We start from the raw sequence: 69483 nt of genomic DNA, 5'->3' as shown, positions 1-69483 counted from the left end.
TTAAAGTGACTGGCCTGTAGTTCCTGGGTTTTTCCATACACGCCTTTTTGAACAAGGGTGTAATATTAGCAATTCTCCAGTCCTCTGGCACCACCCGCATATCTAAGGATGATTGGAAGATTATGGCCAGCACCACCACAATTTCCACCCTTCATTCCCTCAGCAACCTTGGATACATCCCATCCGGACCAGGTGACTGATCTACTTTAAGTACAGCTGGCCTTTCTAATACCTCTTCTTTAACAATTTATAGCCCGCCTCGTATCTCAACTCCTTCTTTTACTGTAACTTGGCAGCATCTTCTTCCTTGGTAAAGACAAATGCAACGTACTCATTGAGTACCACAGCCATGCCCTTTGCCTCCATGCGTAGCTCTCCTTTTTGGTCCCTCATCGGTCCCACCGCTCCTCTTCCTCCCCGTTTACTGTTCATGTGCCAAAAGAAGACTTTTGGATTCCCTTTTATGTTAGCCACCAGTCTATACTCATACTCTATGCCCCTTTTTCACTTTTCAGTTCCCCTCTGAACTCTCTACACTCTGCCGAGTTCTCACTTGTATTATCAACCTGACATCTGTCCTGCGCCTCTTTTTTTCTGTTTCACCTTACTCTTTGTCTCTTTCGTCATCCAGGGAGCTCTGGCTTTATTTGCCCTACTTTTCCCCCTCGTGGGAATGTACCTAGACTGTACCTGAACCATCACTTCTTTTAAGGACGCCCATTGTTCAATTACAGTTTTGCTTGCCAATCTTTGATTCCAATTTACCCTGGCCAGATCCGTTCTCAACCCACTGACATTGGTCCTCCTCAATTAACTAATTTTACTCTAGATTGCTCCTTGTCATTTTCCATAAACATTATGGATTCTAAACCTTATGATACTATGATCGCTGTTCCCTAAACGTTCCCCCACTGACATTTGCTCCACTGGGCCCATCTCATTCCCCAGAATCAGATTTGGGTCGATTCTTGCATTTATTTACAGTGATATTTTATATCCGCCACTGAAGGATTGAGGATGGAATAGAAAGAAATGAAGTTTGGGAAAATTTCGATCGTATTCCTTTAGCTTTTATTTCTCGATTCCCCTCTGCCTTTTTCTCTTGGTTTTGTCTCCCCCGGTTCCAGGTGACCATTTTATTTGATGCATTTGTCCTAAACTGATGTCTTTTCCAGATCTCGTGACGGTCAGACCCGCTCTGCCTGTCTGTTACTGCTTCTGGCCATTAATGGGAACAGGCCGCGAGTTAAACGTTTATCTGCAAACCAGAGGAAGACAAATAAAAAGAATGATCTGTTTTTTCCGCCCCGGGGGCAAAGATGCAATCGATGTTAACCAGAAAAATTCCCTTGACTCGGAGTGTGGATTTGCTTGTAAAGGTTGGATTTTAAGAGTTGCAAAAAACCGGAACAAATACAGTGAGCTTCTGATTGCCCGCACAGGGATCAAACCCGCGATTTTGACTAATCACGTGAGCTAACGAACCATTCAAATAGTCCGTTATTGATCTGAATTATGTTTTGTACCTGCACGCTCGTTGGCAGTGGTTTCTGTAAATAGATCCCTAAATCTGTCTACTCCTCCACAATTCCTCGCTTCTCGCCATTTAGAAAATACTCTGATCTATCTTTCTTCGGACAAAAGTGGATGACCTCGCACTTTCCCACATTGAACTCTATTTGCCGCAGTTTTGCCCACTCTCTTAATCTGTCAACGTCACTTTTCAACTTCCTGCTTCCATCTACATTATTATTGTGTCACAGGAAAGCTGCGTGTTCAAATCACGCGGGGCTAACAGTTGTTTTTAGAGTTGATCGGATTCTGGATGTTCCAGAATGAATGTTTTATTTGCTCATTCTAATTATACAGAACCTTACTCTAAAGTCTGTCTCCCGAGTTCCCCAGTTTCAGGGAGGTGTCTCTTTCTGCCCTCGACTTTTACATAGAGTCTACAGCACCGAAACAGGCCATTCGGCCCAACTTGTCAATGCTGGCGTTGATGCACCACACGAGCCTTCTCTCACCCTTCCACATCCATCCCGATCAGCATATCCTTCTATTCCTTTCTCCTTTGTGTGCTTAACTAGTTTTCCTTTAAATATATCTGTGCTGTTTGTCTCAACTACTCTTTGTGCTAGCGTGCTCCACATTTCGACCACAGCCTGGGTAAAGAAGTTTATCCTGAATTGACTATTGGATTTATCAGTGACTATCTTATACTTATGATCACTAGTTTTGGACACCTCCACAAGGCAAGTGGAAAGATTTTCTCCATGTCTACCGTATCAAACCATTTCATTATCTTCATTACTTCTATCAGGTCACATCTCGGCCTTCGCTTTTCTAGAGAAAAGAGCCTTAGCCTGTTCAGCCTTTCCTGATAAGTATATCCTCTCAGCCCTGGTAGCATCCTTGTGAATCTTATTGCACCTTCCCCATTACCCCTATATCCTTCTTATTATATGGAGACCTGAACTGTAGCCAGCACTCCAAATGTTGTCTAACCTAGGCTCACTGAAAGTTTAATATAACTTCTCTGCTTTTCAATTCTATCCCTCTAGAAATGAGCCCCGGTGCTTGGTTTGTTTTCTTATAGCCTTATTAACCTGCGTCGTGACTTTTAATGATTTGTCTATGTACCCATAGATCCCTTTGCTCCTCTCCTCCATTTCGACTCTTATTATCCAGCAGTATGTGGCCTACTTATTCTTTCTACCAAAATGCACCCCCTCACACTTAACTATATTGAAATTAATATGCCATTTGCACGCCCATTCTGCAAGTTTACTAATGTCTTCCTGTATTTTTCGCATTTTTCTTTTGTATTAACTACAGCACCCAATTAGGTGTCGTCCGCAAATTTTGAAATTGTACTTCCGATTTCCGTGTCCAAATCATTAATGCAAATTGTGAACAACAGTGGCGCCAGCACCGATAAATTGTGAACAACAGTGGCGCCAGCACCGATAAATTGTGAACAACAATCGTCCCAGCACCGATAAATTGTGAACAACAGTGGTCCCTGCACCGATAAACTGTGAACAACAACTGTCCCAGCACCAATAAACTGTGAACAACAACGGTCCCAGCACAGAAAAATTGTGAACAACAATGGTCCCAGCACCGATAAATTGAGAACAACAGTGGTCCCAGCACCGATAAATTGAGAACAACAGTGGTCCCAGGGCTTTTGACCTTGAACTTCAGTTGAAACTTTTGCATAAAATGAAAAGAAGTCCCCAAATCGCCCCACGTGAATCTCAAACGCTTTGGGAAGAAGTTCAGTGCAAACAATCAGAACTTTAAAAGCACCTCAGTGACCTGCACTTGCTTTGAATGGGTTTTGTTGGCTATTACATTCGACCGTGAAATCGGCCTCGGCTTTCATCTCACCGAAGCTCACTGTCGCCGCTCTGTATCTGTCAGCGTGTAAGTGACGAGCTTGGATCAGGCCCGGGTCTTATCCAATTTTTGAAATATCACAAGCGCCAGGGAAAAGGAACTTGGAGTCGAACTGTCCCTATTCGTGATGAGTTGAAGGAATATCGATCCAAGCAGATCTGGACAGCGCACAGTGCAGTCTCACAGGAGTTCCATATCCACTGTTCAGCTGCTCGGCAATCATAAATTTTAACTGAACTTTACTCTGGCCCGGAGTCACCCTCTGAAATCCAGTCTTTCTCGGACACATTTTTTTCTTAACATTACAACCACCGGTTTAAAAGTGAAAACTACGGTCCGCTTCACTGTGAGTGCAAGAGACAACTTTATAGATGCTGTGTAGCGTAAAAGGCCGGTTCGTTGGACTTGCTCATTTCAACTCATCTTATTTTCAGCAAACCTGAAAATTACTGAAATGGAGGATGGTGAATCACAGCTCGAAAGATCAATGCTGTCCACCACTGGGTGACTGAGTCTTCCAACATAGAGGCATTTAGGGGCAAGGGGAGTTTGAAGTTCAGAAATATGACAGCACCGATTTTCAATCGTGCAAGCTGCACAGCCTTTATTTTTGAAAAGTAAACTGATGATAAGACAGCAGTTATATTTATCGCTGCAAGCTGAAGCTTTCGCTCCGAAAATTAATGGTTCAGTTCGTAAGGCATTGTGTTTCTGTCGCACAATTGCTTATTGATAATGGTTGGTGGTTCAAGTCCACTCACAGAGAGAAGGGGGTAACTGTTACCTTAACATTCATTGTCTCGCATTGCCAGGTTTCTAATGTGTCTCTTATTTGCTGCTATCAGCTGAGCACGGCTGATATTCCACCAATTAGCCGGTGATCGGAGAGCAGGCACACGAACAATAAATAAAAAACCGAGATTGGCTTCAAGGAAATCAGAAATCTTCTTGACAGACCAGGTCCGAAGAGAAGACTCATTGTTTGACGGAGAGCTGTCTCGCTGTGACGTGGATATTTCTGCAGTGAGCAAGACGCAAACTGTTTCCCATTTTTCCGCAATGATTGTCACTCCCCTTACTTTGGAAAAGTCAAATTGTACTCACAATCCGACAGGTTTCAGTTGATTTGTGAGGGATCATTCAAGGATCCTGCAGCGCTGCCTCCGTTAACAACAGCAGTTCGAAGCCGCATTTCAGACGCAGCAACAATCCCATCAGTTGTTCGCTGTTCCCCAGCTCCCGGAGTGAGCGAGACCGTGACAGCAGCGTCATTCAGGCCGCCTGTCCGGCTCTGCTCTCTCCAATCACTGGCTGCCAACTGAAAGCAGCGAATACAGTCTCAGACCGAGCATTACTGCCCTTCCCTGGGAAACTGGATACCACGGCCCGACCAAGCCTTCACATACACCGAGCACAGGCAGAGGAAGCTCCGCGAAGTTTACATACTGATCACTTGGCCTTCCAGCAGGATTTACCGAGAACCAAAGTGAGTGAAACTGTCATTAGGCCTCATTGAGAAAATCTGGGTCAGCAAATCACAGCTGCTGGAGTCAGGATGAGCCAACGGTCTAAGGCGCTGTATTCAGATCGCAATTTCCCCTCGTGGTGTGGTTTCGAATTCTCACATTCAGTCCTTCACATGTCGGATTTTTTTTTTGTTCCTTCTGCTGGAGGTGATTTTTCCGCGCAGTTGATTTGCTGCTTCCAGAAAACCAACCCGACATCCGTCCACGGCAGGTTTGTTTTTATTGGTTGTAAGAATGTGTAGTGTTTGGGGTCAGCAGAACACGGCCCGTGGAATCAATCCATTGTGACATTGACCAGTTGTTCCAATACCTCAGCCACTCGCCTCATCTGGCGAAATGGGAATCCAGATGTGGTTAATTGCAATTGCGATTATTAAATATGAATGAATGTAAGGAATCTTACAACACCAGGTTATAGTCCAACAAATTTATTTTAAAATCACAAGCTTTCGGAGATAATCTCCGAAAGCTTGTGATTTTAAAATAAATTTGTTGGACTATAACCTGGTGTTGTAAGATTCCTTACATTTGTCCACCCCAGTCCATCACCGGCATCTCCACATCATAAATAAGAATGAGTAATGGACACAGTCTTTGGGCCTGTGATCTCAATACTCATATTCGCATGACATATGCATGTGGACTTTAAACGTTTTGTGTGTTTTTGATAAAATGGTGAAAAGCAGAGTGTGCGGGTTTTTTTGCTCGTTGTGAGTGCTTTACTTCCTCGGTGACTGAATGGTGGGAGATGTTTGCTATGAAATATACACATGTGAAGTACTGTATATTGTTTGTGTGTAAGATGTTTTCTACTAAAATTCGTTCATGCGCCAAAAACGATGTCACCATAGCCACGCCTGCGGCTCGTCAGCAATTTCTCCTGGACAACACTGCATGGAGGCATAGAGCATGGCCGAGTGGATTGAGCCCGGACATTGATATTCCAAGATTGTCCGGGTGGGTTTCGATTTTCGTCGCTCACAAACGTTCCATTGACACGGAGTGATTGGCGGCTGCTGTTGCATAATATCACAGTCAAGCAAACGCACACACACTTTGTATGTACACATTTGTGGTTGTGCAATAGTGGGGGTCAATATTTCATGTACTTTAATTGAGGCGGCACGAGTTGGGGTTGTACGATAAAGTGGAGCATTCGTCGCCCTTCTGTGTAATTGAGGTGAGGAATTTAACTGCACCAGATTCCTTGAATCATAAACATGGAACATTTTTAACCAAGTCCGAAAGTCACGACTGTAAAATGGGAACGGATGACAATTCAACTCAGGCAAAACACAAAAAAACTTATTAAAGTTTATACTGTCACTTGGTCACCAAGGTGGAAAACCGACAACGTTGATAATTGCTCAGGTATGTCCTCTACAGAAAAAGCAGGAAAAATCCAATCCAGTCAATTACCGCTCCATCAGTCTCCTCTCAATCATCAGCAAAGTGATGCAAGGAGTCGTCGGCAGTGCTATCAAGCAACACGTACTCACCAAGAACCTGCTCACCGAAGCTCAGTTTGGGTTCCGCCAGGACCACTGGGCTCCAGACCTCATTACAGCCTTGGTCCAAACATGGACAAAAGAGCTGAATTCCAGAGGTGAGGTGAGAGTGACTGCCCTGGACATCAAGACAGCCTTGGCCGAGTGTAGCATCATGGAGCCTTAGGAAAGTTGAAGTCAATGGGAATCAGGGGGAAACTCTCCAGTGACTGGAGTCATACCCAGCACAAAGGAAGATGGTATGGTTGTTGGAGGCCAATCATCTCAGTCCCAGGACATTGCTGCAAGGGATCCTCAGGACACTGTCCTAGTCTCAACCATCTTCAGCCGCTTCATCAATGACCTTCTCTCCATCCTAAGGTCAGGAGTGAGGACGTTTACTGATGATTACACAGTTTTCAGTTCCATTCGCAACCCCTCAGATAATGAAGCAGTCCGTGCCTGCATGCAGCAAGACCTGGGCAACATTCAGACTTGGGCTCATAAGTGGCAAGTAACATTCAACAGCCAGGCAATGATCATATCCAAAAAGATAGAGTCGAACCACCTCCCCTTAATATTTAACGGCAACACCATCGCCGAATCCCCATCATCAACATCCTGGGGGGCACGATTGACCATAGACTTAACTAGCTTTGCACGGTAACATCGTGGTTATGTTACTAAATTAATAATACAAGCAGCCTGCACTAATTTATCCAAAAATATGCGTTCAAATCTCGCTACGGCAAGTGGGAAATTTAAATTCAATTCAATAAAATCGGGAATTTAAAAAACTGTAATCAGTAAAGACGACCATGAAACTTCTGGATTGTCGCAAAAACCCATCTGGTTCAGTAATGCCCTTTTGGGAAGGAAACCTGCCGTCCTTACCCGGTTTGGCCGATATGTGACTCCAGACCCACAGCAATGTGCTTGATTCTCAATTGCCCTCTGAAATGGCCCAGGAAGCCACTCAGTTGCACAATCTCACCAAAAAAAAATCATAATAAGAATAAAACCGGAAGGAACACTCGGCACCGGAGACGACAAAGGCAAACCAAGCCCTTGTTCATCCTCCAAAGTCCTCCTCACTGACATCTGGGGACATGCGCAAAAATTGGGAGAGCTGTCCCACAGACGAGTCAAGCAACAGCCTGACATAGACATACTCACAGAATCGGACCTTTCAGCCAAGGTCCCAAACTCTTCCATCATCCATCTCTGGGTATGCTCTGTCCCATCGGCAGGGCAGATCGACCGGAGGTGGCGGTACAGTGATCAATAGTTCGGAGGGAGCCCTCAACATTGACGCCGAACCGCATGAAATCTCATGACATCAGGTAAAACATGGGCAGGGAAACCTCCTGCTGATTACGACCTAACGTCCTCCCTTAGCTGATGAATCAGTCCTCTTCCATGTTGGGAAGCACTGAGTGTGGAAAGGGCACAGAATGTACTATGGTGGGGGACTTCAATGTCTATCACCAAGAGAGGCTCGGTGGCACCACTACTGAATGAGCTGGCTGAGTCCTGAAGGCCATAGCTGTCAGACTCGGCATGCGGCAGGTGGTGAGTGAACCAAGAGGTGGGAAAAACCTGCTTGACCTCGTCTCTCACCAATCTACTTGTCGCAGATGTATCTGTCGATGACAGCATTGGTAGGAGTGACCACCGCACAGCCCTCGTGGACACGAATTCCCGTCTTCACAATGACGACACCATCCAACGTGTTTTGTGGCACTACCACCGTGCTGAATGGAAAAGGTTCAGAACAGATCTGGCAGCTCAAAACTAGGCATCCATGAGGTGCGGTGGGCCATCAGCAGCAGCAGAATTGTATTCCAGCACAATCTGTAACCTCATGGCCCGGCATATTCCCCACTCTAACATTACCAACAAGCCAGGGGATCAACCCTGGTTCAATGAGGAGTGGAGAAGAGCATGCCAGGAACAGCACCAGGCGTACCTAAAAATGAGGTGCCATCCTGGTGAAGCGACAACACAGGACTACATGCATGCTAAACAGCAGAAGCAACATGCTATCGACAGAGCTAAGCGATTCCACAACCAACGGATCAGATCAAAGCTCTGCAGTCCTGCCACATCCAGTCGTGAATGGTGGTGGACAATTGAACAACTAACGGGAGGAGGAGGCTCTGCAAACATCCCCATCCTCAATGATGGCGGAGTCCAGCACGTGAGTGCAAAAGACAAGCCTGAAGCTTTTGCAACCATCTTCAGCCAGAAGTGCTGAGTGGATGATTCATCTCGGCCTCCTCGCAATATCCCCACAATCACGGAAGCAGGTCTTCAGCCAATTCGATTCACTCCACGTGATCTGAAGAAACGGCTGAATGCACTGGATACAGCAAAGGCTATGGGCGCCGACAACATCTCGGCTGTCGTGCTGAAGATTTGTGCTCCAGAACTAGCCGCGCCTCTAGCCAAGCTGTTCCAGTGCAGCTACAACACTGGCATCTATCCAACAATGTGGAAAATTGCCCAGGTATGTCCTGTCCACAATAAGCAGGACAAATCCAATCAGGCCAAATACGCTCCATCAGTCGACTCTCAATCACCAGCAAAGCGATGGAAGGTGTCGACGACAGTGCTATCAAGAGGCACTTACTTACCAATAACCTGCTCACCGATGCTCAGTTTGGGTTCCGCCAGGCCAACTCGGCTCCAGACCTCATTTCAGCCTTAGTTCAAACATGGACAAAAGAGCTGAATTCCAGAGGTGAGGTGAGAGTGACTGCCTTTAATATCAAGGCAGCATTTCACCGAGTGTGGCACCAAGGAGCCCGACTAAATTGAAGTCAATGGGAATCAGGGGAAATCTATCCACTGGCTAGAGTCATACCTAGCAAAAAGGAAGATGGTAGTGGTTGTTGGAGGCCAATCATCTCAGCCGCAGGGCATTGCTGCAGGAGTTCCTCAAGGCAGTGTCCTCGGTTCAACCAACTTCAGCTGCTTCATCAATGACCTTCCTTCCATCATAAGGTCAGAAATGGGGATGTTCGCTGATGATTGCACAGTGTTCAGTTCCATTCGCAACCCTCAAATAATGAGGCAGCCCGAGCCCGCATGCAGCCAGACCTGGACAATAACCAGGCTTGGGCTGATAAGTAGCAAGCAGCATTCCCACCAGGCAAGTTCGAGACAATGACCATCTCCAACAAGAGAGAGTCTTATCACCTCCCCTTGACATTCAACGGCATTACCATGGCTGAATCCCCCACCATCAAAATCCTGGGGGTCCCCATTGAACAGAAACTTAACTGCACCAGCCGCATAAATATTGTGGCAACAAGAGCAGGTCAGAGGCTCTGAATTCTGCGGCGAGTGACTCACCAAAGAATTTCCACCATCTCCAAGGCGCAAGTCAGGAGTGTGATGGAATACTGTCCACTTGCCTGGATGAGTATAGCTCCAACAACACTCAAGAAGCTCGACACCATCCAGGACAAAGCAGCCTGCTTGAATGGCACTCCATTCACTACCTTAAACATTCACTCCCTCCACGACCAGCGCACCGTGGCTGCAGTGTGTACCATCTATCTGATGCAATGTAGCAGTGCTATTCGATAAGGCTTCTTCGACAGCACCACCCAAACCCGCGACCTCGACCACGTAGAAGGACAAGAGCAGCAGGCACATGGGAACAACACAACCTGAACATTCCCCTCCAAGTCACACATCATCCTCACTTGGAAATATATCGCCGTTCCTTCATCATCACTTGGTCGCAATCCTGGAACTCCCTATCAAACAGCACTGTTGGAGAACCTTCAGCACACGGACTTCAGCGGTTCAGGAAGGTGGCTCACCACCACCTTCTCAAGGGCAATTAAGGATGGGCAATAAATGCTGGCATTGTCAGCGACACCTCCATCCGATGAAATCATAGATTTCGGAGAAAGGTTGCAGCAAGGAAGGAGACCCTTCGTCTCAATGCAACAGCAATCCAGCTGGTCCCACTTTCCCATCCGATCGCCGTCGCCCGGAAATTATTTTCATTTGAAGTAATTATCCAGTTCCCTTTTGAAGCCCGAGGTTGAACCTGCCTCCACCACCCCCTCGGGCAGTGCATTCCAGGTTTGAACCATTCGCTGTTTGAAAAAGTTTTTCCTCATGTCACCTTTGGCTCTTTTGCCAATCACCTGAAATCGATATCCGCTGGTTCTTGACACTTCAGCCAATGGGAAAAGTTTCTCCCCATCTATTCTGTCTGGACCCATCATGATCTTGAATACCTCTATAAATTCTCCTCGCAACCGTCTCTGTTCCAAGGAGAACAATCCCAGCTTCTCCAGTCTATCCACGTAACTAAAGTAGGTCATCCCTTTAATAATTTTAGTAAATCTCTTCTGCACCCTCTCTAAGGCCTTCACATCTTTACTAAAGTGCGGTGCCCAGAACTGGACACAATACTCCGGTTGTGGCCGAACCAGTGTTTTATTAAGTTTCATAATGTCTTCCATACTTTTGTACTCGATGCCTCCATTTATAAAGCCCAGGATCCCAGATGCTTTTTAATGGCTTTCTCAACCTGCTCTGCCACCTTCAACCAGCTGTGCACATAAACCCCCATATCTATCTGTTCCTGTACCTCTTTTAGAGTTATGCCCTCTAGTTTATATTGCCTCTACTCGTTCTTCCGACACGAAATGGATCAGTACGCATTTTTCTGCGTTAAATTTAATCTGCCACTTGTCCGCTATGCCACCAGCCTGTCTATAACCTCTTGCAGATTATTACTCTCCTCCACACTGTTTACTACCCTTCCAAATTTTGTGTCATCTGCAAATTTTGAAGTTGTGCCCTGCACACGCAAGTCCAAATCATTGATATATATCAAGAAAAGCAATGGTCCCAGCATTGACCCCTGGGGAACACCACTGTACAACTCCCTCCATTCCACAAAACATCCGCTCTCCACTACTGTCTGTTTCCTGTCCCTGAGCTAATTCTGTATCCATGTTTCTACTGCCCCCTTTAATCCATGGGCCACAAGCTTACTGATAAGTCTAAAGTGCGGCACTTTATCAAACGCCTTTTGAAAGTCCATATACACTGCATCAACTGCATTGCTTTCATCTACCCTCTATGTTAACTCATCAAAATATTCCATCAGGTCAGTTGAACACGATTGGCCTTTAACAAAGACGTGCTGGCTTTTCCTAATCAATCCACACTCGTCCAAGTGACTGTTAATTCTGTCCCAGATTATCGTTTCGAAACGTTTCCCCACCACTGACATTACCTGACTGGCCTCTTGTTGCTGGGTTCACCCTTGCACTCTTTTTTGAAGAAGGGTGTAACATTTGCAATTCTCCAGTCCTCTGCACCACCCCCGTATCTTTGGATGTTTGGAAGATTATGGCCAGTACCTCCACAATTTCCCCTCTTACTTCCCTCAGCAACCGAGGATGCATCCCATCCGGATCGGGTGACTGATCGACTTCAAGTGCAGCTGGCCTTTCAAGTACCCGTTCTTTATCAATGTTTAACCCATTCAGTATCTCAACTATATCTTCCTATGCTGAGACTCTGGCAGCATCTTTACCCTTGGTAAAGACATATGCAAAGTATTCTCTTTGCCCCACTTATTTCCCCTTTCAGTTCCCCTCTGAACTTTCTATATTCTGCCTGGTGAATGAATCAAAAAACAAGTTAGGATTCCCGTCAGCCTGAAACAGAAAGTTATTCGTTCATTAATGGCGCTTTGAACAACTATTCGTCTTTTTTCATAATTTAATGAGCATTGCGAAATTAATACAGTGAACTATTTTGGAGAAGTTAATTCCCTGATCGGGAAAAGGACCCGTCTCCCACACTGAGAGCATTTGCAGACGGCAGCGATCTTCTGAGGGTTTCCGACAGCAACGTGTGCGGCAGAGTTTCTGTAGTGTAGTGGTTATCACGTTCGCCTAACACGCGCAAAGTCCTCGCTTCGAAACCGGGCAGAAACATTTTTGGGCCACCCCCTCTGCCTCCATGAGTCGATCTCCTTTCTGGTCCCGAATTCGAGTCGGGTTCTCACGAACCTTTTAATGTTGACATGCCTGTGGAAGACTTTTGGATTGCCTTTTATGTTGGCCGCCAGTCTATTCTCATACCCACTCGATGCCCCTCTTATTTCCCCTTTCAGTTCCCCTCTCAACTTTCTATATTCTGCCTGGAATTAAAAAAAAGTTAGGATTTCGGTCAGCCTGAAACAGAAAGTTATCAGTTGATTAATGGCGATTTGAACAACTATTCGTCTTTTTTCAGAGTTCAATGAGTATTGCGAAATTAATACAGTAAACTATTTTGTGGAAGTTAATCCCCTGAACGGGAAAGGGACCCATCTCCCACACTGAGAGCATTTGCAGACGGCAGCTATCTTCTGAGAGTTTCCTACAACAATCCGTGTTACAGAGTTTTGTAGTGTAGTGGTTATCACGTTTGCTTAACATGCGTAAAGCCGTCAGTTCAAAACCGGGTTAAAACGTTTTTGGGCTGCCTCCATGAGTCGATCTCCTTTATGGTCCCCAATCAGAGTCGGGTTCTCACGACCCGTTTAATGTTTACATGTCTGTGGAAGACTTTTGGATTCCCTTTTATGTTGGCCGCCAGTCTATTCTCAAAACCTCTCTTTGCCCCTCATATTTCCCCTGCAAGTTTCCCTCTCAACTTTCAATATTCTGCCTGGTGAATGAATAAATAAAAAGTTCGGATTTCGGTCAGCCTGAAACAGAAAGTTATCAGTTGATTAATTGCGATTTGAACAACTATTCGTCTTTTTTTAGAGTTTAATGAGTATTGCGAAATTAATACAGTAAACTATTTTGTGGAAGTTAATCCCCTGAACGGGAAAGGGACCCGTCTCCCACACTGAGAGCATTTGCAGACGGCAGCGATCTTCTGAGAGTTTCCTCGTGCACCGTGTGCTGCAGAGTTTCTGTCGTGTAGTGGTTATCACGTTCGCTTAATAGGCGACAGGTCCCCAATTCAGATCCGAGCATAAACATTTTTGGGCCATCCCCTGAGCCTCCATGAGTCGATCTCTTTTATGGTCCCGAATCACAGTCTGGTTCTTCCGACCCGTTTAATGTTTACATGCGTGTGGAAGACTTTGGGATTGCCTTTTATGTTGGCCGCCAGTCTATTCTCATGCCCTCACTTTGCACCTCTTATTTCCCCTTTCAATTCATAGAAGTTTAGAATCATAGAAGTTTACAACATGGAAACAGGCCCTTCGGCCCAACATGTCAATGTCGCCCTGTTTATACAACTAAGCTAGTCCCAGTTGCCTGCACTTGGCCCATATCCCTCTGTACCCATCTTACCCATGGAACTGTCCAAATGCTTTTTAAAAGACAAAATTGTACCCGCATCTCCTCCTGCCTCTGGCAGCTAGTTCCATACAGTCACCACACTTTGAGAGAAAAAAATTGCCCCTCTGGACCATTTGTATCTCTCCCCTCTCACCATAAATCTATGCCCCCTCGTGAAAGACTCCCCTAAATTCCACTCTGAACTTTCTATATTATGGCTGGTGAATGAATGAATAAAAAGAAAGGTGGCATTTCCGTCAGCCTACAACAGAAAGTTATTAGTTGATTAATGGCGATTTGAACAACTATTCGTCTTTTTTCAGAGTTTAATGAGTATTGCGAAATTAATACAGTAAACAATTTTGTTAAAGTTATTTCCCGAAACGGGAAAGGGACCGGTCTCCCACACTGAGAGCATTTGCAGACGGCAGCGATCTTCTGAGGATTTCCTCGAAGCACATGTGCGGTAGAGTTTCTGTAGTGTAGTGGTTATCACGTTTGCTTCCCACGCGAGAGGTCCTCGGTTCAAAACCGGGCAGGAGCATTTTTGGGCTGGCTCCATGAGTCGATCTCCTTTTTGGTCCCGAATCCAAGTCGGGTTCTTACGACCCGTTTAATCTTTACATGCTGTGGAAGTCTTTGGGATTGCCTTTTATGTTGGCCGCCAGTCTATTCTCATACCCTCGCTTTGCCCCTCTGATTTCCCCTTTCAATTCTCCTCTGAACTTTCTATATTCTGCCTGGTGAATTAATGATTGAACAAAAAGTTAGGATTTCCGTCCGCCTGCAACAGAAAGTTATTAGTTGATTAATGGCGATTTGAACAACTATTCGTCTTTTTTCAGAGTTTAATGAGTATTGCGAAATTAATACAGTAAACTATTTTGTAGAAGTTAATCCCCTGACCGGGAAAGGGACCCGTCTCCCACACTGAGAGCATTTACAGACGGCAGCTATCTTCTGAGGGTTTCCGATAGCAACGTGGGCTTCAGAGTTTCTGTCGTGTAGTGTTTATCACGTGCATCTAACACGCGAAAGTTCTCTGGGTCGAAAACGGGCAGAAACATTTTTGGGCTGCCTCCATGAGTCGATCTCGTTTATGGTCCCGAATCAGAGTCGGGTTCTTACTACCCGTTTAATGTTTACATGCCTGTGGAAGAGATTTGGATTCCCTTTTATGTTGGCCGCCAGTCGATTCTCATCCTCTCTCTTTGGCCCTCTCATTTCCGCTTTAAGTTCTCCTCTGTCCTTTCGATATTCTGCCTGGTGAATGAATAAACAAAAGTTAGGATTTCCGTCAGCCTGAAACAGAAAGTTATTAGTTGATTAATGGCGATTTAAACAACTATTCGTCTTTTTTTTACAGAGTTTAATGAGTATTGCGAAATTAATACAGCAAACTTTTCGGTCGAAGTTAATTCCCTGAACGGGAAAGGAAGCGGTCTCGCACACTGAGAGCATTTGCAGACGGCAGCGATCTTCTGAGGGTTTCCTAGAAGTACCTGTACAGCAGAGTTTCTGTAGTGTAGTGGTTATCACGTTCGCCTCACACGCGAAAGATCCCCGCTTCAAAACCGGGCAGAAACATTTTTGGGCCAACCCCTCCGCCTCCATGAGTCGATCTCTTTTCTGGTCCCGAATCAGAGTCGGGTTCTTCCGACCCGGTTAATGTTTACATGCCTGTGGAAGACTTTTGGTTTCCCTTTTATGTTGGCCGCTAGTCTAATCTCATCCTCTCTATTTGCCCCTCTTATTTCCCCTTTCAGTTCCCCTCTAAACTTTCTATATTCTGCCTGGTGAATGAATAAAAAAAAAGTTAGGATTTCCGTCAGCCTGAAACAGAAAGTTATTAGTTGATTAATGGCGATTTGAACAACTATTCGTCTTTTTCAGAGTTTAATGCGTTTTGCGAAATTAATACAGTAAACGATTTTGTCGAAGTTAATTCCTGAAACGGGAAAGGGACCCATCTCCCAAACTGAGAGCATTTTGCAGACAGCAGCTATCTTCTGAGGGTTTCCTGCAACGACGTGTGCAGCAGATTTTCTGCAGTGTCGTTGGTTATCACATTCGCTTCAAGTTATAACGTTCGCGAAAGGTCCCTCGTTTAAAACCGGGCAGAAACAGTATTGGGCTGCCTCCATGAGTCGGTTTCTTTTCTGGTCCAAATTAGAGTCGGGTTCTCACGACCCGTTTAATGTTTACATGCCTGTGGAAGACTTTGGGATTGCCTTTTATGTTGGCCGCCAGTCTATTCTAATACCCTCTCTTTGGCCCTCTGATTTCCCCTTTCAATTCATAGAAGTTTCGAATCATAGAAGTTTCCAACATGGAAACAAGCCCTTCGGCCCAACATGTCCATGTCGCCCAGTTTATACTACGAAGCTGGTCCCAGTTGCCTGCACTTGGCCCATATCCCACTGTACCCATCTTACCCATGTAACTGTCCAAATGCTTTTTAAAAGAAAAAATTGTACCCGCCTCTACTACTGCCTCTGGCAGCTAGTTCCAGACACTCACCACACTTTGAGTGAAAAAATTGCCCCTCTGGACCATTTGTATCTCTCCCCTCTCACCTTAAATCTATGCCCCCTCGTCATAGACTCCCCTAAATTCCCCTCTGAACTTTCAAAATTATGCCTGGTGAATGAATGAATGAATAAAAAAAAAGTTAGCATTTCCGTCAGCCGACAACAGAAAGTTATTACTTGATTAATGGCGATTTGAACAACTATTCGTCTTTTTCAGAGTTTAATGAGTATTGCGAAATTAATACAGCAAAAGGATTTTGCAGAAGTTAATTCCCTGAACGGGAAAGGGACCCGTCTCCCACACTGAGAGCATTTGCAGACGGCAGCGATCTTCTGAGGCTTTCCTCGAAGCACATCTGCACCAGAGTTTCTATAGTTTAGTGGCTATCACGTTTGCCTAACACGCGAAAAGTTCCCGGTTTGAAACCGCGCAGGAGCATTTTTGGGCTGGCTCCATGAGTCGATCTCCTTTTTGGCCCCGAATCAGAGTCGGGTTCTTCCTCCCCGTTTAATGTTTACATGCCTGTGCAAGACTTTTGGTTTGCCTTTTATGTTGGCCGCCAGTCTATTCTCATACCCTCTCTTTGCCCCTCTGATTTCCCCTTTCAATTCCCCTCTGAACTTTCCATATTCTGCCTGGTGAATGAATGATTGAAAAAAAAGTTAGGATTTCCGTCCGCCTGCAACAGAAAGTTGTTAGTTGATTAATGGCGATTTGAACAACTATTCGTCTTTTTTCAGAGTTTAATGAGTATTGCGAAATTAATACAGTAAACTATTTTGTAGAAGTTAATCCCCTGAACGGGAAAGGGACCCGTCTCCCACACTGAGAGCATTTGCAGACGGCAGCGATCTTCTGAGGCTTTCCTGTAACAGTGTGAGCAGTAGAGTTTCTGTAGTGTAGTGGTTATCACGTTTGTTTAACACGCAAAAGGTCCGCGCTTCGAAATCAGGCAATTACGTTTTGGAAACGTTACCCTCTGAAAATCAATAAGTCTGAAAAAAAGCAAGAATTCAGTCTGTGGTTGAATGTGAATAAAATAACACACTTCACAGAACCGATATATTTTCCATTCTCTGTTTAGTTCAACACAAACTCAAACACTACACATATACAGACAGTGTTTCACACTCACTCACGTTTCCTGCACTGACGGTGCAGAAAGTCCCTCTCAAAGCTGCGCATTGCGAATAATTTCAGTTGATTTGTGAGAGATCATTGAAGGCTCCTGCAGTGCAGCTTCGGTTAATAACCACAGTTATAGACAGCATTGCGGCCGCGGAAACAAACATCAGTTTTTCGATGTTCGATATTCCCCAGCTCCCGGATTGATTGAGGCCACGACAGAAACAACATTTAGCCCCTCTTTCGGCCCCGCTCTCTCCAATCACACGTTGCTGGCGGGGAGCTGCAATTCCCGCTACAGACAGCGCATTGCTGCCCATCCCTGGGAAACAAGGCACCATCGAAGCTTTGACGACACATCACAGGCATCGTCTGTCCCGGAGCTGTTGCTCCGCAACAAAGGCAGAACTTACCAGCTGTTTCAAAATTTATAGCTTGAACACTGGACCCTGATTTCACTACCCGCTTTAAAAGTTTGATGCTTTAACGACTGAGCTACCCAGGCTCGCTCGTCGTTAAGTTCCCGTCTTACATATTCATAAGAGGACTCTGAATTATCCCTCGAAGACGTCGAACAGGGGGGAGGGTCATTGTTCTAAAATTTTCAGTCACGTGCTGAGGGGTATCCTTGATTTTATTGAACATGATCTAAGAAACATGGACAGCGAACTCGTGAGATTAAAATTCTTCTTGTTTTTGCCAAATGACTTGTCATTCGTTCGCACCAATTAAAATAACACTTTACCCAGTGGCCCAAAAGCTGAACTTGTCCCACACGGGAGCTGGAAAAGGCCTCTCGACCTTTCAGCGTATTAACATCTGTGAGCTGAATAATTTCACCCGTTACACAGTGACACCAGGCAGCATATTTCCCTTCCAAATTTTCCCCACACGAAATTTGCAACGGATGGATATCCGCTTAACGAAAAGAATAATCGTATGTTTGGTTCCTTCGATTTCAAGATCTCATCCCGGCCCCTTTGCCATGACAGCTGACGCAGAGATCCCCCTCTCCCTCGAAAACAACGAAACTCGCATCTGCTCAAGCAAGACGGAAGGCCAGAGGAACCCAAGTGCCCACATGGGAACACTCAGAAGTCGATGCATCATGGAACATACCAGTTGTACTTTGAACTCCAGTCAAAATGCCCGGATTGAAAGGTTTGATTGTTGAAGGTGAAACTTGAACTCACAACCTGAGCACTTCCAGAACCCATACTGGTTACATAAATACCGAAGTATCAGTGCTTTTATCAAACAGCTTGATTTTCAGCCTCTCAATGATCGCTTCTGGATCTTTGTCAAAGAGAAGCCGCCAATCAAGAGGCGCTTCGTCAAATATCCGCAATGATCTTTAAAAGCCGTGGAATCTAAACAAAACCCCAAAAGATAAGAACTTTTATTTGTATTATTATTAACTGAAGGACATTTTTTCATGGTACCTCAAGGAGGATTGAGGCAAAGTGGGACCTGAAACTCAGAAACTCTCTCTGGGCTGTCCGTGACTGAAGAGATGGACGTTATTTCATTTGAAAACTGAGGCACGGAAATTTCTCGTGGAGAAGTGAGACAGAAGATTGCGGTTGGTTAGTGGCAGTTGCGGGGGAGATCTGGAGGAGAGGGAGAAAAGTCAAAGTCACAGCTGTGACTGCTCAAGTGCTCTGCTTATCTGTAATATTTTAAAAAGTAGTGTACTGTACAGGGCAGTGTCCTAGGCCCAAAGGTCTTCAGCTGCTTCATCAATGACCTTCCCTCCATCCTTAGGCCATAAATGGGGATGTTCGCTGATGATTACACAGTGTTCAGTGCCATTCACAACCCCTCAGATAAAGAAGCAGTCCGTGCCCGCATGCAGCAAGACCTGGACAACATCCAGGCTTGGGCTGATAAGTGGCAAGTAACATTCGCGCCAGACAAATGCCAGGCAATGGCTGTCTCCAACAAGAGAGAATCTAACCATGTCCCCTTGACATTCACCGGCATTACCATCGCCGAATCCCCAACCATCAACATCCTTGGGGTCACAATTGACCAGAAACTTAACTGGACCAGCCACATAAATACTGTGGCTACAAGAGCAGGTCAGACGCTGGATATTCTGCAGCGAGTGACTCACCTCCTGACTCCCCTAAGCCTTTCCACCATCGAAAAGGCGCTAGTGAGAAGTGTGATGGAATACTCTCCACTTGCCTGGATGAGTGCTCGACACCATCCAGAACAAAGCAGCCCGCTTGATTGGCACCCCATCCACCACCCTAAACATTCACTCCCTCCACCACCGGCGCACAGTGGCTGCAGTGTGTACCATCCACAGGATGCACTGCAGCAACTCGCCAAGGCTTCTTCGACAGCACCTCCCAAACCCACGAACTCTACCAGCTCGCAGGACAAGGGCAGCAGGCACATGGGAACAATACCACCGGCACATTCCCCTCCAAGTCACACACCATCCCGACTTGGAAATATAGGAACATAGGACAAAGGAACAGGAGTAGGCCATTCAGCCCCTCGTATCTGCTCCGCCATTTGATAAGATCATGGCTGATCTGTGATCTGGCTCCATATACCTGCCTTTGGCCCATATCCCTTAATACCTTTGGTTGCTAAAAAGCTATCGATCGCTCATTTAAATTTAGCAATTGAGCTCCTATCAATTGCTTTTTGCAGAAGAGAGTTCCAAACTTCTACCGCCCTTTGTGTGTAGAAATGTTTTCTAATCTCGCTCATGAAAGGTCTGGCTCTAATTTTTAGACTGCGCCCCCAACTCCTAAAATCCCCAACCAGCGGAAATAATTTATCTCTCTCCACCCTATCCGTTCCCCTTAATATCTTATAAACTTCGATCAGATCACCCCTTAACCTTCGAAACTCAAGAGAATGCAACCCCAATTTGTGTAATCTCTCCTCGTAACTTAACCCTTGAAGTCCGGGTATCATTCTAGTAAACCTACGCTGCACTCCCTCCAAGGCCAATATGTCCTTCCGAAGGTGCGGTGCCCAGAACTGCTCACTGTACTCCAGGTGCGGTCTAACCAGGATTTTGTATAGCTGCAGCATAGCTTCTGCCCCCTTGTACTCTAGTCCTCTCGATATAAAGGCTAGCATTCTATTCGCCTCATTGACTATTTTCTGCACCTGTTCATGACACTTCAATGAACTATGTAACTGAACCCCTAAGTCCCTTTGGACATCCACTGTTTTTAACATTTTCCCATTTTGAAAGTACCCTGTTCTATCCTTTTTTGATCCAAAGTGGATTACCTCACATTTGTCTGCATTGAATTCCATTTGCCACAATTTTGCCCATTCACCTAATCTATCAATCTCCCTTTGTAATTTATGTTTTCATCGACATTATATCGCCGTTCCTTCATCGTCGCTGGATCAAAATCCTTGAACTCACTACCGAACAGCACTGTGGGAGAACCTTCACCACACGGACTGCAGCGGTTCAACAAGACGGCTCACCACCACCTTCTCAAGGGCAATTTGCGATAGGCAATAAATGCCGGCCTCGCCAGCGACGGTCACATCCCATGAACGAATAAGAAAAAACCTCAACCAAACAAACAGATCTTTTGGATGGGTTCACTAATTGAGAATCGGATTTAACTGCTGTGTTTGGGCACACGGCCCCACACTGCTGAACTCCCAGCCCCTTCCATCAGCACTCGCTTTCTTTCACACAACGACCGGATTTCAACATGTTGCTGTTCCATCTGAAATTCATCAACGGCCTCTCTGACAAAATATCGAGTGAATCCTAATGCTTGGCATCCTGGCAATTCCCCACGCTGCATGCAGTGACAAAATCTGTTCTTCGACCGAAGTTTTCTGCTGACTGGGTATTTTCAACATTCTCGATTTGGGTGCATGGGCAGGTCACATTGTATGGTCCGACTTTCTTGTCCTCAGAGTCCAGGGCTTTGCATTCAAAAAAAGAAAATGAAAGCGCTTTTATTCTGACTCAGCTCAGACGAAAGATCATCGAACTGAAACATTAACTCTGTTTCTGTATCTAAAGATTCTGTCTGACCTGCTGACGATTTCCAGCATCGACTGTTATTATTTCAGATTGGCAACTTAGCCAGTATTTTCATTTTGAATAAAAGGACTTTCGGAGTGCTACTCTTGTGATGCGGTGGCTGAGAGGTTAAGGCAACCGATTATTAATCTATTGTATTTCGCACGCGTGGGTTCGAATCCACACTCGTCGTTATTGTGTTCAAGTCTTGTTTTTCTCATTCACTCCATCCAGAAGGTGTGGATGTGAGTCCCGTGCTTCCCGAAACGGCAGACGGAGCTTTTTGGGTTGTTTGCTGCAATCAGCAACAGTTCCTTCCACGAAGGTGCAGAGATTGGGAGATCGCGACGTATCAAACGGACAGCGGTGTCCTGGTAAAAAGAGTTGATCTTATGATCAGCGGAAGAGAAACTAATCGACCACAATTGTGATTTATATCCCGGATCATTCCGTGTCTGTGTCTGTTTAAAAGGGATGTGCCGTAAGTCCCAGATTATTCCGTGTTTGTGTCTGTTTAAAAGGGATGTGCCGTAAGTCCCAGATCATTCCGTGTCTGTGTCACCCGATTTTCTTGATACCTTTTTCCTTCTGAACTGAAATGACGATCCTCTCTCGAGAAGAAGATTCACCGCCTGCTTCGGGCAACTGGTAGGAAAATTAACAAAACTGATTAGACCAAGTTCATTCTGCTGGGCTTCCATTCCAATCTCCGCACTCCATCCCCCATTCAGTCCCACCCCCGCCTGTACATTATAATCTGCGATATTGGTAAGGGAATGGAGATGACGAATATCACGTTAATAATTTTCTTGGTTCCTCAACACTGAATAGCATCAATTGTAATGATTCAGGAGGTAATCATAGAATCACAGAAGCTTACAGCACAGATGGAGGCCATTCCGCCGTGGTACCTGTGCTGGATCTTTCGAAGAACTGTCCAATTAGACCCACACCCCAGATTTTTCCCTGCAAATTAGTTCTCTTCATGTACATGTCCAATTGCCTTTTGAATGATCCTGTGGAATCTGCTTCCACCACCCTTTCAGGAAGTGAGTTCCTGATCTTAACAAACCCTCCGTGTGGAAAAATTCTCCTCAATTGCGCTCTAGTTCTTTTCCCAATTATTTTAAATCTATGATCTCTGTTTACCGACCCACTTGCCGGAGGAAACAGTTTCTCCCTACTTGTACTTTCAAAACCCCTCATTATTTTGAATATCTCTATTAGGTCTCCGGTTAACCATCTCTGCTGTAAGGAGAATAATCCCAGCTTCTCCAATCTCTCCAAATAACTGAAGTCCCTCATCCCTGGTATCATCCAGGCCAACCTGCTCTGAATCCTCTTCAATGCCTTTTCATCCTAAAGTGTGGTGCCCAGAACCGTACAATATACTCCAGCTGAGGCCTAAACACAAATTTGTAAGGATTAGTATGACTTCCTTTTTTTTGTATTCAATGCCCCTATTTGCAAAGCAAAGTATCCTTTATGATTTGTAAACCGCCTTATCAACTTGCCCTGATTTCAAAACATGCACGCCCAGGTCCCTTTTACTCTTGCATCCCACCCCACCCCGCACACCCACCCCCATAAATTGTTCCATTTAGATTATACTGCCTCTCCATGTTCGTCTTCCAAAAGTGCATCACTTCACACTGATCTGCATTAAATCTGTCACGTGACTGCCCATTTCACCATTCTGTCCATGTCCTCCTGAAGTCTGCTACTATCTTCCTCACTATTTACTACTTTGTCAAGTTTTGTAACATCCGCAAACTTCGAAATTGTACTCCCTATTCCCACATCCAAGTCATTTATACGTAACTAGAAAAGCAATAGTCCCAGTACCGACCCCTGGGGGATCCCATTGCATATTTCTCTCCAGTCAGAAAAACATCCGTTCACCACTACTCTCTGTCTCCTATCCCTCAGCCAATTACGTACCCGCATTACCACTGGTCCTTTAACCCCACGTGCTTCTAGTTTTCGAATAAATCTGTCACGTGTTAATTTCTAAAATGTGACCTGAAAATAACTCTAACCCCGTTATCTTATTCTTAAGCAATGAGAATACAGATATTAAGACCGAGTGATCGATCAGGCTCATTCCCATTACACGCAGGTGACGGGACCTGAGGAGGGGGAATCCCATCTGGGTTTATATTTTCCGAAAACAGAGACGGAAAATCGCAAAGATCATCCCGTCGAAATACAACATTTGACTGAAGATCCGACAGCCATATCCCATCCAGACCTGGCCGTTCAAGGAAGCCTGATAAGTCCATTAGGGGAAAACACAGAGAGAGAAGAAATGCAGACAGAGATAGAGAGAAGCACGCAAAGAAAATAATAGTATAAATCTCCACATTCGGTGATCAAACTGAATTTAAGGTGCAACTTAAATTAAATCCCATATCGTGAAATCTTATAGGTAAACATTTGGCTGGATTATCTCTTTATCTCTGAGAGAAGCACTGCCTGGTAATTACAGCTCTTATTTATTTGAGCATTTTGCACCATGATTGTCAGTTGGTTTCGAAAGCACAGTGAATTTCAAAGTCGATGCCTTATCTTATTCGCTCGTTAACCCACAGGTACCGCGCGGCTGTAAAAGCAGGCTGCACAGGAGCTTTGCAGACTGCATATTCAAGACATATATCACACGCTACACGTGCAACCTGCAGCTGTGTGTGCATTAGCGGTTCAGTGGTGGAACCCTCGTCTGCCGGTGGGAAACCAGGGGTTTGGTTCCAGGCCAATGCAGCATTCTTTACCTTTTCATTCTACACACATGAGATCGACTGAATTGGGATAAATTCATGTGCCGGCTTCAATCTGTAAAACTTCTTGAAAGATGATCTTCATTTCGTCTACGTGTGTTACGTGGACAAACCCTTTGCATTCTGTCCTCTGGTGCTCAAACAGGCTCTGCTGGAGATAAGTCAAGCCTGCCTTCTGCACCGCTGAAAAGATGTGAGAAAGCAATTGGTGATTTTTGATTAAAAATGGGGACACAACGGGGCTCATTCGGTTTGTACCAATGAAACTCCCTGAGCAAAAATCAGACCCAAAGGCAACGGAGATGTTCAGCCAGGGTAAAATTCCGCTCCCATATACCCGATCCGCCATCCTTTCAGAACGCTGTGTCCATCCAATCTCTCTTTCTTGTACCAAATACGATGTCGAGCAATATCAGGTTCTACACCAATTATTTCAAATCAACAATATTAGAGTGCCTTCATCAAAATCGTTTTGAATGTACGACTTGTAATATCAAGCAACAATTTGCAGAATCAACTGCGCTGAATATTGTCGACTGTCTCGATATCGTCACAACGCACACTCGACCATCAGTCAACTTCACTCAAATTGCTGCTTTCATTCACTATGAGAGCGAAGAGACCTAAGTGGACATTTGCAGATAGCAGATGTGCCAGCATTGGTGGTTCAGTGGTAGAATTCTCGCCTCCCACGCGAGGGACTCGGGTTCGATTCCCGGCCAATGCAGGATCGTTTTGCATTCTGCACCAATGAGCAACTTGGGAACTGGAGTCGGCCATTTCGCCCCTCGAGAGTGTTCTGCAATTGAATGAGATTGTGGCTGATCTGTGACCGACCTCCAGAAAACCGCCTGAGCATCAGAAACCTTAATTCCTTTGGTTCACAAAAATCTATCAATCTCAGGTTTAAAATTAACAATTAAGCTTACATCAACTGCTGTTTGCAAAAGAGAGCTCCAAACTTCCACCTCCCTTTGCTTGTGGAAGTGTTTCCCAACTTCACTCCTGAAATTGCTGACTCTAATGTTTATGCGATGTCTCCTCGTCCCAGGCACCCAACGAGCAGAAATAGTTTCTCTCTATCTACACCAACAATTCCCCTTAATATCTTGAAAACTTCGATAAAATCAGCCCTTAACCTACCAAATTCCAGGGTATACAAACCTCGTTTGTGTAATCTCTCGTCGGAATTTAACCCTTGGAGTCCAGGTATCATTGTGGTAAATCGACACTGCACTCCCTCCACAGCCAATTTATCCTTCCGCAGGTGCGGTGCCCAGAACTGAACACAGTACTACAAGTGTGGTCTAACCAGATATTTGAATAGCTGTAGCATAATGTCTATTCTCTAGTATACTATTCCTCCAAATATAAAGGCCAGCATTACATTAAACTTTTTGATTATTTTCTGCACCTGTCCATGACATTCTCATGACTATGTAGCTGGACCGCTAAGTCCCTTTAGACCTCCACAGCGTCGAGCATTTCATCATTTAGAAAGTATTCTGAAATATCCTATTTAGGTCCAAAGTGGATGATCTCACACTGGACTAAATTGAAATCCATTTGTCACAGTTTTGCCCATTCATTTATTATATTAATGTCTCTCTGTAATATTGTTCATCCATCTGCACTGCCTACAATGCTGCCCATCTTGGTGGTATCGGCTAATTTGGATATGTGGCTTTCTATCCTGTCATCTAATATCAATGAGGCCGCCTGAAGGTAACTTCACATCGAGCTTCAATCTCCTCATCAGCTTGAGACATTTATTTACTTCACATGTGTTTCGCCTTGGAAAGTTCCGCACTCTCACCTCTTGATCTTAAAAATGCTTTACATATAATTCAATTCGACCAACAGCAACACTGAAAAGGTATCAGAAGCCAATTGGTGACTTTTCACAAAAAGCCTTGTGGTTGTCAGGTTCGTCGTGGATTCGAAACCGGGACCATTCGTATCATTAATCAATAAAATCCCCCAAGTGAGAATCATACCCGAGAAAAACAAACCACTGGCTGCAGTACAGCCAGTATAAATGTCCGCTGCCTCCCACAGCCGATCAGCCATCTTTCAGACCGTTTCTGTCCATCCCATCTCGTTTTCTATTCTGGTGTACAGCAATATCAACTTGTGCACTAACTATTTTCAGTCACTAATATTAGTCTCCCTTGACCAAATGGTTTTGACTGTACGACCTGTATTATCAAGTAAGACGTTTCAGAATTAGTTGCTCTGAAACTATCTTGTTTGGGAGGATACTGATAGGTGTAGATGAACACAGGGACCTTGGAGTGCATGTCCACAGATCGTTGAAGGTAGATGGACAGGTAGATAAGGTGGTTAAAAGGCATACCGGATACTTTCCTTAATTAGCCGAGGCATAGACTGTAATAGCAGTGAGGTTATGCTTGAACTGCACATAACATTAGTTAGGCCACAACTTGAGTACTGCGTGCAGTTGTGGTCATCACATTACAGGAAAGATGTGATTGCACTGGAGACTCGTGACTCCCCGAAACCTTTCTAACATCTACAAGGCATAAGTCAGGAGTGTGATGGAATACTCTCCACTTGCCTGGATGAGTGCAGCTCCAACAACACTCAGGAGGCTCGACACAACTCAGGAAAAAGCAGCCCACTTGATTGGCACATCATCCACCACCTTAAACATTCACTCCCTCCACCACCAGCGCACCGTGGCTGCAGTGTGTACCATCCACAAGATGCACCTCCCAAACCCGCGACCTCTACCACCTGGAAGGACAAGGGCAGAAGGCACATATGAACACCGCAACCTGCACGCCCCCTCCAAGTCACACACCATCGTTACTTGGAAATATATCGCCGTTCCTTCATCGTCGCTGGTTCAAAATCCTGGAACTCCCTACATTGCAGCACCGTGGGAGAACCTTCACCACACGGACTGCAGCGGTTCAAGAAGACGGATCACCTCCATCTTCTCAAGGGCAATTAGGATTGGGCAATAAGTGCTGGCCTTTCCACCGACGCTGACATCCCATGAATGATTAAAAAATGTTAGGATTTCCTTCAGTCTGAAACAGAATGTTGCTGGTTGATTAATGGCGATTAGAACGAGTATTCGTCTTTTTTACAGAGTTTAATGAGTTTTGCGAAATTAATACAATAAACTATTTTGTAAAAGTTAATTCCCTGAACGGGAATCTGACCCGGCTCTCGCACTGAGAGCATTTGTAGACGGCAGCTATCATCTGAGTTATGCCAATATGCATTTCCACAGTGAACTTTTCGTCGTGCAGTAATTATCACGCACGCCGAACACACTAAATAACTCCGGTTCGAAACCGAGCGGAAACATTTTGAAAACGTTATCCACCAACAATTAGTGAATATAAATGAAGCAAGAATTCACTCTGTAGTTAAATATGAAAAAAACAGAACACCTCATCGAAGCTCTGTACAGTTCGACACAAACTCAAGCATTACAGAGTTACCGACAGTGTCTCTCCGTCACTCCCGTTCCCTGCCCTAACGGTGCAGAAAGCCCCTCTCAAAGCTGCACATTGCGACAGATTTCAGTTGATTTGTGAGAGATCATTATAGAATCCTGCAGCGCTTCCTCGGTTAATAACTGCAGTTCTAAACAGCACTGCATCCATCAGTTTTTCGATTTCGATGTTCCCCAGCTCCCGGATTGAGTGAAGCCACGACAGCAACAACATTCAGGCCGCCTGTCCGGCCCCGCTCTCTCCAATCACACGTTGCTGGCGGAAAGAAGCGAATGCCGCCGAAGAAAGCGCATTTCTGTCCATCCCTGGGAAACAGGATACCACCGAAGCTTTGACAGCACATCGCAGGCCTCGTCTGTCCCGCAGTTGTTGCTCCGTTGCAAAGACAGAACTTGCCAGCTGTTTCAAAATTTACAGCCTGAACCAGACTTTGAACCTTCAGATCATTATCGGGTTTTAAAGTCCGATGTTCTTCCGATTGAGCTACCCGGACTCGCGATTAGAAAAGTTTCCATTCTGCAGATTCCTGTGGTCGGAATTATCCCTCGTTGACGTCGAACCATGATGAGGATCCCTTTTTGAAAATTCTCAGTGACGTGTTGAGGGGATTCCTTGTTTCTGTTGAACATGATGTAAGAAACGTGGAGAGCGAACTCGTGAGTTTACAATTCTGTTTGTTTGTGCCAAATGTCTTGTCAATCGTTAGCACCAATTAAAATAACACTTTACCCAGTGGCTCAAAAGCTAAACTTGTCCCACACGGGAGCTGGAATAAACCTCTCGACCTTTCAGCGTATTAACATCTGTAAGCTGAATAGTTTCACCCGTTACACAGTGACACCAGGCAGCAGATTTCCCTTCCAAATTTTCCTCACACGAAACTTCCAATCGACGAATATCCACTCAACGAAAAGAAGATTTGTGTGTTTGGTTCTTTAGATTTAAGGACCTCGTGTCGGCCGCTTTGCTTTATCAGCTGTCGCTAATCGCCCCCTCTTCCCTTATAAACAAGTAAACTCGCACCTGCTATTGCAAGACGGTCGGCCAGAGGAACTCAAGTACCCACAAGTGCCTACATAGGAACACTAAGAAGTAGATGCTTTATGGAACATGCCAGTTGCACCTTGAACTCCGGTCAAAATGCTCGGATTGGAAGGTTTGTCTATCCAATGTGCGACTCGAATTCATAACCTGGGTATTATCTAGAGTCCTCGAATTACCGCAGGCTGACCGATTGCACCACAACCTTATACACCCAGAAACGCTACTCACTGTGATATCTAATTTGATGTTAGCGACAAACGTGGCGATACGGCTTCCTATACCTTCACCTACGTTATTTATACATATAGTCAAAAGCTAATGCCCCAGCACTGATCACATCCTGCCAATTTGAGTACATACCTTATTATCCGGGGTCTCTGTCTCCAACCTTCTCACCAACTCCGAACCCATTTCATTAGGTTGTCTTAAATTCTACGCACTCTCATTGTTGTTCATAGCTTCTTATGTGGTACCTTATCGAATGCATCTGGAAGTGAATATTATATAACACCCAAGGAAACTCCATTATCTACCACGTTAGTTACACCTTCAAAAAGTTCAACTAGTTTTGTTAGACTTGACTTACCCTTTACAAATCCATGCTGGCTCTCGCTGATGACTTCATATTTATCCAAGTGTTCAGTCATTATTTCCCTAATAACAGATACTGGTAACTCCCCCACAACAGACTTCAGACTAATGGGTCCTTAATTTCTAACTTTATCTCTCCTACCCATCCTAAATAATGGAGTGAGAGTGACAATGTTTCAATCAAAGGAACAATTCCTGAATCAAGAGTCTTTTGAACGATCATGACTAAAACATGTACAATTTCCTCGCCTATTCCTCTTAGTCCCCTGGGATGGTAAACATCAGGTCCTGGAGATTTGTCTATCTTTCGTCTCATTATTTTCTCCATTACCATTATTTTACTTATATGAATCCCCTTGATTTATTTTCAGTTTTCCTCGTGTCTCTGGTATGTTAGCCCCATCCATTTCTGTGAAGACCGATGAAAAGTAAATATTTAGCAACTCTGGCATTTCCTGATTTTCAATTACAATATCACCTCCATCTGTCTTTAAGGGGCCCACATTACTCTTAGTCACCCTTTTTTCTCTTAATATACGTGTAAAAACCTTGATTGTTGTCAATATTTTCCCTCACAAGTTTATCTCCTTTTCCCTTTTTGGACCTCTTACGATTTTTTAGTTTCGGCACCATAATAAACAACACTTCGCTGTAAAGTTTGGGTCAATAGTTGTCCAATGTCAGAGCGAGAATTGTCTGAACCCCTAATTTATTTAATGTAACAAACACAAGCACACATAATCATCCGTGTATCAACGCACTGAGGGATACAGAAAGTTGAACACAGAGAGAAATGCAGGCGAAATTGGGATGCACAGGTAAACGGACAAGCGAAATCGACAAAGCTAAAACGGTCTGAACCCCAAACAGACAGTAACGTGTCGCTGATAGATATTAGTGAGAGGAGGTGGGGGAGCAATGTTATCAAGTGGCGCTGTGGCTTAGTTGGTTAAAGTATTTGTCTTGTAAACAGGAGATTCTGGGTTCAACTCCCAGCAGTGCCTTCCGTAATTTATTATTTTCACCTAATTTGTGGAATTAAACGACAAAATAAGAGTGTGGAATTTGTATTTGTTCAAGCTTCATGAGGAAACGGATATCAGAATGACTGATCAAAAACGCCCTTTCATTGCACAGACAGACCTCTCATAGAATGTGTCCGCAACACGTTAATTTATTTGTTTTTGGGCTCGTTGGAGTTGTGGTATAATTCACGATTTGAGGTTTAAACCCAGAAGTGGTCCTAATTTTGACCGAGACTTGAGATCTTGACCTGCGGTGCAAACTTTTGCAAACAGAAAATAGAAAGTACCCAAATCATTCCACCTGAATCCCCAGGCCCGGATGAAATATATCCCAGGTTGTTAATAGAAGCAAGAAAGGAAATAACGGAGGCTCTGACCACCATTTTCCAATCCTCCCTGGTTACAGGTGTGATGCCGGAGGATTGGAGGACTGCTAAAGATGTACCGTTATTTAAAAAGGGAGAAAGGGATAGATCGAGTAATAACTGGCCAGTCAGCCTAACCTCGGTCAGGCTGAAGGTATTCCATTAAATCTACACTGTACTTCCTCCACAGCCAATACTGGGAGGAGGGGACTCTTGACTGACAAGCCTCGGCTGCATCAGGAGAGGGAAACTGACCCTCGCTCTCTCTTATTCCTGGGATGTGCTACTTTTGAACAAAAAGGTGAGTGTCTCTATACCTTTAAACTCGCTGTCTCACTGCACATGTATTGACAGTATATTGTAGGACGGTGTGTGAGTGCCTCCATACCTTGAAACTCGCTGTCTCACTGCACAGGTATTGAAAGTGTTTTGTAGGACGGTGTGAGTGTCTTTATACCTTTAAATTCTCTGTTTCACTGCACAGCATTGACAGTATATTGTAGGATGTTGTGAATGGGACGAGGGTCAGTGGGGCGAAGTGCAGCCGATTGGGAGTAGCGCCCGTTTGCTGGGTGAGTATTGCACGGTTGTCTTTCTCTCTCCCCTCTTTCTTTCTTTCTTTCATCGCCTTCTATCCCATCCTTTCTTTCACTCTCTTTTCATTCCTCTTAATTCGTTCTTTTTCTTTCTGCCTCCAACACATTTGTCTGTATCCTGTCTTTGTTCTCTCATGTGTCTCTGCTGAAAGATCCAAAATTCAGACCCGCCGCTTCTTCCAGACTTTTTTCCTTCCACAATCATGGTCCATTTCATTGAGACTTTACTGCGGCCTTACCGACTCTAACATTCACTTTCACATTCTTATGTCTTTAAGTTTGCTCCACATCGACCGCTGTTTCTCGGGGGCACATGTCCCGTTCGCACCAATGTTCATTTGTGCCTTGAAACATTCCCACCTGCGAGACTGCTCCAGAGACAAGAACGAAGAAAGCAGGGCTGGCAATCGGAAGGACAGAGGCATACTTCTCGTGAAATTTCCATGGGGTATCTTGTGACACGGGGGATGTGAACTGAAGAACTGGGTTTTGTTTCCATGGTCGTTGGCGCTTTTCCCCGAGCAGTTGATGTGCGGGAGAGACGGGCGGCGCGACATCGCTGCGAATGACGGCTGAAATGTGCACTTTTGGCAATCTGGGCGTTGCAGTCAGGTCGGAAATGTTCCACTTGATTTTAACAGGTCTGTGGAAATGTATGATTGAAAAGGAATGAGGAGAAATGCAAAGAGCGGCAGTGGTGAAAAAGTGTCGATTGCAGGAGGTTGGCCGTGAGCGAAAGGTCCTTTGAATGTCCGGCGTGGAAGGGATTTTGTTCGGAAACGACAGACTTTAAAGCGCGTGGGGAAAGTAAAGAGTGAGCTGCGTCCTTGGGTCAAATTGGGTGTATTCAGGAAAACAGCCATTCTGAAATCATAAAAATTAAACCAGAAAATGCTGAAAACACTCAGCAGGTCAGGCAGAACCTGTGGAGAAAGAGCCAGAGGTAACGTTTCAGCTCTATGACATCTTTCAGCCGCAACGAATCGATTGCCATGTGGGACAGTGGCTTAGTTTTCGAAAATGTTAGATTTGATCTCTGAATTACAACGGTTCGAATTCCACCGCTGTAAGAATTTGCTGGCGCTGTTCAGTTTGGTCTCTTCACCAAAAATCCTTCTTTTCTCAGAAGTGCCTTTCCGCATTGCTGGCGAACATCTGTTTGTTCAAATCAGCAAAGTCAAATTAGCACCTAAACTGTTTCTTGCACGGAGGTGTTGGGACTGTAAGGTGTGATCTAGGTGAATTATCAATCAAAGTGCACAATGGTCCCCTGGTAAACCAAGTATCTCTTATGGTCAGCATAAGATAAAAAATATGTACCATAATTATGAATTTCTTCTTTCCCTCACTCGAGGATTTATTATCAGGGAATGGACATGAGCAGGTCGATTGACGTCACGCTCCGGTCGTTTTGCATCGCCTCCTACAAATAGAATAGAATCATAGAAATGTTACAGCACGGAAATAGGCCATTCGGCACTTTGAGTCCTTGCCGGCTCTCTGCAAGAGCAATCCAGCAAGACCCACTCCCCCGCCCTTTCACTGTAGCCCTGTATTTTTTCCTTTCAAATACTTATCCAGTTCCCTTTTGAAGGCCATGATTGAATCTGCCTCCAAGACCCCCTCGGGCGGTGCATTCCACATCATAACCACTCGCTGTGTAAAAAAAGTTTTTCCTTCAACTTTGGTTCTTTTGCCAAAGACCTGAGATCCATGTGCTCTGGTCCTTGACCCTTCCGCCAACGGGATCAGTTTCTCTCTATCTAATCTCTTCATGATTTTGAATACTTCTATCAAATCTCCTCGCAACCGTCTCTGTTCGAAGGAGAACAACCTCAGCTTCTCCAGTCTATCCATGCAACTAAAGACCCTCATCCCTGGAATCTTTCCAGTAAATCTCTTCTGTGGGAGATTACCATTACCATGGCATTACCATCGCCGAATCCCCCCGAGTAACATCCTGAGGATCACCATTGACCAGAAACTTAACTGGGCCAGCCACATAAATACTGTGGCTGTCAGAGCAGGTCAGAGGCTGGATGTTCTGCGGTGAGTGACTCACCTCGTGACTCTCCAAAGCTGTTCTCCGATCTGCAAGGCGCAAGTCAGGAGTGTGATGTAATACTCATGTGATGGTCATCGACCTGAAACGTTAACTCTGTTTCGATATCTAAAGATTCTGCCTGACCTGCTGAGGATATCCACATTTACTATTTTTATTTCAGATTGGCAACATAACCAGCATTTTCATTTTGAATAAAAGGGATTTCGCAGGTTTCCTTATGTGACGAGGTGGCCGAGAGGTTAAGGCGATGGATTGCTAATCCATTGTGCTCTGCACGCGTGGGTTCGAATCCCACCCTCGTCGTTATTGTGTTTTAAGTCTTCTTTCCCTCATTCAGCAGGTCTGGTGAAAGTCCCATCCTTCTCGAAACGGCGGGCAGAGGTTTTTGCGTTGTTTGCTGAAATCAGCAAAAGTTCCTTCCACGAACGTGTTGAAATGAGAATGGCCGCGAAGTGTCAAAGAGAAAAGCGGAGTCATTGCAAAAAGGAGCAAATCTTATGGTCAACGTAAGAAAAACTTATGTTCCATAATGATGATTTATGTCCGGATCATTCCGTGCCTGTGTCTGTTTAAAAGGGATGTGCTGTTAGTCCCGGATCATTCCGTGTCTGTCAGTTTCAATGGGAATTGCTGTCAGTCTCGGATCATTCCGTGTCTGTGTCACCCGATTTTCTTGATACCTTTTTCCTTCTGAACTGAAATGACGATCCTCTCTCGAGAAGAAGGTTCACCGCCTGCTTCGGGCAACTGGTAGGAAAAATAACAAAAACTGATGAGACTAAGTTCATTCTGATGAGCTTCCATTCCAATCTACGCACTCTATCCCCCATTCAGTCCCACCCCCGCCTGGACATAATAATCTGCGATATTCATAAGGGAATAGAAAAGCCGAATTTCACGGTTAAAATTCTCCTCAACTCCCCTCTAGTTCTTTTGCCAATTATTTTAAATCTATGACCTCTGGTTACTGACCCACTTGCCAGAGGAAGCAATTCCTTCCTCCTTGATATTTCAAAACCCCTCGTTACTTTGAATACATCCATTAGATTCACTCCTTAACCTTCTCTGCTGTAAGTGGAATAATTCCAGCTTCTCCAATCTCTCCACATAACTGAAGTTCCTCAACCCTGGTATTATCCAGGTCAACCTGCTCTGAATCCTCTTCAATGCCTTTTCATTCTAAAGTGTGGTGCCCAGAACCGTACAATATATTCCAGCTGAGCCGAACCAATGATTTGTAATGGTTTAGTATGACTTCCTTGTTTCTATATTCAATGTCCTATTTACAAAGCGAAGTACCCCATTCGCTTGCTTAACCGCCTTATCAACTTGCCCTGTTTTGTGAATATGCACCCCAGGTCCCTCTGCTCTTGCAACCAGCCATAAATTGTTCTTCTTCCAAAAGTGCATCACTTCAAACTGATCCGCGTTAAATCTGTCACGTGACTTCCCGTTTCACTTGTCTGTCCATGTCCTCCTGAAATCTGCTACTATCTTCCTCACTATTTGCTCCGTTGCCAAGTTTTGTATCATCCGCAAACTTCGAAATCGTACTCCCTATTCCCACATCCAAGTCATTTATAAAAACAAGAAAAGCAATAGTCCCAATACCGACCCCTGGGGGATCACACTGCATATTTCTCTCCAGTCAGAAAAACATCCGTTCACCACTACTCTCTGCCTCCTTCCCTTTAGCCAATTATGTGCCCAGGTTATCACCTGCCCTTTAATCCCACGTTTCCGAATAAGTCTGTTATGTGTTAATTTCTAAAATGTGTCCTGAGAATAGCTGTAGCCCCGTAATTTTAATCTTAAGCAATGAGAATACAGATATTAAGACGAATGATAGATCGGGTTCATTTCCTTTACCGGGAGGTGACGGGACCCGAGGAGGGGAATTTCCATCTGGGTTTATATTTTCCGAAAGCGGAGACGAAAAATAGCAAAGCTCATCCCGTCGAAATAAAGCAACTGGACTGAAGATCCGACAGCCTTGTCCCATCCTGGGTTTCCAGACCTGGCCGTTCAAGGAAGCCTGATAAGTCCATCAGGGGAAATAGAGAGAAAGAAGAAACACAGACAGAGATAGAGAGATGCATGCAAAGAAAAATAGTATAAATCTCCAAATTCTGTGATTGAGCAGAATTTAAAGTACAGGTTAAAATAAATTCAGTCTCATGTCGTGAAATCTTTTAGGTGAACAATGGGCTGGATTATCCTTTATGCTCTGAGGGAGTAAACACTGCCTGGTAACTACAGCTCTTATTTATTTGAGCATTTCACAGTGGCGATGTGAGGTGGTTTCAAGCCCCCATTGAATTACACGGCTATGTTTGACCCACTCCTTACGTAACCCACAGGAACTGCATGGCAGTGGAGCAGACTGCGTAGGGTTATCACGGGAACTCTGCCAGACTGCATGTTCTGGACATGTACCCAACGCTACACGTGCAGCCTGCAGTTGTGTGTGCATTAGTATTTCAGTGTTAGTATCTTCGCCTGCCGGTGGGAAATCAGGGATTTGGTTCCAGTCCAATTCAGCATCCTTTACCTTTTGTATTCTGTACCCGTGAGATCGCCTGAGTTGGGATAAATTAATTTGCCGGCTTCAGTCAGTACAACTTCTAGAAAACTTGTCTTCATTTCGTCTCAGTGTGTTGCGTGGACAATCCCTCTGCATTCTGTCCTCTGGCGCTCAAACATTCTCTGCTGGAGATAAGTCAAAACCGCTGAAAAGCTGTGAGAAGCCAATTGGTGATTTTTGACCAAAAATGGGGACACCACGGGGCTGATCCGGCACTTGAACCAGTGAAACTCCCTGAGCGAGAATCAGACCCAAAGACCAACTGGCAACAGAGCCGTGCAGCCACTGTAAAATTTCGCTGCCTTGAAGCCGATCCACCATCCTTTCAGAACGCTCTGTCCCTCCAATCTCGCTTTCTTGTACGATGTACGATGTAGAGCAACATCAGGTTGTACACGAATTATTTCACATCGACAATATTAGCCTCTCTTTATCAAATTCGTTTTGAATGTACGACTTGTATTTTCAAGTAACAATTTACAGAACGAATTGCTCCGAAACGACATTGTCATCTGTCTCGGCATCGTCACAGTTTACACTCTACCATAAGTATACTTCACTCAAATTGATGCTTCCATTCACTATGAGGGCGAAGAGACATAAATGTGGGTACATTAGCTCCGAATTTATCAGCTGAGTTCCACCTTTACTTGTCCAACCGCCTCAATCTTTTTATTCTTTCCCCTTCTCTGCTGGTTTTGCAGTTTAGATCAGAATTACATCGGGGACAACACAGAGAGACAAGAGTCAGAGACAGGGGGAGATAGAGAGATGCAGGAAAAGAAAATAAAGAGTATAAATGTCAGGTCTTGTAAACTAGCAGAATTTAAGTTACAGATTGGGAGAGATTCCTTCTCGGGTCTTGAAATCTTTCAAGAGAAGTTTGGGCACCCAATCAAAAGCACCGGCCACGCTGAAATATCTGTCATGCTGAGCAAGAAATAAATGCGGTCAACTAACTCCAATTTTTCTATTTCAGCATTGAAGAGATCTTTAAACAGTGACGCTGCGAGCAGAATTCAAATCGAGGGAGAAAAACACCATTGGAATTTTGAGACCAACGCTTCAATCACTCGGCCATCCCAACAGCAAACGGCATGTTCGTTCAGAGATCATTTCAAATGGAAACAAGCAAGGCATCCTTTATGAGCATTGGTGGTTCAGGGGTGGAATTCTCGCCTGCCACGCGGGAGACCTGGGTTCGATTCCCGGCCAATGCAGTAAGTTTTTGCATTCTGGACCATGCGGAACTTGGGAACAGGAGTGGGCCATTTGGGCACCTCGAGCCTGTTCCACAATTCAATGAGATCATGGCTGATCTGTGACGTAACTCCATATATGGGCATTAGCCGCATATCTCTTAATACCTTTGGTGAACAAAATAATTTCAATCTCAGCTTTAAAATCAACAATTGAGCTCGCATCAACTGCCGCTTGCGAAAAAGATTTTCCAACTTCCACCTCCTTTTGCTGATAGAAGTATTTCCTAACTTCAATCCTGAAAGTCCTGACTCTAATGTTTCGGCCGTGTCCCCCCCATCCTGGACTCCCCAACCAGCGGAAATGGTTTCTCTCCATCAACCCCATCAGTTCTCATTAATATCTTGAAAACTTCGATCAAATCAGCCCTTAATCTACTAAATTTCGGGGAATATAGCCCCAGTTTGTATAATCTCTCCTCGTAATTTAACCCTTGGAGTCCAGGTATCATTCTAGTAAATCTACGCTGCACTCCATTCACGGCCAATGTATCCTTCCTAAGATGCGGTGCTAGAACTGAACACAGTACTCCAGGTGTGGTCTAACAAGAGGTTTGTATAGCTGTAGCATAATGTCTATCCCCTTGTCGTCTAGTCCTCTAGATATAAAGGCCAGCATTCCATTAGCCTTTTCGATTATTTTCTGTACCTGTCCATGATATTTAATGATCTATGTACATGGACACTATGTCCTTTTGGAACTCCACAGTTTCGAGTTTTTCTCCATTTAGAACGTATTCTGATCTATCCTTTTTAGGTCCAAAGTGGATGACCTCACACTTGCGTCAATTCAATTCCATTTGCCACAGTTTTGCCCATTCATTTATTATATTACTGTCTCTCTGTAATTTTATGCCTCAATCTACTCTGCTTCCAATGCTGCCCATCTTGTTGTCATCAGCAAACTTGGATATGTGGCTCTCTATCCCGTCATCCAATATCAGTGAGAACGTCTGAATTGAGATAAATTCACAGTCAGCTTCAATCTCCTCATCATCTTGAGACATTTTATTTACTTCACTTGTGTTGTGACATGGAAACTTCCGAACTCTGTCCTCTGGAGCTCAAACATGCTCTGGATGTAATTCAATTCTACCAACAGCAACACTGGAAAGATATCAGAAGCCAATTGGAGACTTTTCACTAAAAGCAGCGAGACAGCAGGGCTCGTCCGCGATTTGAACCCAGGATCTCTCGCATATCAATCAATAAAACCCCCGAAGCGAGAATCATATCCCGAGACCAACGAGCCGCTCTCACTGTGCAGCCAGTGTAAACGTTCACTGCCTCCGACAACTGCTCGGCCATCCTGTCAGACCTCTTCTGTCCATCCAATCTCGTTTTCTATTCCGGTGTGCAGCAATATCAAGTTGTACACTAACTATTTCCAGTCACCAATATTAGTCTCCCTTTACCAAATTGGTTTTGACTTATGACTTGTATTATCAAGTGAGACGTTCCAGAATTAGTTGCTCTGAAACAACATTGCTTGAGAGGATACTGAGAGGTGGAGACGAACAGCGGGACCTTGGAGTGCATGTCCACAGATCACTGAAGGTAGCAGGACAGGTAGATAAGGTGGTTAAGAAGACATTCGGGATACTTTCCTTTATTAGCCTAGGCATAAGATATAATAGCAGGGAGGTTATGTTACAACTACATAAAACACTAGTAAGGCCACATCTAGAGTACTGCGTACAGTTCTGGTCACCACATTACAGGAAAGATGTGATTGCTCCAGAGAGGGTACAGAGGAGATTTACGACGACGTTGCCAGGAGTTGAGAATTTTAGCTATGATGAAAGATTGGATAGGCTGGGGTTGTTTTCTTTGGAACCAAGGACATTTAGACTCTTATTGTCCAAGTATCATGCGGCCTCCTTGTTCTTGCAACCAAAATGCTCCACTTAACCCTCATCTGCATTTAGATTCATTTGCTAATTATACACCCATTTTGCAAGTTTATTAATGTTTTCTTGTAATTGGTCGCAAGCTTCATCAATATTATCTATACCCCACCCACCCATAGCCCCCCGCCCCGCTAATCTGGTGTCATCCGTAAATTTTGAAATTGTACTTCCGATTCCCGAGTCCAAATTATTTATGTAAATTGTGAACAGTGTCCCAGAACCGACCCTTGTGGAACACCTCATTCCACCTTATACAGTCTGAGTAGCGACCCTTAACCCCTGCTATCTGTTATAGAGCAATGATCAAGAGCAACTTCTTTACGTAGGGAGTTGTGAGACTGTGAAATTCACTTCCACGGTTAGTGTTTGGGGCACAAAGTACTGTAATGACAAGTGGTCCTCATGTTTTTATCCAAGACAGGCCTCAGCCCAGTCATTTACTCCAAATGTTGATGCAATGGTTCAAGCTAAGAGGTGCCAGGTATCTGGAGCAGCAGTAGCAGTAAATTAAATCTAAGTGCAAGTAAACACCAATATAGTTCATCTTCATCCAGTTCTAGTTTACAACTTTTGTTGAATGTGGCCCAGGCCAAGTGCCAGGATATCGGATCAGGCCCACCATAGAAAATGAGTTTCGCACCCCTGAGATAGACAATGTGAACCGGATTACCCTCATCCACTAATCCGGTAACTTCTTCAAAAAACTCAAGCAAGTTTGTGAGACACGACCTTCTTTCCCGGAAGCCGTATTGAGTATCTCGAATGGCTCCTTCTTTTTCCCCGTGATCATAAACAGCATCTCTTTGGATCCCTTCAAGCATCTTCCCTCGGATCGAGGTCACACTGATGGGCCTGTCATTCCCCGGCTCTGATTTGTCCCCGTTAATGAAAATGGGAACTACGTGAGCTACCTTCCAATCTCAGGGGACAATCCCTGACTCTATTGAGCTATTGATGATACAGGCAAGGGGCTCACAGAGCACCCGTCCCATCTCTTTAAACACCCGGGGGTGAATATCATCTGAACCTGGAGCACAAACCATTTTGAGATTTCATATTTTATCCAAGATCACATCCCTTTCTATTTTAAAATTTATGATGCGATTGTCGACAGCACATCCCACAGCTGGAATCTGAGCATCATCCACAGGAGTGTAGGTTGATGAGAAATAGTCATTTAACAGCTCTGCCATAGCCTGGGAATCAGCCCTGAACTGCCTTTCAGTGGCCCTAAACCATCTTTCATGGTCTTCTGACTCCTGCCGCAGCTGGAAAAGCTTTTACTATTATTACAATTGTGCACCAAATTCTTTTCAAAGATCTCTTAGCTTCTCTAATGGCTGCTTTTGTCTCCCTTGATTGTGGGTGATATTTGTCCCAATTCTCCTGTAAACTGAATTCATCCTGATCAAACCTGGGTTAAATGTAAGACAGTTCGGGGAGTCAGGAATCATTCACCACAAGACCTCCACAGACAGGTAAAACCCCAGACGGTTCCTTAGTAAGGATTCCTCTGGTTCCTCGGCATATATTTGTCAGGATACTGAAACCCAGCTTTCTCACAGTCCACTCCTGTAGGCCCCACTCCTTGAGCCTACAACCTTCAGCAGGGTCAGTGGTGGAGGTCCGCAGCGGGAGTGATCCCAGAGTAACTGTCGGGATCGCCCCCACCCTGTGGATGGTCCGGGTCGTGTATCTTTCGTTATCCTGGTGTCTAACACAAAGACATCAATAAAACAGGGAATTCTGGAAACACACTGCAGGTCCTTCTTTGCCGACAGATCAAATGCCTGTTGTATAATTGTACCAGCAGTTAACAGGCTCCTATGAATTAACTCTTCTGCTATTTTATTGCACGCTTTAACCCACTGATTTTAAATGGGTTTATTTTCGCCTGCCTTAATTGGTGGACTCAGGACTGTCACACAAACAATTTAAATCTTCATAGAATAAATACCAGTTATTTTTAGACTGGAGACTTAAACCTGCCGTTTCACTTCCAGTCAGGAATCGATCACAGTTTTACACCAATCTCTGATTTGACAGCACTTTTCCAGCATTCACCATTGTCCTTCTTGACTCCATTGGAAAGGACCCTTCTGTTCCGTGCCTAGGAGATCGGAACCATGAAAGAGAGCGGCTGGGACACATTTCTTACACGCAAGATAAACCCGCACGGCGACTTTACTGTCAGTGAAGAGAGATGAGAAAGACCAAAGTGCCGTTTGCCCCTCTCAGTGTGGCCCTGAAGGACTGTGTCCAGGCTGAAGTTCTGTTCTCACCGGACGATCCTCCCCCCAGATTGTCCTTTCTGGGATCCAGCTAGGTGATGCTAAACACTCAGGTGGGAAAGACCAAAATCAACAATAAAGTGTTTAAAACAAAGCTAATTTATTTAATAGATATCCAGAATATTAAACTCCAGCCCAGTTATATGGGTTATTAACATCAGCAGAAACAAACCCCAACTGTCAGAATGAACATGGTTCAGTCCAGGATGGGATTAACAGCAGAATCCAACCCCTGCAGTCATATGTGAACTCGCTGGTGTCTCAGCACGTGTGATGACTGAGTGAATCTCTTCCCACACACGGAGCAGGTGAACAGTCTCTCCCCAGTGTGAGTGTGTTGGTGTTTCAGCAGATCATTTGTGCTTTTAAAGCCCTTCTCACAGTCAGAACATTTAAAAAGTCTCTCCCCAGTGTGAGTACGTTGGTGTGTCAGCAGATTCCTTTTGATTTTATATCTCTTCTCACAGTCAGAAAATTTAAAAGGTTTCTCATCAGTGTGAACTCGCTGGTGTGTCAGCAGGTTGGATGACTGAGTGAATCTCTTCCCACACACAGAGCAGGAGAACGGCCTCTCCCCAGTGTGAACTCGCTGGTGTATCAGCAGGGTGGATGACTGAGTGAATCTCTTCTTACACACTGAGCAGGAGAATGGCCTCTCCCCAGTGTGAACTCGCTGGTGTTTCAGCAGGTTGGATGACTGAGTGAATCTCTTCTTACACATGGAACAGGAGAATGGCCTCTCCCCAGTGTGAATTCGCTGGTGTCTCAGCAGGGTGGATGAACGAGTAAATCTCTTCTTACACACAGAGCAGATGAACGGCCTCTCCCCAGTGTCACTGTGCTGATGGCTCAGAAGTATGTTGCTGCTTTTAAAGCTCTTCCCACAGTCAGAGCATGTAAAAGGTCTCTCATCAGAGTGAACTCGTTGGTGTGTCAGCAGGTGGGATGACTCAGTGAATCCCTTCTGACACACGGAGCAGGTGAACGGCCTCTCCCCAGTGTGACTGCGTCGATGAATTTCCAGCTGTGACGGGTAATTGAATCCCTTCCCACAGTCCCCACATTTCCACGGTTTCTCCGTGGTCCAGGTGTCCTTGTGTCTCTCCAGGTTGGACGATCAGTTGAAGCCTCGTCCACACACAGAACACGTGTACGGTGTCTCCCTGCTTTGAATGGTGCAATGTTTTTTCAGGCTTTGGAACTGGTTAAAGCTCTTTCCACAGTCAGTGCACTGGAACACTCTCACTCGGGTGTGTGTGTCTCGGTGCTTTTCCACTCACAATGATGTTTCAAATCTTTTCCCAAAAACAGAACAGACAAACATTTCTCCTTCCACATTCAAAGGCCAATGATATTCAGGTCCTGATTAATCGAGTGACTCTGTCAGATCTTGACGTGGTCTTTGGTTTGAGTTTCCTGTCTGCAAATCCACCCCTTCAAATACCCTGTAAAAGGAGTTTACAAAAGTTATCACTGTAAGTACAGGAAACAAATTTAGAACAGACAATTCTAGTTTCTATGGAACATTCTTTCCTCTCTTGTTCCTCAAAGCTATAAAACCCCATCCCACACACTCTCCCTCCTCCCTGTGCTGAAATCCAAACCCATCGCATCATCTTTCAGTGGTGCTAAACCATGAGTGAAAGGGTGAGAGAGTGAGCGTGAGAGAGTGAGCGTGAGAGAGTGAGCGTGAGAGAGTGAGCGTGAGAGAGTGAGCGTGAGAGAGTGAGCGTGAGAGAGTGAGCGTGAGAGAGTGAGCGTGAGTACAGCAGTGGGCTCGGTGTGTAGAATGAAGTGGGGCAGGTGGATCATGTTTCAGTGGGGCAGCAGTGATCATAATCTCATTGGGTTTAGAACAGTTATGGAAAAGGACAAGGGACAGTCAAATGTGAAAATTCGTAACTGGAGGACGGCTAATTCCAGTGAGTTAAAAAGGGATCTTGTCCAGGTGGATTGGAATCAAAAATTGGCAACAAAACAGTAATTGAACAATGGGAGGCCTTGAAGGAGGAGTTGGTTTGAGTACAGAGCAGAAAGATTCCAACGAGGAGGAAAGGAACGGCCTCCAAAGCTCGAGATCCTTGGATGACTAAAGGTGCAGAGATCATTATTATTCACTCATTTACAGACGCTCCCTGACCGATCAACATTTCTCCTTCATTTACAGACACTCCCTGACCGATCACTATTTCTCCTTCATTTTTAGACGCTCCCTGACCGATCACAATTTCTCCTTCATTTACAGACGCTCCTTGACCGATCACCATTTCTCCTTCATTTACGGACGCTCCCTGACCCACCATCATTTCTCCTTCATTTATAGACACTCCCTGACGGATCAGCATTTCTCCTTCATTTACAGACGCTCCCTGACAGATCACCATTTCTCCTTCATTTACGGACGCTCCCTGACCGATCACCATTTCTCCTTCATTTACAGACGCTCCCTGACCGATCACAATTTCTCCTTCATTTACAGACGCTCCCTGAGAGTTCCCAGTTCACACCGCGCAGGCGCGGGGCCGCGTCCTTTTGTTGAGAGTTGGTCCGGAGCGAAACGGGAGAAACCGGAAACCGGCGGGTAGTGAGGGGGGATAATGTTCACTGTTTTATATTCGGGTCTGGGGCCGCACTCGGGGTTTGTGAAGCCTGAGCCTGGGCCTGAGCCCGGACCCGGGCCCCGGGGTTTATTGATCCTCTTGCTCCGATCCTCTCACCTGCACCGAACGCGCTCCTCCCGCAGCCTCGACTGACCGCGCATGCTCAGGACACACTGCCTTATCATGAGTCACTAATGCGCCTGCGCACTGTGCTCCTCTGATTCAGATAGGGCACAATCTGTACCGCGCTGCATGCTGGGTGGTACAGCCGCCATTGCTTATCTTAATATCTGTACGAAAAGCAAAAACATTTGAAGCAGGGAGAGCGCGTTTGGGTCAAGGATAATGAAATAAACTGAAAGCCCAGCCCTTCGTGCCATTTAAATCGGCACAAACACACGGCATAGAAGCCCCCCCCCCGCCCCCACCACACACACTTTGGTGAACTCCAGAAAATATTTTATTCGGTAACTTGTATTAATTTCGTTTTATTAATTGTTGCAACTGACGGGTTCAATTAATGTTTATTTTCCAACTGCACCTCAGAACCGTCAGTTTCTCCATTAATCCCGCTATGGTGATTAACGAGATATCCGGACCAAAAGGAGCAGCCGGAATTTATCGGAATTTCCTTTAACGAGTGGGGTGCCTCAGCGATCATTGCTGGGGCCTCAACTTTTTACAGTATATAATAATGGCTTGGATGAAGGAACAGAGTGTCTTGTGGCCAAATTTGTTGATGATACAAAGATAGGTGGAAAAGCAAGTTGCGATAAGGACTCAAAGTGACTGTAAAGAGATATTGACAGGTTAAGCGGATGGGCAAAAATTTGGTAGATGGAATATAATGTGGGAAAATATGAAGTCATGCACTTTGGGAGGAAAACTAAAAAAGCAAAATATTATTTGAATGGAGAAATACTACAAAGTGCTGCGGTACAGAGGAATCTGGGTGTCCTCGTACATGAAACATAAAAAGTCAACATGCAAGTGCAGCAGGTAATCCGGAAGGCAAATGGAACATTGTCCTTTATTTCGAGGGGGTTGGAGTGTTAAAGCAGGGAAGACATGCTACAACTGTACAGGGTGCTGGTGAGACCACATCTGGAGTACTGCGTACAGTTCTGGTGACCTTATTTAAGGAAGGGCATACTTGCATTGGAGGCAGTTCAGAGAAGGTTCACTCGGTTGATTCCGGGTATGGAAGGGCTGTCTTATGAGGAAAGATTGAACAGGTTGGGTCTGTACTCATTGGAATTTAGAAGAATGAGAGGAGATCTTATTGAAACATACAAGATTCTGAGGGGACTCGACAGGATAGATACTGAGAGGTTGTTACCCCTCATTGGGAATCTAAAACTAGGAGGCATAGTCTCAGAATAAGTGGTCGCCCGTTTAAGACGGAAATGAGGAGGAATTTCTTCTCCCAGAGGGTTGTGAATCTTTGGAATTCTTTACCCCAAAAAGCTGTGGAGGCTGAGTCATTGAATACATTCAAGGCTGAGTTCGACAAATTTTTGATTCGCAAGAGAGTCAAAGGATATGGGGAAAGGGCGGGTAAGTGGAGTTGAGGTAAACATCAGATCAGCCATGATCTCATTAAATGGCGGAGCAGGCTCGAGGGGTCGAATGGCCTACTCCTGATCCTATCCCTTATGATCTTATGGTCTTATGGTAAATTGGCTGGAGGGATGAGAGAACAGTTGGTCCTCCAACCAATCGGAGTGTGTGAGGGGCGTGAGTTGCGGCACCGAACGGGCGGGTCTGAGCCCAGATGACCCCATTGTCTGAAGCATAATTTAAAAAAAATAATTTATCTTAAGCTCCAGGAGCAAACTCGACCTTTCTGTTGTCGCTTGAAACAGATGAAACCAGATGAGGTGGAGCAAACATTTCAACATTTGTTGGATAAACACATTAATTAAGAATAGCCAACATGGATTATTTGAGATAACTCGAGTCTACCGTTAAAGGGAATGTATTGGATGTTGTGTAGATGGATTGTGAAAAGGTGTTTGATAAGATGTCGGACAGGAGGCTTGTTGATAAAATTAATACTCACGGTATTAAAATGAATGGGGCAGTGTGGAAATGAAGTTGTGTAAAGGGCAGAAAACAGAGAGTAGTGGTTAATGGATGTCCTTCAGACTGGAGGGATGTAAATGGTGGTGTCCCCCAGAGTCAGTGTTGGGACCATTGCTCTTCTCAATACAGAGAATGATCTGAGCTTGGGTATGTGGGACACAAGGTGAAAATCTCTAGATGACGCCAAAATTGGCAGCGTGGGGAACTGTGAAGAGGAGTGTCAGTGACGTCATTGTGACGTCCACAGGTTCGTAAACAGGCAGGTGAAGTTTCATGGAGAGAAATGTGACGTCATACATTTTGAGAGGAAGAAAAATGAGATTAAATGGTCAAAGTTTAAAAGTAGAGGAGCAGAGAGACTTCGGGGTGGAAGGTTCTAACTAATGCATTGTCTTATTAATTAACAATTCTGAGAGTCCGCAAATTTAATACCTTATTTAGAAATATATGAACAAATTCTCTTTCCTCTACCGCACCAGAGTAAACATGCAAGTCCCCCGTGTACACGAGATGATCCCGCTGGATGGAACCTCAGGCACCCTGAGCTTGATCTCCAGTGTCTCCACTCCCGACTGCCCCTTACATCATGTTCCCCTCACTTTTATACCCTGTAGTGATCCATCTCTGTCACTGGAGCTGGAACTTCGCAAATCTGTGGTTTACAAGGGCACATTGCTTGGTTCCCATCAGTTACTTTTCTTCAGTAGCATTTTTATGACCCCTAAACTAGCCTGCTTACTGTTAATTAGAATCAGAGAATCAAATAAATTTACGGCACAGAAAGAGGCCATTCGGCCCGTCGTGTCTGTTCCTGCCGAAATAGAGCTATCCAGCTTCATCCCACTTCCCAGCTCTTGGTCTGTAACCTTGTATGTTATGGCACTTTGAGTATATACCCACGTACCAAGGGTACGGTAGCATAGTGGTTATGTTACTGGGCTAATAATCCAGAGGCCTGGACTAAAATCCAGAGTCATGAATTCAAATCCCGCCACGGCAGCTATTTAATGGAGAAAAATTTAAATTAAATTCAATTAATTAAATAAAAATCTGGAATTAAAATACTAGTATCAGTAACGATGGTCATGAAACTGCTGGATTGTCGTAAAAACCCATCTGGTTCACTAATGTCCTTGAGGGAAGGAAGCCTGCTGCCCTTACCCGGTCTGGCCGAGATGTGACTCCAGACCCACAACAATGTGCTGATTCTTAATTGCCCTCTGAAATGGCCCAGCAAGCCACTCAGTTGTAAAATCTCGCAAGGAAAAGTCACAATAAGAATAAAACCGGACGGACCACGAGGCACAGGACACGACAACGGCAAAACACCAAGCACAGTCGACCCTGCAAGGTCCTCCTCACGGACATCTGGGGACTTGTGCCAAAATTGGGAGAGCTGTCCCACAGACGAGTCAAGCAACAGCCTGACATAGCCATACTCACAGAATCATATCTTTCAGCCAACGTCCCAGACTCTTCCATCACCATCCCTGGGTATGTCCTGTCCCACCGGCAGGACAGACCCACCAGAGGTGGCGGTACAGTGATATACAGTCGGGAGGGAGTGGCCCTGGGAGTCCTCAACATTGACTCTGGACCCCATGAAATCTCATGGCATCAGGTCAAACATGGGCAAGGAAACCTCCTGCTGATTACCACCGACTGTCCTCCCTCAGCTGATGAATCAGTCCACCTCCATGTTGAACACCACTTGGAGGAAGCACTGAGGGTGGCAAGTGCACAAAATGTCCATCACCAAGAGTGAGCTCGGTAGCACCACGACTGAACGAGCTGGCCGAGTCCTGAAGGACACAGCTGCTAGACTGGGCCTGCGGCAGGTGGTGAGCGAACCAACATGAGGGAAAAACTGACTTGACCTCGTCCTCACCAATCCACCTGTCGCAAATGCATTTGTCCATGACAGTATTGGTAGGAGTGACCACCGCATAGTCCTCGTGGAGATGAAATCCCGTCTTCGCACTGAGGACACCATCCAACGTGTTGTGTGGCACTACCACCGTGCTAAATGGGATAGATTCAGAACAGATCCAGCAGCTCAAAACTGGGCATCCATGAGGCGCTGTGGGCCATCAGCAGCAGCAGAATTGTATTCCAGCACAATCTGTAACCTCATGGCCCGGCATATTCCTCACTCTACCATTACCAACAAGCCAGGCGATCAACCCTGGTTCAATGAGGAGTGCAGAAAAGCATGCCAGGAGCAGCACCAGGCGGACCTAAAAATGAGGTGCCAACCTGGTGAAGCTACAACTCAGGACGACATGCATGCTAAACAGCGGAAGCAACATGCTATAGACAGAGCTAAGCGATTCCACAACCAACGGATCAGATCAAAGCTCTTGCAGTCCTGCCACATCCAGTCGTGAATGGTGGTGGACAATTAAACAACTAACGGGAGGAGGAGGCTGTGTAAACATCCTCATTCTCAATGATGGCAGAGTCCAGCACGTGAGTGCAAAAGACAAGGCTGAAGCGTTTGCAACCATCTTCAGCCAGAAGTGCCGAGTGGATAATCCATCTCAGCCTCCTCCCGATATCCCCACCATCACGGAAGCCAGTCTTCGGCCAACTCGATTCACTCCACGTGATATCAAGAAACGGCTGAGTGCACTGGATACAGCAAAGGCTATGGGCCCTGACAACATCCCAGCTGTTGTGCTGAAGACTTGTGTTCCAGAACTAGCTGCGCCTCTCGCCAAGCTGTTCCAGTACAGCTACAACACTGGCATCCACCCGACAATGTGGAAAATTGCCCAGGTATGTCCTGTCCACAAAAAGCAGGACAAATCTCAATCATCAACAAAGTGATGGAAGGTGTCGTCGACAGTGCTATCAAGCGGCACTTACTCACCAATAACCTGCTCACTGATGCCCAGTTTGGGTTCCGCCAGGACCACTCGGCTCCAGACCTCATTACAGCATTGGTCCAAACATGGACAAAAGAGCTGAATTCCAGAGGTGAGGTGAGAGTGACTGCCCTTGACATCAAGGCAGCATTTGACCGAGTGTGGCACCAAGGAGCCCTAGTAAAATTGAAGTCAATGGGAATCAGGGGGAAAACTCTCCAGTGGCTGGAGTCATACCTAGCACAAAGGAAGATGGTAGTGGTTGTTGGAGACCAATCATCTCAGCCCCAGGGCATTGCTGCAGGAGTTCCTCAGGGCAGTGTCCTAGGTCCAACCATCTTCAGCTGCTTCATCAATGACCTTCCCTCCATCATAAGGTCAGAAATGGGGATGTTCGCTGATGACTGCACAGTGTTCAGTTCCATTCGCAACCCCTCAGATAATGAAGCAGTCCGAGCCTGCATGCAGCAAGACCTGGACAACATCCAGGCTTGGGCTGATAAGTGGCAAGTAACATTCGCGCCGGATAAGTGCCAGGCAATGACCATCTCCAACAAGAGAGAGTCCAACCACCTCCCCTTGACATTCAACGGCATTACCATAGCCGAATCCCCCACCATCAACATCCTGGGGGTCACCATTGACCAGAAACGTAACTGGACCAGCCATATAAATACTGTGGCTACGAGAGCAGGTCAGAGGCTGGGTATTCTGCAGCGAGTGACTTACCGCCTGACTCCCCAAAGCCTTTCCACCATCTACAAGGCACAAGTCAGGAGTGTGATGGAATACTCTCCACTTGCCTGGATGAGTGCAGCTCCAGCAACACTCAAGAAGCTCGACACCATCCAAGATAAAGCAGCCCGCTTGATTGGCACCCCATCCACCACCCTAAACATTCATTCCCTTCACCACCGGCGCACTGTGGCTGCAGTGTGCACCATCCACAGGATGCACTGCAGCAACTCGCCAAGGCTTCTTCGACAGCACCACCCAAACCCGCGACCTCTACCACCTAGAAGGACAAGGGCAGCAGGCACATGGGAACAACACCACCTGCACGTTCCCCTCCAAGTCACACACCATCCCGACTTGGAAATATATCGCCGTTCCTTCATTGTCGCTGGGTCAAAATCCTGGAACTCCCTTCCTAACAGCATTGTGGGAGAACCGTCACCACACAGACTGCAGCGGTTCAAGAAGGCGGCTCACCACCACCTTCTCGAGGGCAATTAGGGATGGGCAATAAATGCCAGCCTTGCCAGCGACGCCCACATCCCGTGAACGAATAAAAAAAACCTCTTTAAATGCGATGAGGGTGTCCGCCTCGACCACCCTTTCAGGCAGTGTGTTCCAGATCCCACAACCCTTGGGTGAAAGTATTTCTCCTCAGCTCCCCACTAATCTTCCTACCAATCACTTTAAATCTATACCCCTGCTTATTAACCTCTCTGTTCAGGGAAATAGGTCCTTCCAATCTACACTATCAATTCCCCTCATAATTTTGTACACGTTAATTAAATCTGCCTTTAGCCTCCTTAGTTCCAAAGAAAACAACCCCAGCCTATCCAATCTTTCCTCTTTGCTAAAATTCTACAGTCCAGGCAACATCCTTGTAAATCTTTCTTGCCTTGTATAAAATGTCCGCTATTTGAAAGTTGTGATATTGATCAAAATCTGCGTTAAGTTTTCTTGCCATTTCTGTCAAGATTTGGAAAAGATCTGCTACCTGACACTTTAAATGTTGCTGACCTTTAACTGAAGCTCACAGTGTCTAAACAGTCACTGTTATCATTGGCCATTTATCTATCTTCTTGTGCTCCATCTCCTTAACAACATTAGCAGATCACAGCATCGTTTCCTTCAAATTAAATCCCAGTGTGAAAAAATGCACAAATTCAAAGCTGAGCAACACGTGCAAGATTGGAAGGAGATTGCGACTGGGGATAATTGTCTTGGATCAGCGATCTCTTCAGCATTAAGACATTCATTATCTGAAAAAAGCACCGAGATGAGATTTTTGTCTACATTTATCAGTACAGAAAAGAAGCAGGGAGTTGAGATCCTTTTCACCTACACGGCACATTCTGTTGGTGGTTCAGACTGTTTTATCTTTGTCTATTTCGCTTGCCCGTTTACTTGTGAATCCAGATACTGGTTGCGTTTCTGGCTATGTTTATCTTTGTGTGTCCATCAGTGCGTTGGTGCACGGATGAATATTTGTGCTTGTGTTTGTTTGTTACATTAAATAAACTAGAGGATCAGACAATTCTCGCTCTGACACTGAAGAACTAATTAAGCAAATTTGACAGCGAAGTGTTGTTTATTGTGATGCTGAAACTAAAAAAATCATAAGAGGTGAAAAAAGGGTAAAAGAGAAAAACTTGTGAGGCAAATTAAGGACAAGTCTCAAGGTTTTTACACGTGTATTAAGAGAAAGAAGGGTGACTAAGAGTAATGTGGAACCCTTAAAGACAAATGGCGGTGATATTGTAATTGAAAATCAGGAAATGGCAGACCAGCGAAATAATCGCAGAAAAGGATGAGGATAATATACCATAGACACGAGGAAAACTGAAAATAAATCAAGGCGATTCAGTGTAAGTAAAATAATGGTAATGAAGAAAATAATGAGACTAAAGATAGTCATATCTCTAGGATCTGATGGTTACCACCCCAGGGGATTAAAAGGAGTAAGTGAGGAAATTTTACAAGCTTTGGTCATGATCTTTCATACTGTCATGATTCAGGATTTGTTCCATGGATTGAAAAAATGCCAATGTCACTCCATTATTTAGGAAGGGGAGGAGAGATAAAGTAGGAAATTATAAACCTATTAGTCTGATGCCTGTTGTGGGGAAGTTACCCGTATCTGTTATGAGGGAAAGAATGACTGAGCACTTGGATAAATATGAATGGATCAGACAGAGCCAGCATGGATTTGTAAAGGGTAAGTCAAGTCTAACGAAACAAGCTGAAGATTTTGAAGATGTAAATAACGTGGTAGATAATGCAGTGTCTATGGGTGTTATATGTACATTGACTTCAAGAGGCATTCGATAAGGTACCACATAAGAGAGTGTTAAAAACAATGAGAGCGCATGGAAATTAAAGCAACCTATTGACATGGGTAGGGAGTTGGTTTGGAGGTAGCAGACAGAGAGTAGGGATAATGGATCTGCGCTCAAATTGACAGGATGTGATTTGTGGAGTTCCCCAGGGATCTGTACCGGGGCATCAGCTTTTTACTATGTGTATAAATGAGGTAGATGAAGGAATAGAGAGCCGTATATCCAAGTTTGTCGACGACACCAAGTTTGGTGGCACCGTGAGTAGTGCAGATGGGAGCATAAAGTTGCAAAAGGAAATTGATGGATTAAGTGAGTTGGTAAAGCTGTGTCAGATGGAGCTTACATAGAATTACATCGAATGTACATCTCAGAAACAGGCAATTCGGCACAACTAGAGCATACCGGTGTTTATGCTGCAGACGAGCCACCTCCAACCCCTTTTCATCTAGCCCTATGAGCAAACCCGAATATTCCTTTCTCCTCCATGTGATTATTTCGCTTCCCCTTAAATGCATCCATGCTTTTCGCCTTAACTACTCCTTGTGCGAGCGAGTTGCACATTCTAACGACTCTCTGCGTAAATATGGTTCTCTTGAATGTTATTTTGGATTTATTAAACACTATCTTATATTATTAGCCCCAGGTTTTGGAGTCCCTACCACCAAAGTACAAACACCTTATCTACATCTGACCTATCAAATCCTTGCATAATCTTAAAGTACTATATCAGGTCACCCTCAGCCTTCTCGTTTCTATAGATAAGACACCCAGCGTGTTCAAACTTTCAATATGGGAAAGTGTGAGGTCATTCACTTTGGACCTAAGCAAGATCATGAACAGCATTTTCTAAATGGAGAGAAGCAAGCAACTGTGGGGAAGCAGAGATATTTAGGGGTCCAAGTACAGCAATCACTAAAAATCAGTGGACAGGTACAAAAGTAATCAAAAAGGATAATGGAATGTGGGCCTTTATCTCAAGGGAGCTGGAATACAAAGGTGTGGAAGTTATATGCATGCTGAACAGCAGAAGCAACATGATATAGACAGAGCTAAGCGATTCCGCAAACAATGGAATAGATCCAAGCGGTGCAGTCCTGCCACATCCAGTCGTGAATGGTGGTGTACATTTAAACAACTAACGGGAGGAGGAGGCTCTGTAAACAATTCCATCCTCAATGATGGCAGAGTCCAGCACGTGAGTGCAAAAGACAAGGCTGAAGCGTTTGCAACCATCTTCAGCCAGAAACGCCGAGTGGATGATCCATCTCGGCCTCCTCCCGATATCCCCACCATCACAGAAGCCAGCTTTCAGCCAATTCGATTCACTCCACGTGATATCAAGAAACGGCTGAGTGCACTGGATACAGCAAAGGCTATGGGCCCGAACAACATCCCGGCTGTAGTGCTGAAGACTTGTGCTCCAGAACTAGCCGCGCCTCTAGCCAAGCTGTTCCAGTACAGCTACAACACTGGCATCTACCCGACAAATTAGAAAATTGCCCAGGTATGTCCTGTCCACAAAAAGCTGGACAAATCCAATCCGGCCAATTACCGCCCCATCAGTCCACTCTCAATCATCAGCAAAGTGATGGAAGGTGTTGTCGACAGTGCTATCAAGCGGCACTTACTCACCAATAACCTGCTCACCGATGCTCAGTTTGGGTTCTGCCAGGACCACTCGGCTCCAGAGCACATTACAACCTAAGAGCAAACATGGACAAAAGAGCTGGATTCCAGAGGTGAGGTGAGAGTGACTGTCTTTGACATCAAGCTAGCATTTGACCGAGTGTGGCATCAAGGAGCCCAAGTAAAATTGAAATCAATGGGAATTAGGGGGAAAACTCTCCAGTGGCTGGTGTCATACTTAGCACAAAGGAAGATGGTGGCGGTTGTTGGAGGCCAATAATCTCAGCCCCAGGGCATTGCTGCAGGAGTTCCTCAGGGCAGTGTCCTGGGCCCAACCATCTTCAGCTGCTTCATCAATGACCTTCCCTCAATCATAAGGTCAGAAATGGGGACGTTCGCTGATGACTGCACAGTGTTCAGTTCCATTCGCAACCCCACAGATAATGAAGCAGTCCATGCCTGCATGCAGCAAGACCTGGACAACATGCAGGCTGGGGCTGATAATGGCAAGTAACATTCGCGCCAGATAAGTGCCAGGCAATGACCATCTCCAACAAGAGAGAGCCTAACGACCTCCCCTTGACATTCAATGGCATTACCATCGCCGAATCCCCCACCATCAACATCCTGGGAGTCACCATTGACCAGAAACGTAACTGGACCATCCACATAAATGCTGTGGCTACAAGAGCAGGTCAGAGGCTGGGCATTCTGCGGCGAGTGAATGACCTCCTCACTCACCAAAGCCATCTACAAGGCACAAGTCAGGAGTGTGATGGAATACTCTCCACTTGCCTGGATGAGTGCAGCTCCAACAACACTCAAGAAGCTCGACACCATCCAGGACAAAACAGCCCGCTTGAGTGGCTCACCATCCACCACCCTAAACATTCACTCCCTTCACCACCGGCGCACTGTGTCTGCAGTGTGTACCATCCACAGGATGCATTGCAGCAACTCGCCAAGGTTTCTTCGACAGCACCTCCCAAACCCGCGACCTCTACCACCTAAAAGGACAAGGGCAGCAGGCACATGGGAACAACACCACTTGCACGTCCCCCTCCAAGTCACACACCATCCCGACTTGGAAATATATCGCCGTTCCTTCATCGTTGTTGGGTCAAAATCCTGGAACTCCCTTCCTAACAGCACTGTGGGATAACCTTCACGACACGGACTGCATCGATTCATGAAGGCGGCTCACCACCACCTTCTCAAGGGCAATTAGGGATGGGCAATAAATGCCGGCCTTGCCAGCGACGCCCACATCCCATGAACGAATAAAAAATTTTTTACAGTTAAATAAATTCTGCTGAGACCACATTTAGAGTACTGCATTCAGTTCTGGACACCACGCCTGAGGGAGGAGATATTGGCTTTGGCGGGGGTGCATTGCAGATTCACCAGAATTGACCAGAATGATACCTGGGCTAAAATATTTAAATTATGCGAACAGGTTGCGTGGACAAAGTTTGTATTTCCTTGTGTATAGAAGATTAAGTGATGATGTAATCGAGTTGTTGAAGGTGATTCAATGAGCCAATGATGTGTGTGTGAGCTGTGAAACAGCTTGAAATCACAATCCTCTCCACCACTGGGGACTGAGTCTTTCAACATACAGGGATTTTTAAGCTTCATTCACATTTTCTGCTCTTCATTTCTCCGACCTGCTTGTTGCGCCTTTCCCTTCAATCCAGGACTTACAGGAAAAACTCGATTCTGCCGTCAATCTTCGGGTCACATGGTGAGATTTCAAATAATTGAAATCGACCCTCATCAAACCCCAATATCGTCCCCTTCACGTTTGACGAATGCAAAGCGGCTTCTATCGCGGTTTGGCTGCACAACTCGTTCAAAGATACTGTCGGTAATTGGAGTGTCTTTCAAGTCTTGGCACGAACATAACAGTTCGCACTGCCGTTTTCCCCAAGACGCTTCAGATTCATGGGGAATGATTTCAGTCCGGCGGTTAAATCCGTTCCCTCTTCACAAATCCGCCTTTGACCCCGTGTCTTTTAGTATTTTTGATAACCGACACTAAATCGGTTTGCCCTGTACTGTACAATACTTTTTAAATATTACAGATAAGCAGAGCACTTGAGCTGTCACAGCTGTGACTTTGACTTTTCTCCCTCTCCTCTCGATCTCCCCGGCAACTGCCACTAACCACAATCTTCTGTCACACTTCTCCATCAGGAAGTTCCGAGCCTCGGTTTTCAAATGAAATAACGCCCATCTCTTCAATCAACGACAGCTCAGAGAGAGTTTCTTAATTTCAGCTCCCACTTTCCCCAAATCCTCCTTAAATACCATGAAAAAACTGTCCTTAAATCATTACTAATATAATTTAAAGTCTTATCTTTTGGGGTTTTGTTTCAGATTCCACGGCTTTTAAAGTTCACTGCTGATGTTTAACGAATCGCCTCTTGGTTCGAGGCTTCTGTGTGGGAAAGATCACGAAGCGATAATTGAGAGACCGAGGATGAAGCTGTTTGATGGGAGCACTGGTGACACAGACCGTGCGCGGCTCCAGTGGCGCAATCGGTCGGCGCGCGTTATTTCTACAATAATTATACACTCGAGAAATGCCGAGATTGTGAGCTCCAGCGCCATGTCAATAGTTGAACCTTCTAAACATTTTGACTGGAGATCAAGGTCCAACCGGTTCCATAACGCATCGACTTCTTCATGTCCCCATGTGGGCACTGAGGCTCCTCTGGCCTCCCGTCTTACAAAAGCAGGTGAGAGTTTATTTGGACATAGGAGGGAGAGGGGGCAATTGGTGATAGTTGAAATGGTAAAGGGGCCGGCACGACATCTTTAAATCGAAAGAACCAAAAACACAATTCTTCTTTCCGTGAAGCAGGTATTCATCGGTTTGAAGTGTCGTGTAGGGAAAATTCGGGAGACAAATCTGCTGCCCGTTGTCACGGTGTATCGGGTGAAATTATTCAGCTTTCAATTGTTGATCGGCTGAAATGTCGAGAGGCCTTTTCCAGCTCCCGTGTGGAAAAAGTTTAGTTTTTGAGCCACTGGGAAAAGTGTTTTTTTTTATTGCTGCAAACGAATGACAAGACATTTTGTACAAACAAGAAGAGTTGTAAACTCATGATTTCACTGTCCATATTTCTTACACCATGTTCAACGGAAACAAGGATTCTCCTCAACACGTTGCTGAAAATTGCACAAAAGGGATACTCCCCCGAATTCGGCATCGACAGGGATAATTCAGAGTCCCACCATGAATCGCTACAATGGAAATCAATTTGACAGCGAGCCTGGATAGCTCAGTCGGTAGAGCATCAGACTTTTAAAATAGGTAGTGATCTGAGGGTCCAGGGTTCAAGTCCCTGTTCAGGCAAAAAGTTTTACAACAGCTGGCAAGTTCTGCTTTTTCAGCGGACCCACATCAGCGAAAGGAGCACGAGTTGGCCAAACAGTCGCTGGAGCCTGCTTCGCCATCTGATAAGGTCATTGCTGATCTTCGAACTCAACTCCACTTTCCCGACCTATCCCCATATCCCTTCAGTTCTTTTGTGTCCAAAAATCTCTCGATCCTCAGTTTTGAATCTATTCAATGGCTCAGCATTCACAGGCCTCTGGGGTAGAGAATTCCAATGGTTCACAACCGTCTCAGTGAAGAAATCACTGTACTAAATGGTCGGCCCCTTATCATGAGATTATAACCATTAGTTCCAGACTCTCCAGCGAGAGGAAACAGCATCCCAGCATCTACCCTGTCAAGCCCTCTAAGAATTTCACATGTTTCAATGAGATCACCTCATTATTGTAAACTGCAGAGAATATAGGCCCATTCTACTCAATCTCCCCTCACAGGACAACCCTCTTATCCAAGGAATCAATCTAGTGAACCTTTGTTGCACCCACCCGAAGACAAGTATATCGATCCCCAGATAAGGAGATCAAAACTGTACACAGTACTCCAGATGCATTCTCACCAAAGCCCTATATAATTACTGTAAACAATTTTACAACACCAAGTTATAGTCCAGCAATTTTATTTTAAATTCACAAGCTTTCGGAGACTTCCTCCTTCCTCAGGTATATAATTACAGCAACGCATCCTTATCTTTGTAATCCAACCACCTCACAATAAAAGCCAACATACCATTTGCTTTCATAATTGCTTGCTGCACCTGCATATTAACTTTCCGTGATCCGTGTCCAAGCACACACGTTCCTCTGAATACCAACATTTCTTAATCTCTCACCTTTTCAAAAGTATTCTGCTTTTCTATTCTTCCTACCAAAGTGAATAAGCTCACATTTCCCCACTTTATACTTAATTTGCCAACTTCTGGCCCACTCGCTTAACCTGTCTGTATCACTTTGCATCCTCTTTGCGTCCTCCTCACAGCTTACTTTCCCACCTAGTTTTGTATCGTCAGCAAACTTGGATACATTACACTCGGTCCCCTCTAATTCATTAATATAGATTGTAAACAGCTGAGGCCCAAGCACTGATCTTCACGGCACTCCACGAGTTACAACCTGCCAACCCGAAAATGACCTCTTCATTCCGACTTTCTGTTTTCTGTACGTCAACAAATCCCCAATCCCTTTCATAAACCCATGTTGACTTTGTCCAATCCGTTTTACCTTCTATGTGTTCTGTTATCACATCCTTTATAATAGACTCCATCATTTTCCCCACTAATGATGTTAGACTAACTGGTCGGTAATTCCCTGTTTTTTCTCTCCCTCCTTTTTTCAATAGTGGGGTTACATTTACCACCCTCCAAACTGTAGGAACTGTTCCAAAGTCCATAGAATTTTGGAAGATGACCACCAATGCATCCATTATTTCCAAGGCCACTTCCTTTAGTACTCTGGGATGTAGATTATCAGGCCCTGGGGATTTGTCAGCTTTTAGCCCCATTAATTTCCCTAGCACTATTTTTTTCCTAATACTGATTTCCTTCAGTTTCTCCCTCTCACTTGACCTTTGGTACCCGAACATTTCCGGGAGGTTATTTGTGTCCTCCTTTGTGAAGACAGAACCAACGTACCTTCTATCTGCACCCTCAAAACCTCTAATAGAGTTGTCATACACGATTTCCCTTTCATAAAAGGGTGTTCCATGTGCCTAACCATATTATGATTTTCTAAGTGTCCTCTTACCAAGTCCCTAGCAATAAATTCTCGCAATTTCCCGACTACTATTTTGAGGCTAAATAGCCTGTCGTTCCCTGTTTTCTCTCTTCCTCTTTTCTTGAACAGCGGGGTTACATTTGGTATCTTCCAATCCATGGGGACCTTTCAAGAATCATGGGAACTCTGGAAAATAAAATCAATGCATCCACTATCTCTGCAGCCAACTCTTTTAAAACCCTAGGATGTAGGCCATCAAGGCCAATGAATTTGTCAGCTTTTAGTCCCATTAATTTATCCGGTACTTTTTCATTGCTAATCTTAATTGCTTTACGTTCCTCACTCTCATTAGAACCTTGGTTCCCCAATAGTTCTGGTATGATTTTTGTGTCTTCTACGATGACGACAGATACAAAATACTTGTTTAACGTCTCTGCCATTTTCTTATTCTCCATTGTAAATTCTCCTGTCTCTGCCTCCAAGGGACACGTGTTTACTTTCGCTAATCACATACTTGTAGAAGCTCTAACAATCCATTTTTATATTTCTTGCTGGTTTACCCTCATTCTATTTTCTCCCATTTTAGCAATTTCTTGGTCATCCTTTGCTGATTTCCAAAACCCTCCTAATCGTACTCTTTTTGGCAAAATTGTAAGGCTCTTTTAACCTAATACTATCATTAATTTCTCCAGTTAACCAAGGTTGCACCACTTTTCCGTTGGAGTTTTTAATCCTCAAACGAATGTAATTTTGTCGAGGAATAATGAATTATTTCTTTAAATGTTCGCCATTGCTTATCTGCCATCATATTTTAATCTAATTTCCCAAACTACCTTAGCCAACTCACCCCTCATAACTTCGTCATTGTTTTTGTTTAAATTTAAAACCCTAGTTTCGGACTTAACGACATCACTCTCAAACTCAACATGCAATTCTATCATATTATGATCATTCTTCCCCAGAGAATCATTTACTATAAGATTACTAATTAATCCAGTCTCATTACACAATACTAGATCTAAAATAGCCTGTTCCCTTGTTGGTTCCTCGACATATTGATCTGGAAAACTGGCTCGAATGCATTCCATCAACATAAAACGGTTTATCTTGATTTGCTAACATGATGTCAACACGATGGGATGACGTTTGACTCGAAGACACGGCCAGATCTGCCAGGTGAATTAGATGTTTGCTGCACACACGGAGAATTAATGAAACCAAGACTTCCCTGCAGAGCAAGGAGTTGGAAAGAAAGATGCTGGGCATTGAGAGGCGAAGGATTTTGTATGTTGCAGGGTGAATGGACAAAAGGATCTCAACTCCTTGCTTCTTTTCTATACTGATAAATCTGGACAAAAATCTCATCTCAGTGCTTCCTTCAGATAATGAATGTCTTAATGCTCAACAGATTACCGATCCAAGCCAATTATGTCCTCTCATAGTCTTTTTCCAATCTTGCACAATTTGCTTAGCTTTGAAATTGTACATTTTTTCTCACTGGGATTCAATTTGAAGAAAACGATGCTGTGATCAGCGAGAGTTGTTCAGCAAATGGAGTGCAAGAAGATACATAAAAGGCTAATGATAACAGTGACTGTTCAGACACTGTGAGCTACAGTTAAAGGTCGCCAACATTTAAAGTGTCAGGCAACAGAGCTTTTCCAAATCATGACAGAAATGGCATGATATCTTCATGCAGACTTTGATGAGCGGCACGACTTTGGAACAGGAGGCATTTTACAGAAGGCAAGAAAGTGCATTGTGTATCGCTCTTATGGGGAGCGGTGAAATTGCTCATGTTGATCAGGAGCGAGCTTTGTGCTTAGTCGGGGGAATTTGGTTGGTGCTATTTTGAACAACACCAGGAAAGTCAAGTTCCCTGATCGGGAATCAAACATGGTGCCACGGCGGCGAGAGCGCCGAATCCTCAGCACGAGACCACCAGCGAATCTGCTGCAATTTTCATTCAAGCAAACAGACCAACGCTGCCTTTCCGACTTGTCCCTTTGAAACTCACGTCACTTTAGCCCCAGACAAGTTGCTCGCATAAAAATGAATTTGCTGTTGGAACATGAAAGACTTGTTCAGACAATGACACCACCAATTGCGGGTTGGTGGATAAATGAAATGGACAGTGAGGGGAAATATTACCACAAGCTGCTGGTGGAACTGTTTCCATTTCCAAAACGCACGCACCGAATCAGTGCAGCTCCTTGGAATGATGCAGGGCAACACAGGGCTGTCATGTCTCACTTGAAGCAACCGGCACACACAAGATTCTGCCATCACGAGCCATCTCCTTCTGTTTCTGTCACTACTTTATCTCCAGCCTCCTCTGCTCCTCCAGATGCAGGTGAAATAGATGTTCAAAGCAAATACTGCGACTTAACGAGAAAAAAACCTTAACTGGAAAGCAGGAGAGCGGGAGAATGATGCTGAGCATTGAGAGACGATGGATTTTGCAGATACCTGGATAAATAGACACAACGACCTCATCTCCCAGCTTCTTCGGATACTGAATATCTTAATGCTCAAGAGATGTTCTCAGTGCCCCAGGCCCATTATCTCCAGTCGCATCTCCTACCAATCTTGCATATGTTGCTTCGCTTTGAAATTGTGCATTTTTCACAATGAGATTCCATTTGAAGGAAACATTGCTGTGATCAGCTCGTGTTGTTAAGGAGATGGATCACAAGAAGATATATAAAAGGCTAATGATAACAGTGACTGTTCAGACACTGTGAGCTACAGTTAAAGGTCGGCAACATTTAAAGTGTCAGGTAATAGATCACAAATGGCAACAAAACTTAACGCAGACTTTGATCAATATCACGACTTTCAAATAGCAGACATTTTATACAAGGCAAGAAAGATTTACAAGGATGTTGCCTGGACTGTAAAATTTTAGCGAAGGGAAAAGATTGGAAAGGCTGGGGTTATTTTCTCTGGAACAGGGGAGGCTGAGGGCAGATTTAATGGAGGTGAACAAAATTATGAGGGGCCGAGTGTGGATTGGAAGGACCCATTTCCCTTAGCAGAGAGGTTAATAACTGGGGGCTTTGATTTAAAGTGATTGGTAGAAGGATTAGTGGGGAGCTGAGGAGAAATTCCTTCACCCAAGGGTTGTGGGGGTCTGGAACTCACTGTCTGAAAGGGTGGTAGAGGCGGACACCTTCATCGCATTTAAAGAGTACGTGGGTATGTACTTGAAGTGCCGTAACCTACAAGGCAACAGACCAAGGGCTGGAAAGTGGGATTAAGCAGGATCGTTGTTTGTCGGCCGGCACTGACACAATGGGCCGAATGACCTCTTTCTATGCCGTAAATTTCTTTGATTCCAGGATTCTAATTTACAACAAGCAGCGTAGTTTTTTATATTCATTCATGGGATGTGGGCGTCGCTGACGAGGCCAGCATTTATTGCCCATCCCTAATTGCCCTTGAGGAGGTGTTGGGTGAGCCGCCTTCATGAACCGCTGCAGTCCGTGTGGTGAAGGTTCTCCCACAGTGCTGTTAGGTTGGGAGTTCCAGGATTTGACCCAGCGACGATGACGGAACGGCGATATATTTCCAAGTCGGGATGGTGTGTGACTTTGAGGGGAATGTGCAAGTCACAGTCTCTCTGTGGTAATCAGCAGGAGGTTTCCTTGCCCATGTTTGACCTGATGCCATGAGATTTCATTGGGTCCGGAGTCAATGTTGAGGACTCCCAGGGCCACTCCCTCCTGACTGTATATCACTGTACCGCCACCTCTGTGGGTCTGTCCTGCCGGTGGGACAGGACATACCCAGGGATGGTGATGGAAGAGACTGGGACTTTGGCTGAAAGGCATGATTCTGTTAATATGGTTATGTCAGGCTGTTCCTTGACAAGTCTGTGCAACAGCTCTCCCAATTTTGGCACAAGTCCCCAGATGTTAGTGAGGAGGACTTTGCAGGGTAGACTGGGCTTGGTTTGCCTTTGTCGTGTCCAGTGCCTAGTGGTCCGATGCAGGGGCGTCCGTCCGGTTTTATTCTAATTATGACGTTCTTTAGCGAGATTGTACAACTGAGTGGCTTGCTAGGCCATTTCAGAAGGCAATTAAGAATCAACCACATTGCTGTGGGTCTGGAGTCACATATAATTTAGGGGTCATGAGAACGCTACTGAAGAAAAATAACTGCTGGGAACCAAGCAATGTGTCTTAGTAAACCACAGGCTAGGGAAGTTCCAGCTCCAGTGACAGAGTTGGATCACTGCAGTGTATAAAAGTGAGGGGAACATGATGTAAGGGGCGGTCGGGACTGGAAACACTGGAAGTCAAACTCAGGGCGCCTGAGGTTCCATCCAGCGGGATCATCGAATGTACACGGGGGACTTGCATGTTTACTCTGGTACGGTCGAGGAAAGAGAATTTTCTCATATATTTGTTAATAAGGCATTAAAGTTGCTGACTCTCAGACTTGTTAATTAATAAGACAATGCATTAGTTAGAACCTTCCTCCCCTAAGTCTCTCTGCTCCTCTACTTTAAAACTTTGACCATTTTGTTTACATTTGATCTCATTTTTCATCCTCTCAAAATGTATGACGTCACATTTCTCTCCATTAAACTTCACCTGCCTGTTTCCGAACCTGTGGACGTCACAATGAAGTCACTGACTCCTCTTCACAGTTCCCCACGCTGCCAATTTTGGCGTCATCGAGAGATTTTCACCTTGTGTCCCACATACACAAGCTCAGATCATTCTCTGTATTGAGAAGAGCAATGGTCCCAACACTGACCCTGGGGGATACCACTGTTTACATCTCTCCAGTCTGATGAACATCCATTAAACACTACTCTCTGTTTTCTGCCCTTTGAACAACTTCCTATCCACACTGCCCCACTCATTTAAATACAGCGAATATTAATTTTATCAACAAGCCTCCTGTCTGGCATGTTATCAAACATCTTTCACAATCCATCTACAAAACATCGATTTAATTCCCTTCATCAGTAGCATTGAATTATCTCAAATAATCAATGTTGGCTGTTTTTTAATTAATGTGTTTTTCTAACAAATTATGAAATGTTTGCTCCACCTTATCTGGTTTCATCTGTTTCAAAACACAACAGAAAGGTCGATTTTCTCCTGGAGCTTAAGATCAATTAATTTTTAAAAATGATGCTTCAGACAATGACGGACATCTGGGCTCAGACCCGCTCATTCGATGCCACAACTCCCGACCCTCAAACACTCCGATTGGCTGGAGGCCCAACTGTCCGATCATCTCTCCTGTCAATTTACCATAAGACCAAAAGTCCACACGAGATAGGAGTAGGAGTAAGCCATTCGGCCCCTCGAGCCTGCTCTGCTATTTAATGAGATCATGGCTGATCTGATGTTTGCCTCAACTCCACTTTTCCGCCCTTTCCCCAAATCCTTTAACTCACTTGCTGATCAAAAATTTGTGTAACTCAGCCTTGAATGTATTCAATGACTCAGCCTCCACAGCTTTTTTGGGGGAAAGAATTCCAAAGATTCACGACCCTCTGGGAGAAGAAATTCCTCCTCATTTCCGTCTCAAAAGGGCGACACCTTATTCTGAGACTATGCCCCCGAGTTTTAGATTCCCCCATGAGGGATAACATTCTCTCAGCATCTCCCCTGTTGAGTCTCCTCAGAATCTTGTATGTTTCTATAAGATCCACTCTCATTCTTCTAAACTTCAATGAGTGTAGACCCAGCCTGTTCGATCATTCCTCATAAGACAACCCTTCCATACTCGGAATCAACCTCGTGAACCTTATCTCAACAGCCTCCAATGCAAGTATGCCCTTCCTTAAATAAGGGCACCAGAACTGTATTCAGTACTCCAGATGTGGTCTCACCAGCACCCTGTACAGTTGTAGCATGACTTCCCTGCTTTAACACTCCAACCCCCTCGAAATAAAGGCCAATATTCTGTTTGCCATCCGGATTACCCGCTGCACCTATATGTTGACTTATTGTGTTTCATGCAAGAGGACTGCCAGATCACTCTGTACCACAGCATTTTGTTGTATTTCTCCATTCAAATAATATTTTGCTTTTTTTTATGTTTTCCTCCCAAAGTGGATGAATTCACATTTTCCCACATTATATTCCATCTGCCAATTTTTTGCCCATTCGCTTAACCTGTCAGCAGCCCTTCGCAGACACTTTGTGTCCTCATCGCAACTTGGTTTTCCACCTATCGTTGTATCATCAGCAAATTTGGCCACAAGACACTTTGTTCCTTCATCCAAGTCATTGATATATATTGGAAATAGTTGAGGCCCCAGCACTGATCCCTGCGGCACCCCACTAATTATTGGAAATTCCGATAAATTTACGCTCCTCCTATTGGTGCAGAACTCTCCTTAATCACCAGGACGGGTTTAATGGTGAGACTGGCGGTCCTGAGGTGCAGTTGGAAAATAAACCTTAATTGAACCCGTCAGTTGCAACATTTAATACAACAAATTTAATAAAAGTTACCGAAGAAAGTATTTTCTGGAGTTCACCAAAGAGGGGGGAGGGTGGGCGCGTCAACGCTGTGTGTTTGTGCCGGTTCAAATGGCACGAAGGGCTGGGGTTTCAGTTTATTTTCTAATCCTTGGTCCAAACGCGCTCTCTCTGCTTCCAATGTCTTTGCTTTTCGGCCAGAAATTAAGATCAGCAATGGCGGCTGTATCACCCAGCATGCAGCGCGGTACAGATTGTGCCCTATCTGAATCAGTGGAGCACAGTGCGCAGGCGCAGTAGTGACTCATTATCGGGCAGTGAGTCCTGAGCATGCGCGGTCAGTCGAGACTGCGGGAGGAGCGCGTTCGGTGCAGGTGAGAGGATCGGAGCAAGAGGATCAATAAACCCCGGGGCCCGGGTCCGGGCTCAGGCCCAGGCTCAGGCTTTACAAACCCCGAGTGCGGCCCCAGACCCGAATATAAAACAGTGAACATTATCCCCCCCTCACTACCCGCCGGTTTCCGGTTTCTCCCGTTTCGCTCCGGACCAACTCTGAACAAAAGGCCGCGGCCCCGCGCATGCGCGGTGTAAACTGGGAATTCTCAGGGAGCGTCTGTAAATAGAGGAGAAATGGTCATCGGTCAGGGACCGTCTGTAAATGAAGGAGAAATGTTTATCGGTCAGGGAGCGTCTGTAAATGAAGGAGAAATGGTGATCGGTCAGGGACCGTCTGTAAATGAAGGAGAAACGTTTATCGGTCAGGGAGCGTCTGTAAATGAAGGAGAAATGGTGATCGGACAGGGAGGGTCTGTAAATGAAGGAGAAATGGTGATCGGTCAGGGACCGTCTGTAAATGCAGGAGAACTGGTGATCTCTGTATCTTTCGTCATCCAGGGATCTCGAGCTTTGGAGGCCGTTCCATTCCTCCTCGTGGGAATCGGTCTACTCTCTACCCAAATCAACTCCTCCTTGAAGGCCTCACATTATTCCATTACAGTTCTGCCTGCTAATTTCTGATCCCAATCCACCTGGACAAGATCCCTTTTTCATTCACTGAAATTATCCCTCCTCCAATTAAGTATTTTCACATTTGTTTGTTCCTTATCCTTTTCCGTAACTATTCTAACCCTAATGAGATTATGATCACTGCTGCCCCACTGAAACATGCTCCACCTGCCCCACTTCATTCTCCACACCAAGCCCACTGCTGTACTCACATTCACTCTCTCACATTCACATTCCCACTTTCACCCTCTGTCACATTCACTCTCTCACTCTTTTGCTCATGGTTTTGGGACACTGAAAGTTGATGCGATGGGTTTGGATTTCAGCACAGGGAGGAAGGACAGTGTGTGGGACGGGGATTTACATCTTTGTAGGAAAAAGAGAGGAAAGAATGTTCCACAGAAACTAGAATTGTCTGTTCTGAATTTGTATCCACTACTTACAGTGATAACTTTTATAACCTTTTACAGGGTATGAGAAGGGGAGGATTTGCAGAGGGAAACTCAATCCAAAGATCACGTCAAATCTGACAGTCACTCGATTCATCAGGACATGAATATCATCGGTTTCTGTTCTGCCTGTGGGAGAAGATTTCAAGCATCAGTGTCAGTGGAAAAGCACCGAGTGAGAGTGTTCCAGTGCACTGACTGTGGAAAGAGCTTTAACCAGTTACACAGCCTGAAAAATCACCGCACCATTCACAGCGGGGAGAAACGTACACGTGTTGTGTGTGTGGACGAGGCTTCGACTGATTGTCCAACCTGGAGAGACACAAGGACACCCGGACCACGGAGAAACCGTGGAAATGTGGGGACTGTGGGAAGGGATTCAATTACCCATCAGAGCTGGAAATTCATCGACACAGTCACACTGGGGAGAGGCCATTCACCTGCTCCGTGTGTAAGAAGAGATTCACTCAGTCATCCAACCTGCTGAGACACCAGCGAGTTCACACTGATGAGAGACCTTTTAAATGTTCGGACTGTGAGAGGAGCTTTAAAAGCAAAATTAATCTGCTGAGACATCAAAGCGCTCACACTGGGGAGAGGCCGTTCACCTGTTCCTTGTGTAAGAAGAGATTTACTCGGTCATCCCACCTGATGGCACACCAGCGAGTTCACACTGAGGAGAGGCCATTCTCCTGCTCTGTGTGTGGGAAGAGATTCATCCAGTCCTCCACCCTGCTGATACACCAGCGAGTTCACACTGGCGAGAGGCCGTTCTCCTGCTCTGTGTGTGGGAAGAGATTCACTCAGTCATCCAACCTGCTGATACACCAGCGACTTCACTCCGATGAGAGACCTTTTAAATGTTCTGACTGTGAGAAGAGGTTTAAAAGCAAAATTAATCTGCTGACGCACAAACGCACTCACACTGGGGAAAGGCCGTTCTCCTGCTCCGTGTGTCAGAAGAGATTTACTCGGTCATCCCACCTGTTGAGACACCAGCGAGTTCACACTGGGGAGAGGCCGTTCTCCTGCTCCGTGTGTAAGAAGAGATTCACTCAGTCATCCAACCTGCTGATACACCAGCGACTTCACTCAGATGAGACACCTTTTAAATGTTCCGTCTGTGAGAAGAGGTTTAAAAGCAAAATTAATCTGCTGACACACCAACGCACTCACACTGGGGAGAGGCCATTCTCCTGCTCTGTGTGTAAGAAGAGATTTAATCGTTCATACACCCTGCTGAGACACCAGCGAGTTCACACTGATAAGAGACCTTTTAAATGTTCTGACTGTGAGATGAGGTTTAAAAGCAAAAGGAATCTGCTGACACACCAACGTACTCACCCTGGGGAGAGACCTTTTAAAAGTTCTGACTGTGAGAAGAGATATAAAATCAAAAGGAATTTGCTGACACACCAACGTACTCACCCTGGGGAGAGACTTTTTAAATGTTCTGACTGTGAGAAGGGCTTTAAAAGCACAAATGATCTCCTGAAACACCAACACACTCACACTGGGGAGAGACTGTTCACCTGCTCAGTGTGTGGGAAGGGATTCACTAATTCATCTCATCTTCTGAGACATCAACTTGTTCACACTATTGAGTGACCTTTTAATTCACTGACTGTGAGAAGAGCTTTAAAAGCAGAAATGAACTGCTGACACATCAACACATGCCCATTGGGGAGAGACTGTTCACCTGCTCCGTGTGTGGGAAGGGATTCACTCAGTCATCACACGTGCTGAGACACCAACGAGTTCACATATGACTGCAGGGGTTGGATTCTGCTGTTAATCACATCCAGGACTGAACCATGTTCATTCTGACAGTTGGGGTTTGTTTCTGCTGATGTTAATACCCCCTATAACTGGGCTGGAGTTTAATTTTCTGGATACATGTTAAATTAATCAGCTTAGTTTCAAATACCTTGTAGATTTTGGTCTTTCCCACCTGAGTGTTTAGCATCACCTTGCTGGAACTCAGAAAGGACAATCTGGGGGGAGGATCGTCCGGTGAGAACAGAACTTCAGCCTGGACACCGTCCTTCAGGGCCACACTGAGAGGGGCAAATGGCACTTTGGGCTTTCTCGTCTCTCTTCCCTGACAGCAAAGTCGCCGTGCGGGTTAATCTTGAGGCGTGTAAGAAATGTGTCCCAGCCGCTCCCTTTTATGGTTCAGGGCTCCTCGGAACGGAACAGAAGGCTCCTTTACAATGGTGTTTCGCGTCAGGAAGAGCAAGAACAATGTGTAAGGATTAACCCATTAACAGATATAATTTAGTATAATTATAATCAATAGGAGAAGTAGAATGAAATGTACCATGAATCTGTGTGTCTTTTAATGTAAACTGTACTGTGTATTAATATAGTATGAACCATGTAACGTGTATTCAATAAGAAAGTGCTGGTGGGCCGAGAAGGATGCATGATGGTTATTTCAGTCAAGTTTGCAGTTAAAACTAATAGAATGCTGACAACATTAAAGTGGGAATTAACAGACTGTGGGTAAATCAGAGACACTAAGGGAGGATGTGCTGGAATAGCATAATGTCTAAAAGACATGTTGATAAAGGGACTGAAGGTTAATTAAATCAAGGATTCATGCAGGCTTAGGCCTCTCTATCTCGAGCCTCCACAAGCTAGTGAATAGAAGTCTGTTTATACAAACGGTTCTTTGAAGGCTGGCAATGTAAACTCTAAGATAAGGTATCGTTAAGTCTGTAACAACAAGACACGGATGGTACCGGGAGTTATGCTTGGAATGTAACTTCTGAAGGTTGAGAGACATGAATAATGGTGA

The 69483-nt window shown here is 45.0% G+C and overlaps 8 non-coding genes across 8 annotated transcripts; all 8 read left to right on the top strand.

Moving 5' to 3' along the window:
* The first annotated feature begins 12320 nt into the window (after positions 1-12320).
* Positions 12321-12393, top strand: trnav-aac (transfer RNA valine (anticodon AAC)). Its single transcript has one exon. It is a non-coding gene; the product is annotated as a tRNA-Val (tRNA).
* A 1818-nt stretch (positions 12394-14211) lies between these two features.
* On the top strand, positions 14212-14284 carry trnag-ccc (transfer RNA glycine (anticodon CCC)). The gene has a single exon. It is a non-coding gene; the product is annotated as a tRNA-Gly (tRNA).
* A 970-nt stretch (positions 14285-15254) lies between these two features.
* Positions 15255-15327, top strand: trnav-cac (transfer RNA valine (anticodon CAC)). Its single transcript has one exon. It is a non-coding gene; the product is annotated as a tRNA-Val (tRNA).
* A 9527-nt stretch (positions 15328-24854) lies between these two features.
* trnag-ccc (transfer RNA glycine (anticodon CCC)) lies at positions 24855-24925 on the top strand. Its single transcript has one exon. It is a non-coding gene; the product is annotated as a tRNA-Gly (tRNA).
* A 5329-nt stretch (positions 24926-30254) lies between these two features.
* trnat-ugu (transfer RNA threonine (anticodon UGU)) lies at positions 30255-30328 on the top strand. Its single transcript has one exon. It is a non-coding gene; the product is annotated as a tRNA-Thr (tRNA).
* A 3268-nt stretch (positions 30329-33596) lies between these two features.
* On the top strand, positions 33597-33678 carry trnas-gcu (transfer RNA serine (anticodon GCU)). The gene has a single exon. It is a non-coding gene; the product is annotated as a tRNA-Ser (tRNA).
* Positions 33679-37108: 3430 nt separating this feature from the next.
* Positions 37109-37179, top strand: trnag-gcc (transfer RNA glycine (anticodon GCC)). The gene has a single exon. It is a non-coding gene; the product is annotated as a tRNA-Gly (tRNA).
* A 19765-nt stretch (positions 37180-56944) lies between these two features.
* On the top strand, positions 56945-57029 carry trnak-uuu (transfer RNA lysine (anticodon UUU)). Its single transcript is given in 2 exon segments — positions 56945-56981; positions 56994-57029. It is a non-coding gene; the product is annotated as a tRNA-Lys (tRNA).
* Positions 57030-69483: the final 12454 nt, after the last annotated feature.

Source organism: Heptranchias perlo, chromosome 20 (assembly GCF_035084215.1).
Source record: "Heptranchias perlo isolate sHepPer1 chromosome 20, sHepPer1.hap1, whole genome shotgun sequence".
Lineage (NCBI taxonomy): Eukaryota > Metazoa > Chordata > Chondrichthyes > Hexanchiformes > Hexanchidae > Heptranchias > Heptranchias perlo.
The sequence above is the reverse complement of the archived record's forward strand: the minus strand, read 5'-3'. Positions and strand labels throughout refer to the sequence as shown.